The following is a 72,089-nucleotide window of genomic DNA, read 5'->3' as shown; positions in this document are numbered from 1 at the left end:
CCTGAGCAGGGCTCCTGACCCGGGACCCAGGTGCAGGCCTCACCATGGAAACAACTCCCCTTCTGAGTCTGTCCTCTGCTGCTGGAATTTGAGGCAATGCGGTTCCAGGATTGCTTTTTCTTGCTATTGTTTTTGTTGGCTAAGGCCAAAGTGACCGGGAATGTGAGGAGATGCAGCTCAGTAATGAACTGGTGCCCTGTGTGTCGGGCCTCGGGTTGTAGGTTGGCCAGGGAAGGCCTTCCTGGCACATAGTCGCTCTTGGCCAATGGCGAAACTTCTATGGACCTTCTCCCTGGCTTCCAGGTGGAGTCCTCATCATATTAGAATACGTTCGTCACTCTTCGTGCTCCTTCTGGATGAATGCATAAGTCATAAGCTTAGAGAAGGAGCCAGCCACGGACTGGACAGGCGATGGCCCTTTCCGGGCGGGCTTAGGCTCGAATGAATTCACAGTGCAGAGCACAGGCGGTGGCGGGGCCTGCTCTGACCTCACTGTTGGAGCCTGAGGTGCACTCACGTGGGCACTGCCGTTGTCATTCACCCACGGGGATTTATCCATTCAAGAAACCATCGCACCTGTGCCAGCCTGGTGCCGGCAAAGATGGAAGCAGAACGACTAAAACTTCTGCAAACCGGGAGGGCAAATCTTACTCGACGAACGGTGAGCCAGAATTGGGGTTCCTAGGTAGCCTTTTGGGGGCTACTAGCCAACCTAAGACCGTAAGAAGGAGAAGATTTACTGTGTAAACTCAAATGAGCGCAGGCGATTTCCTGCCTACTGTAAATTGGCTTTTATTTGAGGAGCCGTCCCCGACTGCGCTTGCTCTTTCCATTCCTTTTTCCTCCCTCACTGATTTCCATGTTTCTCAAAGATAAGCAGCCAGATCAATCAACTAAAATTGCTTACATGATATGTTTACAAGATATCTTGCTAGGAGCGGGTTCCAGCCCTTGAGGTCTTTATAACCTCGTTCAGAGATAAGACATTGCACAGGATGTAATAAATCATAACCAGCATTAAATAAAATAAAATGCCACGTAAACACCTACAAGATAACCAGAGGGGCAAATTAAGAGAAGGAAAGGAGCACACGGCTTGGCTGGTCCCAGAAACTCCCTCTGAGGGAGGCAACGGAAGTTAATTCAAACGAAGTTTCAAATGCGGCTCTGAGCCTTGATCTTCCTCTGCTTACAAACTCTTCTTCAGGAAATAAGACGGGATGGTTTGAAAACCCAGGTTCTTATGAGTGTCAGTAATAGGAGCAGGCATGACAGCAGTGTTGCCAGGTGGCATCGATCATTGTTTATTTCCAAACAGCGCCCTGCAGTGCTCGAGGTTAGGCCACGGTGAGTTTAGATTTGCTTCCTGCTGTGGTTTGCTATGGCTTCGTTAACAGCCACGGGGCAGGCTGTGCTCCTGTACCTGTCTCTACATGGTTGGCACGCAAGAATGAATGAGGTTCTGAGAGGCATGCATTTTGTGTCCAGGCTGTTGGTCCATTTTTATGCCGATGTTCAGTGTTGGGAATACAACTGAGCAAAATCATTTTCAGTATCTGCCTTTTTGGAACTTAACATCTAGTGAAGAGACCAATACTATTCATAGAATCATACAAACGCATAGAAAATGACGGCTGTGGTGCATACTACAGTGAGGGTGGGCAAGTCACTGAACAAATCTAGAAACTACTAGACAGGCAGAAAAATCATGGACAAATCTGACTGGAACAACACAGAACTGGCCTTTGTCTTCTTCCTTTTTTTTTTTTCGGGCAAGGGAATTTAACCTATAATGAAGACTCATAGTGAAACAAAAAAATATATCTTTGCTGTCGATGTAAATTATTTAGCCATCCCAGGCAGTGAGGTGGCCAGAGCCAAGAGAGACCCACACTTTCCTAAGCCTGCCCCTCCACTCCGAGGGTATGCTCACTTTATTTGGTGTCAGCTAACATTTATTGAGCACCACTGTATGCTGGTCAGCATGAAGATGGAACGTGAATAGGACAGAGTGCCCTTTCTTGAGCTTGTACTCCTTGGAGGCCCCTCGAGTAAACAGTGTCCCCGACATGCAAGGAGCCTCCCGTAACATTGACCTTGACAGAGATGAATGTGAAAAGTGTTGTAGGAGCCATGGAAGTGCAATTTATAAGAGTATGAGGGAAGTTCAAGTCCACGTGTCACAAGGAAATACCATGGTCGTCTTGATGGTGTCACCATATGAACACACCCATAGGCTCACACACGTGTTGTTTGTGTAAGAGCAAAATACAGTGAGGCCACAACCAACAGCCACCTTCAGAGTCTTGATGCTTCTTTTCACTAGCTCGGAACTAAAAGCTGGACTAATTCTCACAGGCTGACAGCCTGAACCGGGAGGTATCAGGGGCTGGCTGCCTTCAGTGGAAGGGCTGTGTGTGTGTGTGTGTGTGTGTGTGTGTGTGTGTGTGTATGTGTGTGTGTGTGTGTGTGGGAGGAGGGGCTGCTTCCCATAACCAAGGTCGGATGGAGTTCACATTGCATGTTGGTTTGGCGTTTTGGGGAAAGTCAACTGGGCGGTGGAGTAAGCTCAGGGATAGAGGCTATGTCTGGAAGCTTAGCCCCACCACTTTCTAGCTTTGTGACCCTGGTGAAGTGACTTCTCTGGCTTCAGCTTCCTCATCTGAAAAATGGGGATGATGAATGTGTCTGTCTCGCCGAGTTTTTGTACACGTTAAAGGAGTCAACGCACATCACGTATCAGCGATGCATCTTGCTGCTGTTCCTTTATGTTTGTTATCTGTGTGTTGTATTTACGAGGTCTGAGCAAGGCAGGGCTTGGTTGTCAGAGACCCATGTGGGGTGGAACATCTGTAGGGCCGTGCTCGCCCCCAGAATGGATGCGCAGGGCCGGGGCGACCCACATGACGAGATTTAAAGCCATAACACCTACGCACCCCTAGACTCCTCTTCTAAAAGCCTACAGCGCTGACCTTTAAAATCCAGGCACGGTTTAGATCTGTTAAAGTGCCAGTGTGCCATTTCCTGGGGAGACGTGACAGACACATCCACCCGTTGCTGCTTAGCAGAGGCTGTCCCTCGATGCTTCCTCAAGCACTGGGAACAGCCAGGACAATCCCTTTTGGCTTGGGAAGAGAGGAGACAAGGCCAGGCTGTGAGCAGTCAGGCTTGGGGGTGCCAAGCAGGAGCCCCAAGGAATCTGGAAGAGGAGGTAGGTGGGAAGGGATTGGATCGTGTGGGGGTGAGGGAGGGCATGTGGGGTTGGAAGCTGGCGTTTGGGGCCGAATGCCCAGCGCAGAGTAGGTGCTCAATAAATATTTGCTATTAAATGACAGGTCCTGGAAAGAGGGATCTTGGGCACCAGCAGACATGGGCTGTCACTAGTGAGCCCAAGGCTGGCTCAGTTCTGCTGAAGTCAGGGGCCGGCAAGGAAGGTGGGTGAGTGGCGCTGCTGGCCCATTCTGAGGCCCCAAAGAAGCCTCTTTTCTTGCTACAGCTTTAATGAGGGGCCTCTAGGAATCAAGCTTCCCCTGGGGGTGTCTTCAGTGACGGGCAGAGCAGCCAATGCACCCGCTTTCCATGCCTTCTGCACCAGGAAGGTTGGTCACATTAGGATTTTGCAAGTCGGGATTTGATACTTTGCGTTAGGAGATTTTAATCTACAGTATCAAGTGCTTGTGAGGCTTAAATAAAATAACAAATCCGAGCCTTGGCTTAGGGCCTGGTTTTAGGACCCTCAGTGCAGGGGTGCGGTGGCTGCTGTTACCGTCCTTAAAATGGTGCACGATGCTGCCATCTAGTGTGCATCAGCAGAACTTCGTTTGCTTTTTATTATTATTATTATTATTATTATTTTTTAAGTTTAGTGGGGTAACCTTGATTAATACAATTATATAATTTTCAGGTGTACATTATAATTTGACATCTATATATTCTATGGTATGATTACCACCTAGAGTCCAGTTTCCTTCAGCTACCATATATTTGATCCCCTTTACCCACTTCATCTTCCCCCTACTCCCCTATAGTTGACCCCCTTTACCCCGTCTACCTCTCCCACTCCTCCTCCACCCCCTACCCCCTGCTAACCACTAGTCCATTGTCCATGTCCCTGAGTCTCTGTTTCTCCTGTTTATCTGTTGCTTTTAGGTTTATATCCCACATATAAGTGATATCATGTGATTTTCAACTTTCATTCGCTTTTTAATTAGAATTGAAATTCATTCATTATTATTGCTATCATTTACTCAGTTGGTCTTAGAGGTTTTTTTTTTTTTCTTTTTTTTTAGAACACTTATCTTCTGTTCTTGGTCTGAGGTGAACTGAGACCGTAAAGCAGACTCGCCAGTCTGATGATAGGACAGGTTCCCGCACAAAGAGTAAAAAGCCCTCTTTTCTCGTCCTGGGGCAGCCCCCTGTGGAGCCAGTCACTGGCATCCTGATGCTTGGCTTTGCTCCTCTGTGAGATGGGCCAGCCGTCCTTTTCCTGCCCACGGCCCGGGGTCTTTGTGAGGGTCACGGTTCCGCCCACTCGTTCATGAGCATCACATCTTTCCTCAAGCCGGCTAAGCCAGGGCTCTCCTCCTCCACCTTCTGCTTCCAGGCTTTCTTCTTTCGTGATACTGCCGGCTCTCTCTCAGAACAGATCTCAGCGTGGTGCTGCCTCGCTCCGAAACCCCTCCCTTGTCGATGTAACAAAGTCCAGTTTGTCTGTCGTTGAGGCTCTGGCCCTAGTCACGCTGGCCAGCTTCGTCAGGCTACTTAAGGTTTTCTGAAATAACAGCAGGTAACCTTTACCACGTGTCAGGTGTTCTGCCAAGTGCTTTTTCTGTTAATCTTCACAACAACCCCAAAGCTACACCCGCTTCTTACCTTCTGTTTATCTGTGGTGAAACTGGGGCAGGGATGCAAAGAACACACCTGATAAACGACTAACTAGCCGCACTGGAGCTCAAACCCAGGTCCGCCTGATGGCGGAGACACACCCTGAGCCCCGAGGTCGCACAGCCACACTGCTTCCTGCCTCTGCTCCTCTGCTCCTTCCCTCCCCTGACGTCTGGCATGCTTGCCTTTCCACTGCCACCTGCTGAAATCTCACGCACTGCTCATGGTGTGTTGTAAACATTTGCGACAGTCCGAATGGTTGAATGAAGGTTTGCCGACTTGCAGTAAATGAACAGAGGAGGAGAAAGCGTTGTGCGAACTGTAAAACATCAGAGGGACATAGGCCAGCAAAGATGCTTTTAAACTTTCTTCAGAAAATGTAAACAGATTGAGAATAGGAAGTATTCATTTGTGCCTGAGCATTTTCTCCTTTTTGATTTTAGGCCAGTTTCCACACCAAGTAAGGATTACTTCTGCCCTTTTAATCAGAGGTTCCTACATGGGGGAAATGTTCTATTACTGAGAAAAAGATTTGAAACTATCCTACATAGATTTTGAATGAAAGCAGGACTGACCTTCTTTACAGAGCTTTAAAAAGCTTCAGTGAAATGACTCTACCTGGCGAGGAGCCTCTCCAGGTGATGGAAGGGATGCTAGCCTAGGAGTCAGGTCCTTGGTCGTAGCTGGGCTCTGCTCCTCACTGGCTGAATCTCATTAACCTTCTCAGTGGAACAAGGGAGCTCCCAAATTATTTCTGAGGTCCATTCCAATCCTAGGACTCTTAGCGTCATATCTTGGCTCTGCAGCCTCATTAAGTGACTTGGAGTCACTTAATTGATTTTGGAAATTGATTTCCTTGCCTATAAATTGGACCTGGTCTAACTTATCGGAACATAGTGGGGAATGCAGAGAAATATGAATGTAAAATGCTTGTGCAATTTAAAATTTAATGAATGTAGGGAGGAATGATAGCACATAGAAGGCTGCCATAGGTAAGTTAAAAAGGATAGGTCCCTGGTGGTGGCCAATTTTCTCTTTTGGGAGGATGAATTAGGTAGGTTAAACCCGAAATCTTTTTTCTCTGGGGTGAACAGTGAAGCGTTTCTTAAGACAAAAATTATAAGAAAGAGATTAGTAAAACGATAATTAACAAAGGACTCACATCCAGAATATATATAGAAATCTTATCGAATAATAAGAAAAGACAAAGAACCCCATAGAAAATTGAATCAAAAGATGTAAACAAAGGAAGGAAAACTCAATAGCCAAAACAAAAAAAACAAACAAAAAAACCACCATGAAGGGTGGCCCGCCTCGTTAGTAATGATAAGAATGCAAATTAGAATCATAGTACAATACCATTACAGGCACACAAGACTTGAACATTTTAAACAACGGATATGTTGGCAAGAATATGGAGGGACTGGAACTGCTATACACTGGGTGGGGGGAAACGCCATTGCAACACTTCGCAAAGTGTCGCTCTGTATCGTTGAATAGTGTGCGCTCTAGGATCTGAGAATTCACTTACGTGTGGATGTTGTGTTCATTTTCTAATGCTGGGTAAAAAAAAAAAAACACCACAACGTAGCAGCTTAATATGTCACCCATTTATTAGTTCACAGCTCTGTAGGTTAGAAGTCAGATGGGCTTGACTGGGTTCTCTGCTTGAGCTCTCACGAGGCCAAAGTCAAGGTGTCAGCCCGGCCGGCCTCTGGTCTGGAGTCTTGGGGAGGAATCTACTTCCAGGCTCATTCAGGTTGTTGGCAGGACTCATTCAGCTCCTGGTGGTTTTTGGGCCAAGGTCTCTGTTTCCTTATTTTCTGCCGGGGGGTGTGGGGGGGTTACTCTCAGGTCCTGGAGCCCTCTCTTTGGCTAGCAACGGCACCTCAAATACTTCTGCTTCAAACCTCTCTGACCTGTCCTTCAGTGGCTGGCTGGAGAAAAGCCTGTGCTTTTAAAGGGCTCTTGTGGTTCGATTAGGCCTGTAGGATAATCTGCCTTTTGATTAACGCAAAGTCAACTGATTATTAACCTTAGTTACATATGAAAAATCTCTTTGTCATCACAGGTGTGCTGTCTCCTCTCAGTCACAATCCCAAGGATGAGAGTGGAAATCTTGGGGGGCATTTAGCCAAATACGAATGTCCATGGCCCCCACACGAATATACCCTAATGTTTATCACTGTAGGACAGAGAAATAAATGATGACATAGTCATAGGATGGAATCCCATCCTATGGAATCTCTACAGTAGAAATAAGTGAACTACAACTACATTCATCAACAGGGATGAATCTCACACATGATGTTAAGCAGAAGAATTTATCACAAGGCAATGATTACTGTTTGGCTCCTTTTATACAAAACACGGGCAAAAATGAGGCTGTTGTGTGGCAAAATGCATTGCGTTGGGATGCACTCAAATGCGGTCACCCCGTGAAGAAGGGGAGGGAGGCCGCGGGTTCACGTACCGCTCAGGTGTCGGGAAGGAGGACACGTCAGCGACGGAGACGCAAGAAGCGTCTCCGTTACTCACACATCCTGCTCCGCAGCCTGCGTCGTGGTTGCGTCGGCGTTCGCTTCGTAATCATTCACAAGGCAGATGTGTGTTCGAGACGGTCTTCTACAGAATGAGATCGTTCTTGTGAAAAGCTTCTCAAAGCGTGAATTTTCAATGAAACCTCATGATCGTCGTTGTAAGAAAAGCCTTGGTCGCTTAGAAACTGGACGCTAACATACGTGGAAAGGAGAAGGAGGCCAGCGGCCAGGGCAAAGAAGCAGGGCAGGAGGCTGTCGCACTACAATGGCCTTAAAAGGAATGGTATCTGATTTCCTGTCGGAGCAGATGCCTCTCCCAGTGCTCTGTAATAGTACCAACCAGCATTCCCAGTGGGTTCCAGCAACTGCCCGTATGCATTGGCACCGATACGATTTTACTGTTTTAAGGAACAAGGCGGGGAGGTCGGGGGAGGGGAGGGGGGAGATTTAGGACTCATGAATACTGCAGCAAAGGGATTTAGATCAGATTTGCTTTACCTTTTAGTTTTGTGAAATCAATAGCTCTGGCATCAATTGCAATAGGTCTGTCAATGCAAACCCAAGACCCCTTGTCTTCAGTTCCTTTTACTGGCCACCTGCCGTGAGGCTAAGAAAGTGCAAGCCTCTTCTTACAGAGAAGTTCATGGGATTTCCCTGAAAAAACTGAGTGTCTGGCTTGCCGATGGCTATCTGTTTCTAAGCCCTCTTTCCTTTGCTTATTTTTCCATTCTTTGGTTAATTCAGTGGACGTCTGAGAGGCAGAGGCTGTAAATGGCAATCTGAAGAGGATTCTAAAAGGGCAGTTGCAAAATGGCAACCTCCTTATAATAAGTGTATGCTGCTTATCTGAGGGTAGAAACACTGATTTCGGTGTACAGAGTCTTCTGTTCCAATGTGTTTGTTAAGAAACAAAGCCCGTTCCCTTCGGCGTGCCAAGCACACGTCCCCAGGGCCTTCCCACGGCCGGGCTGGCCCTCGTCCCAGAAGCTCACGCAGCTTATCCCCTCTTCACTCAGTTCTCTGGTTGGATGCCCCCTCCTTAGAGGGGGTGTTCCTGAACACCCTTGCCTTCTCTCTCCTTCCTTGCTTTTTTTTTTTTCCTTAGTGCTTATCACTCTTTGACATTGTATTATGTGTTTATCTGTTTGCCTTTTGCCTTTTCCTCTCAATAGGGATAAACTCCAAAAGGGCAGTGACTTTCTCTGCCAACTTCTCTCTCCCCGGCACCTAGAATGATGTCTGGCACCCAGGAGCATCTGTCAGCATTTGCGAATGGGAAGACCTGTGACAGGAGAGAAGGGTGACTCGTCCGGCTGGAGTAGGGGAACCGCAGCCCTCACTTCCCTTTCTGTAATGTCAGAATCACACGGCGATTCGCCTTGTAGTTTTAGTAGTTATTTTTTGCTGGATAAAAAAAAAATACTTGGCATTTCATTGCACAGTAATAAATTGACATTTTGGTTAACATATAAGTCTTCTGTGATATTGAGTCATGAAGCCTGGACCAGTCTTCTAGGTGTCTGGGGTGTCCCTCTGAGTATAACCTTTTGTTTGTTAGAACATAGCTTGGATCTAGCTGCTGGACGATCATTCAGACATAATAAGGCAATACAATAGTTCCCAGTGGTCGCATTTGGTTGGTTCTGTGCTCGGCTGACATGATTTTATTAATACAAGGCAGTCACTCTTTACCATTCTTTTATTTTCCGATACAATTAATGGCAAGCCTCCGGATGAAAGGAGCTTTATAATAGCAAACGATCATTTCAGTCATGCTCCGACTCCCTCCAGCTGCCTGTTCAAATAGAAACTAACCGCCCCAGGTGCCGGCGGGGTGTGGGGCGGGGGGGAGTGCGGGGGGCGCACAGAGATTGCCAGATGTAGAATTTGAGTACCTGGAGGCATTAAAGCGGGAAGGCAGGTTCCAAGGAGGCCTGAGCACGTTTGCACGCTGAAGGCTGACCTTCTGGAACAGTGTTTGGGCAATGGCAGAGGCTGGCTGTCTCGTTGGCAAGATGCAGGTACTACTGGTACTGAAAGTCCTCAGGAGAAAGACATAAGCCAAGATAAAGAAAAGTGACCAGGAAGGAAGTGATGAGGAGCAGAAGAGGCAGAGAGGGGGGATAAAAAAGAGGGAATTGTTTTTGTTGCAAATGGACTATCACGATGATAGAAATTTGCTGGCCGACTTCAGTGTGAGGCCTTCTATCCAGAGCACTGACCACAGAGGGCAAGGATCGGTTCTCCCTTTTCTGTTGATTTCTGGGGATAATAATACAGAAGTCGATGGAAATGCCTTGAAGTTGCCACAATTGCTCTGGAGAGGTTCGGCTCTGAGGGGCTTCTAGTTTCCAAGGAAAGCTGGCACTGGCGGGCAGATGTGTCCTGACGCCAGCTGCCGTGTTGGAAACTCTCCGTGCGGACTCTGGAGAAGGACTGAGACCAGCTCGAAAGCAGTGTTAAAGAAAAATCCCTTCTCTCATCAGAAATTCCAGAATTCCCTCTTGGTTTAGCTGTCTCCGTTGGCACCCAAACCAGATGTGATGTCGATTGATGGGCTATACGGTTTAAAACCTGGGCTTGGGAGTCTGAGAAATCCAAGATCCCCTACTTGGTAGTAATACGAACTTTGACTAATCACCTAGCTTCCGGGAACCTCGATTTCCTTGCCGGTGAAATGGGGAGCTTCTCTCACATGGGTTGTCAGGCAAGGGACTTGGTACCAGGCCTTGCATGTTTCTAAATGTACAATAAATAATTGCATCTAATGATTACTATGGTTACGATGATAACCATAATACGATGATAACATAACGGGAGGACCTTTTAGCCCACACAGACTTGATTCCAGATCTCCTGGCTAAATTCCCCCAAATGGAATTCAGGAACCCCTCAGCAGTGCGTACTTGTGATCAATACAAGCTGGATGGTGATGCCCCTTCAACCCATCTCTCATATAATCTTCGGTTATAATTTAAAAATGAAAAGCTTACCATGTGTCGTCCTCTCCGCGCCTCCCTCCAGAGACCCGAAGAAAAGCCTCTAGATCTCCCCAGGGGGACCCCCCGCCTTATAATTTCATGGTTCTCACTCGCGTTAAAGAGAGACCCCCAGACCCCTGAGCTGGATTCTGGTCAGGGGGAGCCATCCGTGGTGGTGCTGGCAGAGGCCAGGCTCTCCCCAGAGTCCTGCACTTCCTCTCTTCCTCGTCGTGTCATCTCTGGGCACCGCTACTCATCTTGACGTCTCAGCCCAGCCGCAGCCTCCTCTGCGAGTCCTCCGCTCCGGTCCCGCCAGGAACCTGATGCTGGACCCTGTGCATAGCTCTCAGCTGTGCTCATTTCACGGTATCATGGGTGGTGGGTGACCTATCCCCACTAGACAGTGCATTTCTGAGGGTTCAGACTGTGTCTTGTTCCTCTTGGTGGCCTCTCTGCAGGGCCCAGGGCCCGATAGCAGAAAGTACTCAGCGAGTCAGTTGAATGAACTGATGAACAGTAATCAGTATCTCATAGGAGAAGCGGGACGCAAGCGCTAACCTTTTTCTTCCCATCATGCCCCGTGGGAAACCTCATTCCAGCCGGACCTGAGCACGACCCGTGCTTTCCCAGCTCCAGCTTGCTCAGGCCCTTGCAGTGCGCTGGGCCTGGCACATCCTCCCTCGTTTCTCCTGCCTGTCCAGTCCCTATCCACCTCCGAAGCCCTGGCTGGAAGTGCTGCAGTCTGCGTATCATTCCGTCCCACGTGTAATGTGTCTGCTTCCCCTGATCTTTTACGGGCTGCTGAGGGTAGGGACCATCTCGTTCGTCTCTGTGGTTTGGCGCCTAGTCTAGTGCCTGGAACATGGGGTTTATTCCATGAACGTTCAATGAGTATATAAATGAAAAGCATACACTTAGTAACCTCATTATTCATTCAGGACTCACGCACTACTGGTCTTTTCGTTGTCTTTTCACGTCTTAGACTGCTTGAAATTACTTTTAGTGCCTATCCCAGGGCTGAAGATTTAATAGGCCCTGAATGAATATTTTTGGTTACTGAAGGCTTTCTTTCCTTCCTATTGTGTGTTAGAACATATATTTTGCTGTTCTTAAATGCATTAAAGTTATTCCAGAAGTGAAAGACAAATGCTTCCTGTACACATTTAAATCGAGGCTTTCTCAGAGAAACAGTATTGCAGAGATCATAGAGAAATGGGTAAATACAGGAGTAAGTAGTGCAGCTGGGTGTCAGAGAAGCAGTTTGGCACTAGAGGTCCCTGTCTCCATGTGATCCAATGGCCCCGCCCACGATCTCCGCCAGCCTCAGTGGCTTCTGACTTGGAACAAAAACTGAGGAGCTAAGGAAATTCGAACCAGTACATTCTTTGTGGCATCGCAAATTAGATCTTAGACATCAGGACTGCATCGCCGAGCCTCTGGCCAGGGCCACAAGAAAAGAACTATTTTCTTCCCCCAAATCCTAAGCCCCAGTTCAATTTTATTCTATTTATATCTGGCTCTTGAGTTAGCCATGTGGCTCTGCTCAGAGGCTTTAATCTCACCCCCATCTGGGAGGCAGTCTGGGTCTGTTTGCCAGTCATACACTGAAACACCACCGCGGAATGTTTAAGCAAGGAGTGGTGCTCCCTGATCCTCAGAGCAGCATGTCAGGTGGTTCCCTTTATCCCAGGAAAAAACAGCCCAAGGATTGGGGGGAGCACTGTGCCTCGCAGCAGTGCAGACTCCTTCCGAGGGATTTTGGGAAGAGTGAGTCTCATGGGGCATTAGAAGAGGCCAGTCAGATGGGCTAGGAGGCGGGATTTCCTTATGAGGCCAGCGGGTCCTGCTGTTGAGGGCAAGGTGAACTGACCAGATCTGAAGAGGCAGATGATGGTTGACGTGTGTTAGGTGAACAGGTGACTCCTGTAAGTGCACGCTGACGTGGGTTTAGCGTTGTGATGTGGGCTGGGCCTCTGGAGTGGCCTCCGTATGCACACTAACTGTATCAGGCATGAAGGGTATGGGAATGAACTCAAGGATTGCCCCGGCCTTGGAGCTGAGGCTGTGCCTTTGCACCCCAAGCGTCACCCCCACAGCCATGAGGCAGCTGCATTATTCCCATGCACTTGTCAAGTGCCAGAGAGGAGAACCTGGGTGATTATGTTATTTTTCCCACCGAGTATCAATAACTCGTAAGAAAACCAATCAGTGGAGGAGCACGTGCAAAGGCTAAACGTTGCTTCTGAAATGAGAAACGAAAAATTTAACTTGTTGGGAAATAAAGACGAGGAAGACGACTTTTGAGAAAATAAGAAAATCAGGTTTTGGTGTTGGCCGTGGTGATGGGCCGGGAGGTGGAGGGATTGCTCATGGCCTCTCGGTTACTAAAGCAAACATCACTGTTCAGCACTAATCTTGTATGAACTCCCAAGGGGCAGCATTGCAGGGCTCAGGAAAGAGCCTGCTCCTTCCCCTCTGCACCACCGGGGCCTCCAGCCCTGCGCCCCTCCCCCACCCCACCCCCGCAAGCACTCATCCCTGCCACTCCGTGTCCCTGGCAATGCATGTAGGTAGGCAGCATCAGTCATCCTACAGATCACAGAACCGGGGAGGAGGCCTGTGTCGGCCTTGGAAGGGGGCTCTGGGCCATTTGACCATGGAATATTGGGGTCTAGAATTGGGGGCACATGCTCTGGGACTTGGGGAGCATCCTCTCAGCCTAGTGAACCCCACCCAAGGCAGAGACCCTGGTTGCCCAGGTAGAAGATGGTACTGGGGGATCTCCAGATTTCCATTCTTGGTCCCTTTGTCTCCGGTTCCATGTCTAGTGCTCCCTGAGCCGGGCCTTCCCAACTCAGGGCCAAGGAATAGCCCGAGACTGACCTAAGCTTCGTTTTTTCTCACCCCTGGTGGCTAAGTCCTTGAGGATTTTTGCCAAATCCAGCAGCTTTGGCCTTGGCACAGGATGTGTGTAGTGAGGGGAATGTAACTCAGCCAGTGCTCGGTCAAGGCGAGGTGGGGCATGTCTGACACCTCAGTTTCAGAGACAGCATGCCAGATTGTAGACAGGTTCGTTTGCCAGCCTGGAGTTCTGCTTAGGGTTTCGGCAGGGCCTCTTCGCTGGCTGTGACTGGCCAGGAACTGGGAGGGAGGTAATGGTTCTACGTGTCGTGGGGAGCTCCGGGCCCACTCAGCAAGTTCCTTGCGAGGTCCAAATCAGTGAGCAGGGAGGGGCACCAGCGAGTTGCCAAAGGCTTGAAATTTGGGGGAAAGAAAGCACAAAACCTGACAAGGGCATCGGTTTCTGGGAGAGGTGACGTGTAGCCTTGGACCAGGACTGGGCTGAGTTTTCCCAGCCACTTGTATCTGGTTCGGTGACCAACGTATACAGCCTCTTCTGCGGTGCGCGTTCCGAAGTGGAATCCAATTAACCTTTGCGGTATTTCAGCTGGGAGGCCGGAAAGCTCGTTATGTCCCACCTAATTCGGCCGTTGTCACGATGCTAATAGATGATAGCGTTTTCTCAGGGACCTAATCGTCATTGTGTTTTTACAGCCTGACAATTAACCTCTCCGCTTCACTGCAGCCCAGAAGTCTGGAATCTCCAGGTGGGGCTCCTCGTCACACCTCTCCTTGCTTCTGAGCCGGACCCCTCAACCTCTGTGAGCTGATTCTGCAGGTGCCCGGACCCATCCCCCCCATCCCCTCCTCAGTGCGTTGACAGCAAAACAACGGTTAGGCATCAATAACAAGAATGTCGGTTTCAAAACATTACAATCACTTTTCTCTATGAAATGCTTTTCTTTGGAAGAGATAGAGACTCTACTTTGCCAGTAATTTAAAAATATGTATTTCTGGGAGATTGGGGTATTCCAGTTATAAATTGCTATGTATCAAATCATTCCCAAACGTTAGTGGCTTAAAACAACAGTATTCATTTTATGGTTACCGTATCGATTCGCCAGAGCTTCCGTAACAAAGTACCACAGACCGAGAGGCTGAAACAACAGACATTTATTTTCTTGCTGTCCCGGAGGCCAGAAGTCTGAGATCAAAGCGTGGGAAGGGTTGGTTTCTGCCCTGTGTTTGCTCTTTGCTCCTTGGCTTGTAGACAGCTGTCCTGTCCCTGAATCTTCACAGAGTCTTCCCTGAGTGTATGTCTGTGTCCTCATCACTTGGTATAAGGACACCAGTCATACTGGTTTAGGGCCCACCTAGCGACCTCATTTTAACTTAATTACCCCCTTTAAAGGCCCTTTTTTCAAATACAGTCACATTCTGAGGGACTGCGGCTTTGGACTTCAACTTATGAATTTGGGTGGGACACAGTTTAGCCATAATAGTCATGAACGTACAGTTTGGATGGAGGTCAGCAGATGACTCCTTTCTGCTCCACAGCTTCTGGGATGATTAGACAAGTGGGAGCTGGAGCAAACGGGGGCCACCTAGACTTCTCCGTTGTTTCTCTCCCTATGTGCCCCCTCCAGCGCTGGCTGTTTCTAGAAGAGCCTGACTTCTTACGTGCTGGGTCAGGTGGCCAAAAAGCTAGGCAGATGCGGCAGAGTCTTCACACCCCAGGCTGAGCAGTCACCGCTGTCCGTCCTCCTCCTTCTTGCCTCTGCCAGCCCCATCTGGGTGCTTCTCACCTTCGCTCACTTGTGTCTCCCCCCTGACTGGCTCTGGTGCCCTGATCTCTCAGTGCACCCCACCTCTTTCGGTTGGTTCAACCAACATTTCTAGAATGGCCCTTGCAGGCCAGGCACAGTGCTGGGGGCCAGGGGTGCACAGATGGTTTCTGTCCTTGACCAGCTCAGGGTCCAGGATCCACAGAGTTTCAACATGTTAAGGAAATTCCGTGGAGGACAGGAAGCGGCCTGGGGAGGGGTCTGTGGACAGTTCGCTGCCCAGACCCCTAGTGCCGTGTGGAGTTCGCCAGGCAAAGACCTATGGAGAAGGCTTGCTGTTGGCTCGGGGCACAGGCTTGACCGAGGCAGCGAGGTGTGTAGACGCTCAGGGCATTGCGCAGTGGGGTTCTGGAGGGAGAGGTGTGGGTGTGAGTTGGCAATGTTGAGTCATGGGGGCCAGAAGGCAGCTCGGCGGATGGCTAGTGCTGTCCTGGGTCTCCAGACTCCAGGCAGGTACCCAGAAGGCAGACAAGGCTGTTAGTTTTGTTTTACACATATCGCTCTGGGGGTTGAGAGGAGGGACTTGGTGACAGGGGCCGCCAGACGCCGAGAAATCTGTTGGGAGATTCTTGGGAGACTCCAGGTCATCGTGAGTGGGACCTAGGGCTGTGGTCATAGCCACGAGAGAAGGGAAAGATCTGAGGAATGTTTTCGAGCTAAACTGGCAGGGCTTGGCCACTGGCAGTGTGTGTGTGTGTGTGTGTGTGTGTGTGTGTGTGTGTGTGTGTGTGTTGGGGTGGGTCTAGGACCCTACTGTCTTGTCCACTTTCAGCCAGACATTCCTTCTGTTTGTCCTGTCCACTACTGCTGCTGTCTTCTCGAGTCTGTTCTTTCTGGAAGAGTCCCTCCGGCCCCGGCGGCCATGCTGTCCCCTTCGGCTGAAACCTCCCCTCTGCAGGACACCTGTCCTGATTCTCAGAGACAAGAGGCCGATCCACTCACCAGGAAGTGGCTCTTCACCCAAGCTTCCCACTAGTTTAATTAGCCCCTTGTTGCCTCCTTTCTGCTTTAATTTAAATTTACAATCATTTAATTTACAATTCCGTGTGTGTTAAGAAAAAATACTTATTCCGATAGAGAAATTCATTCCAAGTGGTTTATTTATTAATGGGGGAGGTTTATTTCTTTTATTTTTTCTAAATCGCCTTTATAGTTTAGAATAATTTTAGGTTTACAAAAATAGTAAAAACGGAGTCCCCATATACCCCTCACCCATTTGTTTCCTGTAGCATTCTCTTACATTAGCATGGCACATTTGTCAAAATGAAGAAATCGACTCTGGTGCCTTCGTATTAACTAAACTGCAGGCTTTATTCGAACTTCACGTGCGCTGGCTTTCCTGCTTTGTTTTCCGTGCCAGGGTCTCATCGGTGTCGGGTGCTGTGGTGCTCCCAGTCGTCACGCCTCCTCGGTCTCCTCCCGTCTGTGACCGCTTCTCAGTCTTTCATCGTGCCTCCTGATCTTGACATTTTCGAGGGGTACTGGTCAGGTATTTTGTGGAAAGGCCATCAACTTGGGTTTGTCTGAAGTCTTCCTCATTCAGCTGAGGTTGTGGGTCTAGGGAGAAAGACTGCAGAGGCGAAGTTCGCGTCTCATCCCGTCGTCTCCGGGGCACGTGGCATCCACGTGGGCGATGGGGCCCCCATCCCTCAGTCATGTGGTGTTTGCAAGGTGTCTCCACTAGAGAGTTACTTTTTCACTCTCGCCCTAGTCTAATTTTTGGGAAGTGATGCAATTCATGGGTTTTAAAATGCAGGATGTTGTTACTTCCTTCTGTCTCCAGGGTCTCCATGCAGAGCTTGGTGATGGGTGTCACTTAAGCAGTCATACTCCTGGTCTTAGGTTCTAAGTGAATTGAGGGCGATTATAGCATCTTTTGAGCTCCAGGTGGTCCTAACCAAACACTGAGTCACGTGTAGCTATGTCCTCCACGGGGGACAACGTGACATGATGTATATAGGTCACGAGCCTCATAGTCAGAACTGGCTTCCCTATTATTCACTGTGTGATCTAGAACAAATGACGTAACCTTTCTGGTCAGTTTCCTTCCCTTTAAAATAAGATCTCTATAACCCCTGAGGGCAGCTGAATTGAAGTTCGCCTCTGAACTGGGGGAATTACTCTTTGAAGTACTATCTGAATTGGGTGAATATTCTTTCTTTTCCATCTCTGCAGTGGGAGAAGCCATTCTGAGGCAGAACTGATTTTCTTAATATTTCTTCCCTGTTGCTGTCCAAGCACCTACATCTACTTATCTTTAAAATAGACACCCCTCATGATAACCTGCGTTAACATTTTGTCTTTGAATATTTTGCCTTCACGTTTCCCATACATCCACATAAAGGATCTCTGTGGTTTTGGTTCGTCATCTGATCTGGATGTAAAGGAGGGTCCCAAGACCCAGATGTCTATCTGAATGTGGGAGGATGACAGGTACCCTCCAAGAGGACACAGAAGGAAGCTTCCGGGCCCAAAGTTGAGAGTGAAGGTTCTAGAGAAACACACCCTGGATCTTGTCTTGCACACAGGGCATGGGCTACTCAGGGCTGAGTTTGCTTCTTCTCAAACAAGTCTTGGTCAGGATATCCATGGATATAGATATCTATGGTTTGTTTTCCATGATGTCCAGCTGACATAGCAACAAAATCTTGGAACACTTGTGGCCAGATACATTTCGATCTTTAAATTACCTTAGGACCCCACAAGTCTCCTGCTATGAAATAAAGAGTCCCACTGCTGTGACAATGACCACTTGGCAAGTTTTTGGGAGGATTAAATGAGTCTTATTTCATTTCTATGAAGGGCCTGGTACCCGGTAAGTGATAAACCAAAGTTCATTTCTTTCCCCTTATGGTCTTTTGATAATTTATGGTCTTAAAGTAATTTCTTAAAAAATAAGATTTTTAAAAACAGTAATGCCACTTCCCGGCAATCTCAGAGATTTATTTTAGGCTTAGGCGTAGTTTATAACTCTGTATAATAGATGAACCAATGAACCTCAGTTTAGCAGGGGCCAAAATAGAATAACTACCACAGAGGGATTTGAAAACCGACTTGTGAAAAATTCTTTCCATGATTATAGCAACCATACTTTTTTTTTAGTTGGGTGGAAAACAAGTCACAAGAAAGTAGGTAAAATGATTCCCAGAGAAATGATAAAATCCATAGAGAAGGACACGAGGCTATTCTTTGGACTGCCAACGGAAAAGAATTAACGCTATGGTCTGCCCTGAATCCAAAGCACAGCTTTTGGAAAATAAAGATTTATGATCTGGGTATAAATAGTGACGAATTACTTGGCGATACGTGTTTTCCTGGCCCAACCTGTCAAAAGTAACGAGCCGTAGTCTGTCCCAGAGTTCATCTGGCTGTAAGCATGCCCTATAAAATATGGAATCGAGTGGAACACAATTTGTCTGAGTCTTCCCACCACTGTCCTCCAATTACTGTGCTTCTGTCCCTGTCATCACTGAAAATAAATGGGCTGATCATTACAGCCGCAGATAAGTCTCATAGCCTGCATTTCCCTGGCCGTCGCCAGCCTGTGTCTAATGGGGTCGCATTAGGAGTTGTCACCCAAATTTTATTGTCTCCTACTAATGCCCCCTGGCCCCTCTGCCACCCCGTGACCTCCATTTCAGTGTGGGATTCTCCCCACATGTCTCAGGGGCTCCCTAGGGCATGCCTCACTTGTCCCTGAATAAGGCTGCTCCTTGGAGTACTGTCCCTGCTCTGGGCAGGCAGCATCCCCCTGGGTACATCTGATGTCCCATTATTTTTCCTGAGCCTTATGGTCTTCCACCGGTACCATTGCATCTTTCTCTGGGCACTGCCCCTAATGTATTGCCTGGCGCCAAAGCTGTGTGGTGGTTTGTGGCAAGATGGGTGAGAACCAGCACCTCTCTTGATTCCGCTAATGTTGTGTGTGCCTGTGCATTTCGTGTGCCATCTGTCATGTGTGCGCCATAGAGTTTTGCAGATATTTTAGTGAAGCATCCTGTCTAATTTGACTTGAACTTTCTTTCTCCCTCAGACACATCTAAGAACCAGTGTACCCTTCCTCCCACCCCCGCCTCCTGCCTGCCCCCTCCTCCCCCTAGAATGAGTTCTCTCTCAGGAAATACCTCAGTGCCCAGTGCAAATAGCGAATCTATCCCACCAGTTCATCAGACAAATTCAATAGCTATAAATCCCCAGCCGAGACTCAGGCTGGGACCTGCACTGCATTTTGTTTTAATGACATGTTTGCAGACCTTTTGCAAAGGTTTTCATGGTACCCGTGAGTCCCTTCTTGGAAGGGGTCGAAATGAGCCATGTGGATGCTGGGGCATTGTGGCCTTTCTCCTGGCAGCCGCCAGGGCGTGCTTACTGATTGTGTGATACCTTGACCCTAGCTGTGTTGCATTATCTGACTCCACCTGTTTTCGTCTATCTCCGGCTGGCCTTGTCACGTGTGCTGTCTGTGTCCTAGGAGAGCCGTCACAACTGTAAAGTTCCTGCAGGCAGTTCTGAGGCAATCTGAAGACAGAGTGCCTGCGTGACATTTTCTGATTTATATTGCTTCTTAATCAACTTTATTTACATGAATAACTTCAGAGAATAGTCTTTAAAAAAAATTATGGATAGGGGAATTGAGAAAAAAATCCAGGAAGTTAAAAAAAAAAAAACTCTGAGCCACGCCAGGGTGTCTTGCTTAAAATCTTCAATGACTCACCTTGGAAATGAACTTGAAGCAGAGATTGAAAATGGAGAAGATATTAGCCCAAAATAGACCGATACCTGTTTCCTTCTAAAGGCTGGGTGCTGTTTCTGGGTTCTAGCACATGCTGTCTGTCTTCTTCCAAGATCACTTCATGTCATATTGTTGGTTTTCACGAGCCGTGAAGGACACAAGTCCAGGTCACAGATGACTGGTCCCAGTGAGTCGTGCCTCCATCCACTGTGTGTGGATGATTGATGGGTGCGTAGGGCAGACTGCCCTTCACCTTTCCAGAGGTTCCCATGGAACCAACTAAGCCAAGCCGAGATACAAAGAAATCACATAAACCATTTATAATAGCAGAGACAGAGATTTGGGGAACCCTAGAATACCAATATCTCAATAAATATTTTATTTTTTTCTGTGTTTACTTATAGTGTAAGAAGCACACAAAAAAATAAAACAAAAAGCCAACCCCAAAAAGTAGTTGATTGAATGAATGCACTAAATTGACTAAACACACGTGTAAATAAAGCTACTAGGGTAAAAAGCCGTTGTTGCTAGTGGATCCCCCTAGTTTAGTCAAAAGGATCGAAAAAAATGAAATGAGAAAAATCTGTATTATTTTTACACATCCTGACCAATTTTTTGTCTCAGAGGATGAAGGATCTTGAATTCTTTTATTTTTAAAGGAAAATCATCAGTTTATTGCTTGTTAAGAACATTTTTTTTTTTTTGACCGTGAAAGTAATATACACTTATGGTAGAAAATCAGTAAAAATAAGAAAACAAAAAATCGCCACCAGGTGATTTTTTTTATAGTGTCTTCTCTGTGCATGCGTACTTGAAACACTAAACTTGGTGATATTCTACTGGCAGTGTTTATTCCTGCCCTTCTCACTCATTACCATTTCCATGTCTTCTCCTCAATGCCATTAAGTATTATTTGAAGGCCTCGTTTTAACTGGCTGCGTAATAGTTCATCACACGTAAGAGATTCTCCTACTGCCGAACATTTGATTCCAATGTGTGTTATATAAACATCACTGTAGCGAACAAAATGGTGCATTGATCTTTGCTTGAGTTTCAGATAAATTCCTCAGGGAAGATGCTTAGATGTCTCGCTCTTAGCTTGAAAACGGACACTTTGTTGTTGTTGTTGTTTTTGATTTTAACATTACTTTTCTTATATTTTGGTGGTTATCATAGGTTTTACAACATAAATGAGGTTTTACTTCTCAAAGCCTCATTAATAATTGATACTTTCAGCTCTTTTTGGATAAAACCAGGTCCTTAAACACTCTCCTAAATTTAACCTTTTTCCAATTTATATATTTTAATTCTATATATTTTAATTCTCACTTTATTTTATATCCTGCAAAATTTTTTTTTTTGTTTTCAAATAGTCAAAATTTATTCATGTTTCACTCACATATTTACCCATTTCATTGCACTTCATTCTTCTTGCAACTGTGAATGTTATCTGGGATAATTTTTCTTCTGCCTAAAGCACTCCTTCGATTTTTTGTAGTGCAAGTCTGCTAGTGATAAATTCTCTGCTTTTGTTTCTTTGAAAATATCTTTATCTCACCTTAATTTTATTCCACTGGACATAATTGGGAGTTATTTCATTCCCTTGTTTTCTTTCATTTTTTTTTTCTATCAGTCTAGCTATTGCTTCTTTAAAGATAATTTGCCCTTTTTTTCAGGTTGATTTTAAGATTTAAATTTTTATCTTTTCCTTTTTTTTTTTAACTAATATGTACCTAGGCGAGGATTTCTTCTCACTTTAGAATTTGTTTAGCATTTGTAGGACGTGGATTTATGACTTGATATCTTTTATTAGTTTTAGGCATTTTCAACCAAATATTTCTTTTCTTTATTTTCTTCCAAATCTCATCGTGTTACTCTAAATACATCATATTAGATCTTCACACAGTAACCTATGTTTTTTCTACCTTCCTTTCTGTATTTTATAGCTTGTCTCTGTGGTTCATTCTGGAGAGTTTATTTTTAGCTCTATTTTATTCATTAACCTTCCTTCATCTATCTAATGTGCTGTTAAACCCATCCTTTGAATTACGAATTTTGATTATTGTATTTTTTCATTCTAGAATTTTAATCTGTTCCCTTTTTCATTTCAAATAGTTTCATACCCTCTGTTGAAATTCTCAATTGTGTTGTTTATCTCCTTGAAAACTTTTACCATAAAGTCTGGTAGTAGTCTCTTAACTACAATGTCTACAGTCCTATAGGTCTGTTTCTCTTGCCTGTTACTGCTACTCGGTTTCATTCATGTCTCCTTCTGTATTCATGAGGCTTAGGATGATTTTTATCTTCCTTTGCCAGCAATCTGGACAGCACTAACCATCTGAGAATTCTTCGATACATTTTCAGGGACCGCGGTCGCCCAGAGGCCTAGGAGGGCCTCCACACCTCCCCATCACCCTATTCCTAGGATGTAGTTCTTTTCAGTCCGACCCAAAGAGAGGGCGTGCACCAGGACTTCCTCCTTGTTGGGCTCTGGACTCTAAATCTTTTGCTCAGTCAAAGGCAGTGCTCAGTCTTTCAGCGATGGCCTTAGAAATTGGCAAACAGTTCTAGGGGACCTCAGCCCTAAATACCAGCCGATGTCCCCGAATCTCTGTCTCTCCAGCCCAAGAATTCTTCACTATCTCGTTAGCTCTCTCCTCTCCTGCCACGGCCAGGAGCAGAGCTGGGAATCCCCTGGTGCAGATGGGTCTCTCTGCCTCCTTTGTGTCCTGGAACAGGACCGGGAAGAGACACTGCAGACAGGCACCATCATCAACCCAGCTCTAAGACAGAAAATCCATTTTACTGTCTGCCTAAAATAACATATCTACTTATATCTTGAATTTTAAGTTTTATCGTTGTTTTTCTCTGCCTTAAAGTTAAGTCTGGTGAAATCCCATCCTTGATGGTAATATCTTCATGCTTGTGTCTTCGTCAGATCAGAGTTGTCAGATCTACTTTAAGTGCCAGGGGGAATCTTCTAGTAGGGCTGGGTCCTTTTCCAGCCTCATATTTATTTGATAGGGGAGAATATCAGATAACAACCCAGGATAACTAAAAGGGGAAAGTATTAGGCCAAAACCACAGCTTCCGTTACCATTATTTACCTTGATTCCTGGATTTTTCGGCATCTTCTTCTATTCGACATCCTGGGTGACCGTTTGCCTCCCCGTAATTCCAACCCTGGCGGAGTTGGGGGGTCAGCCTGGTGTAGCAGCCTGGATGCGGGAGGCGGTGGCTCGGGCCAGGTGGTGGACGTGGGGATGGAGAGCACGTTGAAAGGTGTGAGTGAGCACAACCACGCAAGGCAGTGGCATCCGGGTTCCTTGCTGCTATGAGGACAATAATTTACTGCTTCTTGCTCTGCCTTCTTTGGTGTTGTGGGGTTAGGATGTAGTTTTGCTTGACTAGAGTCGTTTTGTGAAAGCTGAGTTTTGACATCGCATATTCATTTTTCACTTTGGGCCAACTCTTTTCACCCACAGAGCAGCAATTTTCCTTTAACATTTTGGATATTGAAATAGGAAGGAAATATATTGTGAAAATCTATTCCCCTCTTTCATAGTCAGGCTATGCAGACCGAATAAATGTGGCACCGAAGGCAGCTGATCATAATCACGTCAAGGAAATCATCCATTCCATTAAGAAGACCTGCACCATAAATAGACCAACACGACTTCTGTTGCCTTAAAGGGTCGTTTTCCATCTGAGACCCACAACTGTGGATGGAAACTCAGCCCACGGTGGCTGCTACGAGCATCTGACGAGTGATTGTTATTAAGTCTTCTGAATTTTAAATAGCGATACGTAAAGGGTGTAGAATAATGATACTCTGAGCATAGTTCCTGTGGCATGGATTGGGACATATTCTGATGATCTTTTTTTCCTGAATGTCTCATTAATTTTCTTTCCTTTTTTTTTTTTTAAGGCAGCTTGTTCTAGTTTCAATGACAGGCTCCCATGGAAAGAGCATGTGCAAATGATCTTTCGTTAGAAATGAAAGGGCACGTCACAGATGCTTTCGCACTGTGCGTTGTGAAGAAAGCATTCGCTCCTCACATGGAGAAATAATTGGCTCTGAATTAACCATGCGATGAAGACTCAAACGTGATTTCCAGGGCAGGGGTCCTTCGGCACCTTCCGTTCCTGGCACAGGAGAGGCAGGGCTGCCAGGCTTTCTTCTCTCTCAAAGTGCCATGTAGTGAGTGACATGGGACATGTTTTGAATCCTAAGCGGGTGTCATATTTGGGGGCCACAATGGCAGTTACTAAATCAACCGTGACCTTATTCCCTTTGACTCATTCGGGATCCAGTTTTGGAGCTAACGACCATCAATATCTCAAGTACAGTGTCTTAGGAGAACTGGTGACATTAAACGCCTCTCTTTATTACATTTATTCGACAAACATGTGTCACTTGCCCCCCAATGTGCCCTGTGTGGTGCTCGAGCTGGGGGCTAGGCGTGAAGGTGCAAAACCTAAAAGGATGTTTTATTAAACACCTGTGTATTTAAAACCTTAAGGTGTGTTTTTTGAGTGGATCTATTAAATTGTGCTTTGTAGAGAGAATCCTGGGATTCTAGATGGCACAGAGGTCCCTGTCGTGGCAGCTCAGGCTGCTGTAATGAAGTAGCACAGACTGAGGCTTAAAGAATAGATGTTTATCTCTCATGGTTCTGGAAGCTGGAAGTCCAAGGTCAACATGCTGGAAGATTTGGTCTTAGGAGGGGCCCGCTTCTTGGCTTGTAGACAGACGGTCACCGTCATGCTGTGTGCCCGCAGATCTCTCTGTGGTGAAGAGGGGGAGGGGAATCTCTTTTGTCTCCCCCTCCCCCTATGAGGGCACTCTTCCATCTCAGGGGTCCCCACCCTCATGAGGTCCTCTAAATCTATTTTCTCTTAAAGGCCCACTTCCAAATACTGTCACTTTGGGGGTTAGGGCCTCAACGTATGAACTGGAGGGGCCACACACATTCAGTCCCTAAGAACCCCCCTCAGAGAGGGACCCTGCCCAGGAATCACCTGGAAACAGTGGGGGTGGGGGGGGGGTGAGGGGATCTCTGCCTGAGCTCCCAGAAACCTGCAGAATGGAGGGAGCTCTGCTCTGTGGGCGAAGCCCGTCCCTCCCTCTGGGCCGGCCTGTGGGCAACTCCAACGACTTCACTGGGGCCAGGCCTGCTGAGGGCGGGAGTTCTCGCTCCCCTTGCCTAATCGGGGTGCAGTGGGACACCGCTTTGAGGTGACACGCGTCAGCTGCTCACTCATTCCCCCACACCTCTCCTCATTCCCACCTACCACTTCTGGGCTCATAAGGCCTTTCACCTCCTTTTCTCCTGCGGCTGTGTTTCCGAAAGGAGAGAGCTACTCTGTTATCTGGATAAGGAAGAAGCCCTTGCAGAAGTGAAGCTCGCCGCCCCCGCCCCCAGCAGCACGAGCCCGGGGCTCCTCCCAGTCAGTTCGCCTCCTCGCTGCCCCTCCCGGCCCGTCTCCTGGATACGCCCCTGGCGTCCTTCATGCATCTTCCTATGTTCTGAGCAAGGCCCTGGCCATGTGACCGACACCCCTTAGTGAGAACAGTGGGATCGGCGCTTTCTCTCAGCAGCGGTCCTGCCTGCCCCCGTGTCCCTGTTGTGCATGCGACAATGCGAGAGGGCGTCCCAGATGTTCGCAACGTGAGGACGTGGTTCGGTGGAAATGCCCCGACTCTGTGCCTGACCGCATTCCCGTCAGGTCCCCTCTACGGCCCTCACTGGCGAAAGTGGACTCGGTGGCTGGAGGGCTTCACAGGTGCCTGGGGGTCCAGGGCCCAGACCTCGTCGCATGTTCTGGTCTCTTCCAGCGTGTCCCGGGCTGTGTGGCTTTGGCCTCCGATACCTGCGGGATTTACAAGCAAGGGCCTTGTCCAAAGGTGACACGGCAGAGCCTGGTCAGGGGAACTCAGCGCCTTGGTCATGAGGTCTCTCTCACCTCATGACACACAGAAAGTAGCTCAGCATAGTGGGAAGTGCAATGGGCTGGTGGCCGAGAGGCCCGACTGCTTATCCCAGCTGGACCACTAAATGCTGTGGGGTCTTGGGCGGCTACTCTGGGCCTCAGTTTCCTTTAGAACTGTGGTGGTCTATCGGGGCATAGTATCCCTGTTCCCTGCTCCCACTGGCTGCAGAAGCTTCCAGAAGGTTACTACCCATGGCTGGAGTCACTAACATGCAGAATCCTGTTTATTCTGGTTCTCCTCGTATAAAACGAGAGATAAAAGATATCACTCATTTTCCAACAGTCCTTGCAACAGAATCCTCTCTTCAGATAGCAGAGGTCGAAACTGTACTCACAAGCACTGTCATCCTCATTACCTGTGGAGCCTGTATTTGCAAATTTGCCCACTTGCTAAAATTTCTCTGTAACCCGAAAGTCGATACTCACTGTCATTGACCCGTGTGCGTCGATGTGGCTGTTCCAGTGGCTCCATGCGCATGTCCCAGCCGAGGCTGAACAGGGCTCTGCCTCTTTGTTTCAGCCTCCTTGGGAGATGACCAGGAGGTGGAGATGGAAGGTCAGGGGCACGCGGGGCACGGAGCTTCGGCTCAGGGGCCCTCTGACCAAGCTGGCATCCCCCCCACCCTGGACCCTGACAGTGGGGCCGCCTCGGCAAGTCACGTCACACTCTGAACCTTGCTTGTCTTCTGTAGAACAGAAAATCGGAATCTATAGGCTGAGCTGTTTTTTAGAATTTAAGATTATAATCTTTGTGAGTGTGCGTCTGTGTGTGCGTGTGTGTGTGTGTGTGTGCACGTGTGCACACATGCTTCCCCTAGAAATGGTAATCCAGAATTCATGAATATAGAGTTCAGTTGACTTTAGAGAACATAACCACGGAGAATAACCAGGATCAACTGGAAACCAGAGTCTGAGTTGGCCTGGAGCCCTGGTAGCTGACCTCTCAACCTGGATGTGGGTGCGGGAAACCTAGCTGGGCAAGGCCTGGACACGTGACCCAAAGGAGCCTGTCTGTGATTGTTAGGCCAGGGGGCTGGACCCCCCCCCCCCCCAGTTTTAGAGACAAACTGCCCAGCTCAAGTAGGGCAGGACATGTTCCTTCCTGAAGATTCCCCACAGCTCTTCTGGGGGGAGGGGCTCAGCAGAATCAAAGGACCCAGTTCTACCTGTGTGGTCGGGATACCAGACCCCGAAATCCTCTGCACTTGGCTTTCTTCTCTGTTTCCTTCCCTGGAATGAAGGGTGGCCACTGAGCATTAAACGTCACAATGTATGTGTATGTGTGTTTGTATGTGCGTGTTCATGCATGTGTGTATATGCATTTGTGTTTTGCGTGCTATGTGCATGTTTGTATATATCGTATCTCTCCATATCTGTTTGTGCATGTGTGCACGTGCATTCATACATGTGTGTTTATATGTATTATGTTTCTCTACGTATGCATATGTGTGTTTGTGTGTACACACATGGGTGTTTATGTATGTGCACATTTGAATGTGTTTGTGTATGTGCATGTGTGTTTTTGTGTTATTTGTATATATTGTCTCCATATATATGTTTGTGTATGTGTGTTTACATATGTACAAGTACATTCTTACATGTGCGTTTGCATGTGTTATGTTTCTCGATATCTGTTTGCATTTGTGTTTGTGTGTACAGGCATGAGCATTTATGTATGTGCACATTTGAATGTGTTTGTGTTTGTGCATGTATGTGTAGGCACTTGTGTGTATGTTGGAGGTGGGATATTATGATTCAAGGGGCAAAGGCAACCAGGACAAGGGGTGAATTTAAAGGCAGAAAAGAGACGTGAACGTTCACGGCGAGGTAGCTTCCATGGCTAGAACCGACTTAAAAGACGTCAAAATCCTTTCCTATGTCAGCGTTTGAACCACTGCCCAGATGGCGTCTTCTGCGTGATCACAAGGAGACAGATTCCCTCCACTTCCTTTTATCGTCAGCTTCTCTCTTCCTCCTGCACCTCTCCCTCTCCTGCACTGCTTCCTCTGCCACCACCCCTCCTCTGCCCAGGTCCCGAATGGGTTTCTTTGCCGATAACTGTGGCTTTAAAGCCAGCTCCTGCCACATGTCCCTGCCCTTGTGCCCAACCTCACTGTCCTATTTTATTTATAGAGAAATGAGACCTTCACTCATCCCCAGCCACCCGGTGGGGGTCGTGGGCCAGTGGCACCAGGTCCTCCTTCCATCCCGTGGCTCTTGGAGCCATCCCTCAAAGCTAACCCCACAGGAGACAGTAGGGGTAGCCAAAGGGCAAGGCAGGAAAATGAGCACATCCAGCATCCTCAAAGGAAAGCATCCTTGAATGGGAGGACACCTGTGTTAACCTCACAGTGTAGAAGAGCATGTAGGGTACCGTGCTGATGCGTGTTCATTCGTTTTTAATATGACAGGTTGGCTAGAGGGGTCTGAGGCTCAGGTACCATTCTGAGGGGTGGATTAGGCACCTTCAGTGCTCATTCATTTGCTCACTCTTTTGACTGATAGCTTATCACTGAGTGACTACCTACTATGTGCTAGGCATTGTTCTAGGTGGTCAGGACCCTGGACTCTCCCCCGACTCGGTCACCCCAAATTACCAACTGGCCTTGGAGAAAGGGACTGCGTGTTTGGGACCAACAAAACACCCTACTATTTGGGGTCCTCACTGACTGCTAGGAAAGCCCGTAACTCATGTCTCCCTCTCCCTCTCGGACCCTTCCAGGTCCGAGGATCTCTGGGCTGCCAGGGCTTTGGGGGTGGTGATCAGTCCCTCTCGTCTGAGGAGGGTTGAGCTGACTGTCCCCAGCTTCTTCATGCTCCAGCCAGAGCCACTCAGCTTCTGTTTTATTTGTCAGCAATTTGCCAGACCTTAATGGGCAATAAGTTTTAAGTGTTTTTTTTTTTTTAATTTTTTTGTTTCATTTTAAAGATGGAAAACCCACCAGCCTACCTTCTCAGCTTCGTATTTGGGAGCAACTTATGTGTGACTTTCTAGCACTGCCTTAGTCTCGCCAAAGGCAACTCGCTCACTTTGTTTTCCCCTTGTTTTATCTGGGGGATAAGGAGAGTGGTAATTGGTAATAGTGTACGCAGAGATCCCTTTATGTATTCAAAATAATTTTCTACACGATATGTCTTTAGATATATGTTTCCTCTCTCAATAATGGGCAAAACAACGATTGTAGTTTCTGGAAGAAAGAAGCAAACGTTTAGAGCAAGTTTAAAGGGACGGTTTCTGTGTGATGATAGAGTAGGCCACAAGAATATATTTCTTTAGCACAGTCACATTATTAAAAAAAAAAAGTCTGTATAGATTTGGGTCTTCAACATATTAATAATTAAACAGGATAATCAAATAAATATTGCAGCAATATCCCCATCCCTTCTTCTTTTCCTCATGGACACTTTGACAGTTTGCTATGCGAATGGCTGACAAATCTGTTTACCCCTGAAAAATAAACTGCTTTTCTAACCCGAAGGAGCACCCAAGCCGTGTCTGCTCTTATAAGAAACCCTAAGATATATACTTTGATTAAAAGAAAATGTCAACAAAGGGAAATATTGGGCTTTTCTCCCGACTGCTGCCAGTAGCCCTAAGGCAAAGATCGAGACCATGGGAAATTAAAAACGACTACAGAGAAGGCCCCAAACCTCACAGCACTTTGTACCTCAAGGTGCTGAAGGTATATTTTGTACAGAAGCAAAACTTTTTTGATAGATCTGCCTATTTATTTCCTCCTTCATTTAAAAAAGTATTTTGTTTGTGCTAACTTAAAAATGATCATGATACGGTTCAGACGGAAAAAAAGGTTCATGTTATGTATCTACGATTAAGATGCGAAGGGTCGTTAACAGCCACATGCTATCATCCAGCTTAAGAATATTGTGAGAACTTTATGGTCATAGTTCCTTCTTTTAGCCTTTGAGGATAAACACTATCTCGATTTTTGTGTTCATCGCTCTCTTGTTTTTTTGTTGTCGTCTTACTATCTAAGTATAAATCCTTAGACTAGATGGCCTCGTTTTGTATTTTTGACCATTACATGAACAGTATCTGACTGTTTTTATTCTTCTGTGCCTAACTTTGTTTTGCATTCCATGTTTCTTAGAAAAATCTATTGGTGTACATAATCGTAATTAGTTCATTGTAATAACTAATAACTAATTGTATAGATCATTGTAACTGATCTATAATATTCTGTAGAATGAATGGGTCACAATTTATTTATCCCTTTCCCCGTGAAGGACATTGATTTCAGTTTCTTTGTTTTTGGTTTTTGCATGACGAATAATATTGCTAGGGGAATTCCCGGGCATGCTCCCTGGTGCTCCAGGGTGAGTGTCTCTAGGGTGTATTTCCTAGGCTAGAATTGCAGAATCTTTCGGTGTGTTCATCTTCAGCTTTACCAGATAATGTCAAATTGCTTTCCAAAGTGATCGTAACAATTTACCCTCTCAGTAGCAGTATATAAAAGCTCCCTTTGTTTTGCAAACTTGCCAACACTTGGTCTTTTAAACTTAAAACGTTTACCTTTTTAGGGGGTATAAACTGGTATTCATGGTGTAGGTTTAATTTGCATTTTCTAGATTACTTTTAAGGTCGAGTATCTTTGCACATTCAACCATTGGCCATCGTCTTCTTTCCCGGAGAAATCTTCATACCTTTTGTCCATTTTTGTTTTAGTTGTCTCTGTTAATATTTTATGAGTTTTTTAATAGATGCTGGGCACTAATCTTTTTGTCGGTTATATGGGTTGTATATCTTCTGGCTTGTGGCTTCGTTTTTAATATCTTTAGATTGTTGTTGGATAAAGAGATGATCTTAATTATAATGTCAAAATTGTCAGTATGTACTTTATGGTTTGTTCTTTCTGTATATTGTGCCAGAATGCCTTCTCCACCCAGAGCTCTGACGATGATCGTATATAAAAATTTTAAAGTGTTGCTTTTTAAAGTTCATTCTCTATTCTGCCCGGAATTAATTTTGGTTATGTATTGCGAAGTACAGATCAAATGTTATTCCCCACCATTTCTGAATAATCTGTTGCCTTCCCATCATCTGCGATGTCATGCCTGGGCTTTCCATTGTATTGCATTGGTTTAATGGCTAACCCCCACCCCGCCCCCATTCATACCCAGGTACAGAGGGTGAAGTTAATCATCAAATGCCTCAGGTCGGGGCCTGTTGTTGTTATTGGTTCACGCCATCTCCTCTGTTGCCTACTCCCTCTTTCTCTTCCTGATCCCCCTTCTCTCTTCCTTCTCTTTTACTTCCCTTTTCCATTCCCATTTGCCTCCTTTCCCCATCGGCAATCTTTCTTAGCAACACAATGTGTATCTTTTTGCTTTTGTTTGTATACGTTCTTATAAAAATGTATGTACATATAGTACCCGCATGTATGTGTGTGTGTGCATGTGTGTATATGTAGTCAGGTTTATTTAGCCATAGTTGACATGTCATAAAATTCACCCATTTTAAGTGTACAGTGGGATGAGTCATGACAAGCATGTATAATCATGGAACTACCACCATAAGGTACAGAATATTTCCATCACCCCAAAAAGTGCCTCTATGGGTCTTTGTACCCACTTCCTTTCTTCTTCCCCTAGCAACAACTGATTTGCTTTCTGCCTCTATATTTTTTCCTTTCCTTTCCTTTTTTTTTTTTTTGCCCCTGATGTTTTGTTTAGATTTGTTTGGCAGCAGATGAGGGTGGACGGGTTTTTTCTTTTCTAGAATTAAACATAAACAGAATTATTTTATCGTCTTACGTGTCTGACATTTTTCTACTTGGTGTAATGTTCTTGATACCCACCCACATTATATTATGCCTCGGCAGTTCATTGCTTTTCATTGCTGAGAAGGGTTCCATTGTATGGATATAATATTATTTGTTTATTCATTCACTGATTGATGGATGCCTGGACTGTTTCCTGTTTAGGGGCTATTGTGAATAAAAAAGTTGTCAACATCATGTACAAGACTTTGTGTGGACATGTATCTTCATTGTTTTGGGTGGCTATCTAGAAGGAGGATTTCTGGGTTGTATGGTAAGTATATATTTAACTTGATTAAAAATTGTCAATGTGTTTTCAAAGTGGTTGTATACTGTGAATTCTCACCAACCAGCAAAGAATGAGAATTCTCACCAACCAGCAAAGAATGAGAATTCCAGTTTCTCTGTATCCTCACCAATAAAAATATTGTCGATCTTTTAAATTTTTGCCATTGTAGTGGCCATATTGTAGTATCTTCTTGTATTTTAATTTGCATTTTCTTAATGACTAGTTATGTCGAATATTTTTTTCATGGGCTGTTTGCCATCCTTAAAGCTGAGAATTTTTGGTTCAAATCTTTTGCCTATGATGTTTTTTACCACCTGATTTTCTTTTTCTTATTGAATTGTAAAAGTTCATTACATTTAACTAAAAGTCCTTTATCAGATGAATGTTTTGCATATATTTTCTCCCAAGACGTGACTTGCCTTTTTATTTTCTATCAGTTTTTCAAAGAGGAACAATTTTAAATTTTGATTCATCAAATCAAATTATCAAATTTTTCTTTGATGCTTTAGATTTCTGTGCCCCATCTGAGAAATATTTTTTTAAAATTCAAGTTCACAGATAGGTTTTCCTACATTTTCTTCAGGAAGTTTTATACTTTGAGCTCTTACATTTAGGTCTTTGATCCATTTTGAGTTATTTTTTATATGGTATGAGGCCGAGTTTTAGATACAGCCTGCTGGGACTTTGAGGTTGCATTATATATGTAGGTTAATTCAGAAAGAAGGGACATCTTGACAGTATTGATTCTTCCCATCCCTGAAATGGCATATCTCTCCATTTATTTCGGCTTTTAAATTTTTTTCTCAGCAAAGTTGTTCAGTTTTCAGTGTATTTTCCTTCCCTTTTGTTTGTTAATTGTGTCTAGAAATGCAGTTGATTTTTGTTCTGTACCTTGTATTTTTCAACCTTTTAAAATCCCTTAGTAGTAGTAGAAGTGTTTTGGTGGATTCCTTAGAATTATATCATGTCACTGTGAAAAAACAGTTTTTCCTGTTTTCCATCCAATTTAGTCCTTTTTTTTCTTTTTTTTCTTTTTTTTTGTCTTGTTACACTGGGTAGATACAATGTTGAATAGAAGTAGGGATGGACATTCTTGCTTTTTTTCCTAAATGAACATATTCCTGTATGGAATTTTGTCAAATGCTTCTTCTGCATTAATTCGAAGTGATCATATGGCTTTTCTTTTTAAACTTGTTAATACAGTTAATTATAATGATTATTTTCTTTAATGTTAAATCAATCTTAAATTCCTGGGATACGCCTCACTTGTTCATGGTGTATCCTTTGATAGATTTGGTTTGTTAACATTTTGTTAAGGATGCTTTCGACTATGTTATGTTGGCTTCCTATTGCCTCTGTAACGATTTACCATGAATTTAGTTTGGTATCATGGTAATTCTGACCTCATAAGATCGGTTGAGAAGTATTCCATCTGCTATTTTCTTAAAGTGTGTGGGTTGATCCAGTATAATTTCTTCTCTAAGGGCTTAGTAGAATTTATCAGTGAAGCTGTCTACTCCTCAGCAAATCCCTTCCTGAATCTCCAGTCTAGATCGGGGCCTCCAGTTAAACTTTCTAAAACACCTTGCGCCTTTTCCTCAGAGCACCCAGTACAATTTCCATTGATTTATGTATTTGTGTGATTATTTGGTTCATATCTGTCTACCAAGGTATAAGCTACGAGAACACCTGTCTCTTTCACTGATGAATCCCCAGAATCTGCCACTGAACTTGGCATATATTAGTTACTCAGTACATATTTTTTGAATGAATGATTGCATTCCTGTTCCACGAGACTCCCTTATAGTTTTATAATAAATTCTCCCTCCCCCCCTTTTTTAAAATAAGAATACTTTTATTTATTTATTTATTTATTTTAGTAGTTGTCCTTTTTTTTTTTTTTTCAGCTTTATTGAGGTATAATTGACAAAATAGGAAGATTTTTTGGATTAAGCTAGCTCAAGTTGGTTTCTCTTTCTGGTAACTGAAAGTGTCTTAGAAGTGGTCAGGGGAAGGCTATTACTTTGTGGAAGGAGGAGGCTGATATTTTGTTTCACGGTTAAGTATAGATAGAAAGCTCCAGGCGTCCGAGGATCATGGGAAAACACAGCAATATGAAGAAGCCAAATGTTATGGGCTGAATGTTTGTGTGCCTTCAAAATTCATGAGTTGCAGCCCTACCCCTCAATGTGATGGTGTTTGAAGGTGGGATCTTTGGGAGATGACGGGGGTTAGATGAGGTCATGAGAGGGTTAGTCAGGGGTTAATGTGGGGCCCTGTGATGGGTTAGCATTAAGGAAAGGCCATGTGAAGACACTGTGAGAAGGTGACTATCTACAAGACAGCAGGAGAGCCCTCACCAGGAATTGAATTTGCCAGCACCTTGATCTTGGACTTCCAGCCTCCAGAGCTATGAGAAGTAAATGCCTGTTGTTTGAGCTACCCCATGTGTGGTATTTGTTTTAGCTGCCAGGGCTGCATAAGACAAGTCACATGCTTTCTGTTCCATTCATTCTGCTCAGGCCTGTCTAGACCAGTGTCCACCCTGGAGCTGCTCTGTGGGCATGCAAATGAGCAAGGCCAAAGAAAAGATGCATCAGAGGTGTCAGGGGATGAAAGGGTCGAACTGAAGCCGTCTGCAGCCTTGTGTCCTCTACACCCTCCGTGTCTTCACCTGGCTTCTGTAGGTGCGTGCATCGCTTCGCTCCTTCCCCCTAACTTTTCTCCTTCCTGTCCCAAAGACACAGGTGCGCACGTACACACACACACACACACACACGCACACACGCACACCCCTCTCCAACTTTGCAAGTACATTTGCAAACACAGTAGATGCCACGGATAAAGAAAGTCTCTACTTTTTAACACCTACATTTATTAAAATATAAAGAAATAAGGATCAGCTCAGAGCGAAATTTTACTTCCAATGTGATTTTTTCTTGGTAGGAATTCACAGATAACCTCAATTCCCCGGCTCGCCTCTACCACCTCTAACTTAGAGGGCTTAATAGGATGGTTTCAGGCGATGTAGAAATCCCCGTGGTGCTTGCAGCCAGACTTGTCTAATTCAATGCTGTTGCTCGGAGATCCGTCATCAACTACCAAATCCTGAAAATTTGCAAGTCATCAAAAAAAAAAAAAAAAAAAAAAAACGAACCCTGGAGAAGAAAGTCAAGGAAAATAAATGCGTCCTCAGAAGGCCTTTGCCCGCTCAATTTGACAAGTGTAGATTATATTGTTAGAAATGCTTTCCAGTCTGCTCGGAAGGGTCCTTGAGAGGAGTCTCTGAAGGAAATGTGCTGTTATACACTGCTCTGCTGTTTATGAAATGACATGGATGCGAAATGAAAGGCTTATCGAGACATCTGGTCCACTATGCCAGGATGGGATTCCTTCTTTCTAGTACTTCATTCAGGCTGCAGTGTTTGGGCATTTTACTGCCTGCGATTGCTTACACACAGCAAAGTTGCACAAGGCCAGGGCAGAGTCCAGCATATCTTTAGATTTACAGTACTTGGTAATTGTACCCAGTAAATGCTTATCAAATGCTTTTTGAATGGTATTAAACTGATAGTTTATCTAAAGCCAGATCTTTGGCATATTGAATGTATTCTAGTTTGTTCATTAATTAATATTTATTATCTGCAATATATAAAGCACTGGTTATCTTATTATTTGATAAATTTTCAAATATACATGAAAACAGATTCATCCATCTTCATAAATATATACGATAAAACAATTGAATGCTTAATAACTGACCTCATGCTGCTTAGCTAAGAAAAATAGAATCAATTCTCTTTTAAAAAATGTAAAACATACTCTGTCTTGTCTCGTTTTTTCCTAAAAACAAGTCTTAACAGACACTATAGGCAAACAAACAAAATGACTAACGAGAAAATTGAAAACTTCTAAACCTATAAAATGCTCTTTGTGATAATATATGACAAATCTTACAGAAAAATTAAAAAAGATATATCAGGTTCTATAAAATAGAGATTGAAATAATCAAGAAATTTAAATTTTGTCTCCACATGCACAAAATTTTATCAATGGGAAAAAAATTTTTTTCAAAAATAAATACATAAACATGCCATGTACAGACTATTTTTAAAGAAATGTTTGCTTATGGGCAATGCCCGCATTTGGGTATGATGAATCTTGAAGACTGACCTTCAAGGGATTGTTATAAGGTGACTTCTGTGTCCCCGAATTGTTATTTTACTTATTTATTCTCCTCTGGAAACTGTGAGGGGAAAAGTGGAGATTTTTCTTAGGCAACATTGAATAAGGAATATGGTAAAATTGAGAATTACAAAAGCAGCGACTTGCCCGCTTAAACAATGCCAGAGTTCTTTCACATTCCTTTAAAATCTTCCCTGGTGTGTTATTAAAGAGAATTCCTTTCCTCAGAGAAAGAGCAGCACTGTGTAGGAAACAGCACTGAGTAGGAAACAGCACTGTGGCCTCCAGAACCAGCCAAAGCCTCACCTGTCTCCTGGAACCGCTTACCTGTGTTAATTAGAATGCACTTGGTTCACTCATGCTGTGACACCCTTTGAAATCTTCAGTGATGTAGGATTCTATCTCTTGATTTTAGTTAACAGTGCTTGGGGAATCCAAATCCTTAAATCCTAATTCCATATTACAATATATCTTTAATCTGAGTTCACACCGATCATTCTGCCATCACCTAGTTTTTCTTTGCAACGAGAAATCTCAAGGGAGAAAATGCCTCAGCAGATCGCCATGCAGAGCTGGCTTCCTGGGCTACGCTGCTACGCTTCCCAGGCTTCTTCTTCGTTTTTTTTTTTTATTTTTTATTTTTTTTATTTGGCGAGGCAACCCTTGGTTGACTTCACAGATTGCAAGGAACTTGTCAGCTTACAATCACTTATTTATTTTTATTCTTTTCATTTTTTATGCCTATAGGACCTGGTCTTCCTAGGTGGTCTCCCATCCAAGTATTAACCAGGCCCAACCCTGCTTAGCTTCCAAGATCAGACGGGATCGGGCTTGTTCAGGGTGGCATGGCCGTAGACCCCCACACTTCTTAACACTCCGTTTTTACCATCTTGAGGTTCTTAATACCTACTGAACAAGGGACCCACATTTTCATTCGGCATCGAGCCCCTCAAATTATGGAGCTGGTCCTGTTGCCACCCGCCCTGCCAAGCAGAAAGCTGGAATTGGATGAAACACTGAAAAAGACTGCCTCGATGGGGCTGAGAACACAGTTTGGGTTTTTAGCTGTGTTTGTTCATATCTGCTGAACAGAGTATCTCAGGGGAATCCTCATTCTTCCTGGGAAATAGAAGTGGGATCCCTGAAGCTGCTGGCTCTTATTCTTTACAATGTACCTGAAATCTAATACCTGCTCCAGGCAGCATGAAAGAAAAGGTTAAAAGAGGGAGAAGCACACGAAGGCAGCAAAGTGCCAGTTGCCTCACTCTCCCCGAAGATTTGGCTCCCCTAGAACACAGAGTATAGCCAAGTATGTTAACGCCACTTAGTGTTAAATTCTGATATATCGAAGTAAATATGGTCCATATGTTTCTGAATCATTTATATCTAACTCATCAAAATATTATTCTTAAAGGCCCTTGGAGAAAAATCCAAGAAGCCTATAGAAGTTTTCCTGACCACTTTATGTGAAAATTAAAAATAGTAAATTGAGCATTAAGTCAAATATCTGAAACCAAGAAGTCGTAGAATGTTGTTGAGGATGCAAAATGTGGCCAAGTGTTTTCGGTTACTCGGGGTGTCCGACTTCATGCTCTCCTGCTCTCATCTCCGGCTCAGACTGTCACTTTCAGCACAAATGTGGCAGCTCCCTTCAGCTCTGGCTGACTTGCACCGTGTGTAAGTCAAGATATACCAGTCACCTCCTCAAGACTGCCTGCTATCGTAACGCGTAGTCCTCAATGGTAGATCTAAATGGAGAGGATAATATATGGTCTCTGACGATCAGATGGCAGGCAGAGTGCCTTTCATTTCTGCCTCTGGGTTTTTGGCTATTTTAAGTGCATCTTTATCCTGTAGGACCATGATTTTCGGAGCCAGGTTTAAGTGCCCATTCATGCCACCGAGGCTGCCATTTGCTCTTTGCTTCCCATTTCGATCCCCAAGGTACACTCATCTGAGCCACAAGGGACTTTTATTTAGCAAAAGGCAGACTTACAACTCTATGCTCTTTAATGGAATTATGACATTGCCCAATCATTGTAACATTGCAATGATAGTATTTTTTTTTTTTTGAAACCATGGTGTGGGTGCAACCCACCAAAGGATAAGTTTACAGATATGTCTTATACATGTTTATACCCCCTTATACTTCTTAGCGCATTTCCTTACCACAGAAAAATCTCTCAGTACATATTTCTGTTATGAACACAGTACTTTCAAAACCATGAGTGGAAGCACAGATGTTTTTTGTTGTTGTTGTTTTTGTTTTTTTTTTTTTGTGATAATTTCTAAGTGAGTGCCAGAAAAAATTTTAAAAATCTTTTCCAGTCCTCAACACTATCAAAAAATTTTCTGCTACACAGAAATAGATAGGTCAAATAATCAGGTGTTGCTGCCTGTTTTGATCACTGATGTGTTCCAAGAGTTTAGAATACTGCCTGGCATATATGGGTTCTCAAGAAAAATGTGTTGAATGCCTATCATTAGGAATGGATGGTGGACATTTCTAGAAGCCTTGGCTCCTCACTAAGGATGAAGATTAAGATTCTTCACCTACCTTAATCCCTTTTTGCCCTTAACCTAATTAAGAATAGAAATTCTCAAAAAAACCACAAAAACTCCTTTTAACACAAACCACTGTAAGTAGGTCAAGTGTAGTCTCTAGACCTAGCATATAACAGCTTTGGAAAACATTACAATCGATAATAAAACATAGCTGCTTGAATTTATTATTATTTTTAGGAAAGTACAGTAAATAAGGGATTGACAGCTTTGGAAATGTATTTCCTTTTTCCACAGAGCTCAAATTATTTTTTTCTGATACATTTCTTTCTAAATCCAAATCGGTTTATTTATACAAATACAGTCACTGTGGTGTCTGAAGCAACACACATCCATTATCATATCACTTATGTGACTATGGGAATAAGGTTTCTTTAATAATCTTTTGACTGCAACTCTACTATTAGCTTTTTCATTTGTTTTCCCAAAAAGGAGTTTTCAAAATTTGGAACAGAACCATGAGACCGTCAAGAGCGGTACTGGATTTTCCTCCTACATTCTTATTAATTTTTGTTAAGATAAATTTTATGACCTCTAAATGTGACCTTTGTCCCTACAATATCATTTGGGGTTGTATTTCAGGAGGCAGTGCAACGGTGACCCAGAATTTAGGACAGGGACGTGTCGCTGCTGGCATGCATGGACTCAACTTCCTTTTCTGTGCATGGGGCAAACACTGCCATTCAGCCCGGCTTTGCCTGTGGCTGCTGTGACCTCAGAACCCTCAGCATAATGCTGCCGTTGCCCACCAACTGCAGCTATTGGCTGTTGGCATCGGCTATCCGCCACCTTTACCCTAGATCCTGTTCAAAATGCCGCTCTGGAGAACACGTCATTTAAAGTCGTTTTTGTGTGATTAGAGTCAGTTTTAGTGGTGTTAGAGGAGATTAGGGCAATTCTGTGGGTGGTCTGGATCTAGACTGAGAGACCTGGGGGCTCTCTGCGGTGCAAGCACCCTAAAAACGGCAGCTGTTCGTTTTCTCTTTGAAAGAGTCTCTGCAGTGTAATGACGAGCCACGCCCTTGTCAATCAATGCTGACTGATGATTTCATTAGTTCCTTTGTGTTTCACAGACCACTTAGCAGTTCGGTTGGGCTATGTGACCAGTTCTGGCCAGTGGACTATGTCACCCCTGGGCTAAGATAGTCAAAAGTGATCTCTTTCTTCTTCTGGGGCAGTGACTTTGTCACCCTTATTGAGTTGACAGCCTCGTAAGTTGGACGAACCCTCAATCCCTGAGTCGGCAGGTGGGAAACAGTCCCCAGAAACCTGCATTGGGCCTTTATTGCATTGAGTTGCTGAGCTCAGGGCTTCATCTGACATTAATGTGCTATATGAGTGCCATATCACCAGCATGTGGCTGGGAAGGGCTAACTCTAATTTCAAGGTCTGACTGACCTTTACCAGTGGAACCCAGCATAAGCCTTGAGCGCGCACCTATACTGTCTGCCTTTTAAGCAAGAAACAAAGGAAAAATACCCCAAAGAAGTGAAAACAGGAATGAGAACAGGTATCTGTATGCGCGTATTCATAGCAGCATTCAACCCACATGTCCATCGATAAACAAAGTGTGATAAATACATACAATTGAATATTAGTCAATAATATTGAAAATTAATGAAATTCCGATACATGCTATGACGTAGGTGAATCTTGACGATATTATGGTAAGTGAGGTAAGCCAGTCTCTAAAGGACAAATACTGACTCGACTCATGTGAGGTGCCTAGAATAGTGAAAGTCACAGAGACAGAAAGTGGAATGGTGGTTTTCAGGGGCGGAGGGAGGGAGAGTGGGAACCGTTTAGTGGTACAGAGCTGCATTTGGGAAGACGAAAACGTTCTGGAGGTGGACGGTGGTGCTGATTGTTCTTAATGCCACCAAACTGTACAATTAAAAATGGTTAAAGCGGTCCATTTTATGCTATGCGTTATTTTACTGCAGGTAAGAAAAACAAGAAGAAAAAAAACCCAACGAGGAACAGAAAGCATTATTTAACTTCAGTTAAAAGCAGCTCTGATCCTTTCGTCTCTCTCGGGCAGATAATTCTCTTGTTTTCTCAGGTCTCTTTTCCCAGGTCCTCCATGCGAGCTTTCCGTGTAAGCGCCCTGTCCAAGGTTGTCGCCCCGTCTCTGCGACTGGACTGAAGACGCTGGGAGTGCAGGGACTGGGTCTGTCTCGTTCACTGCTGTGTCTCTGGTGCTGACCGGTACCTGGAACGCGGTAAGGACGCACTCAGGATGCCTGGGCGGAGTGCAGAGACTGTCGCCTTCCTCCGTTTGTGTTCTCAGAAACTGCCAGGTGGGGGCAGCACTGCTCCAGTGAACTCCTCCTGGACACGGTGGGGATGCGGCCCAGGGTCCTTTCCGTGCCAGCCTGGGACATGCGATTATGGACCGATTTGGGTGGAATTGTCTGTTTGCCATGTTGACAACCACCAAGAATGAAAGAGCTACCCTCAACGTCATTAGCCTTCTTTAATTACTTGTTATATATTTATTATATATTAATTCTCGATTATTCTTAAATCCATTCATTCATTCAATAAATATTTGTTAAGCGCTTGCCATTATCAAGTACTCTTCTAGACAGCAGGTGAAGAAAAAGACCACAAGTCCTGGCCCTCATGGAGTTCACATTTTAGTGAGGGAATACTGCCCCCCACCTAGACAAATAAATGAGTGAATATGGAGTATATTGAGCTGGGGACAAGAATGGATGAGAGAAGAGGACAGAAAGAGATAATTTCATTAAGTTCTTTTTTTTTTTCCTCTGAAGTTTCATCTTGTTCTTTTGTTTGGGGCATATTCCTATTTCTTCATTTCCTCTGACTCTCTGTGTTGGTTTCTAGATAAAACAGCCAGCTGTCTCAGTTTTGAAGGAGTGACCTTGTTTTAAAGATGAACCTTTTTGTTCAGTCCGGCTCTAGCTCTGGTTGTTTCTCTGACCTTTGCGATGGTCCAAGCAGCCTGTTTTACTGTCAGTGGCTCCCAGTAGTTGAGAGTGTGTCAAGGCCCGTCAGTGTCTCAAAAGGGAGTTTATCAGATTCAGGCTGATTGGAAGCCAGACTCTTAAGCAGCAGCTTTCAAAGTATGTAAAGATATACAGTCCAGTGGGATTGTGAGCATAAGCCAAGTGATCTAGAGGTGTTTTCTGAGTGGCGGCCACAAAAATCAAGGTGCCAGAGGACAATTCCATTTGAGCAAACAGCAAAACTTTGTAAAATCTTTCCCAATGTTCCATTCAACATCTCACCTGTTTTCAATCTTGCTTTATTCTCCAACATATCTACAACTTCTCCCCAAAATGGTTTGTCCTGAGGATTTGTGCACGCTTGCCCCTACCTTGAGCAGCTGTTTCTTCCAAACCAAGTCTAGTTTTTCTGGCTACTTTAATTCTCTACCAGCTCTATATACCAGTGGTGTGAATGTATGAATGGGAGTGTGTGTGTGTGTGTGTGTGTGTGTGTGTGTGTGTGTGAGTGTGAGAGGCTGTAAACACTAATATGTATTATTTTACAATGGCAAACCTGAGGGTGGGATTGGTTAACAGGTATTCTTTGAAAACCATTTGGCCAGAAGTGCAGCCGTGTGTCACAGGAACTAGGAAGCCGTAAGTCATCTGCCATCTCCATCCTGCTCTTTCTGGGTCCACTCATTTCTTCTTCCTTTTGCAACCTTCTATATTCCCCACTCAGTTAACCTGCTTTCTCAGCCAGCCCTGTAGTCTCTGCTCTCCTTAACTGCAGCAGACAGACTGTCCCCACGGAATTCATGTGTTAAAACCTAACCCCCAGTGTGATGGTGTTAGGAGGCAGGGCCTTTGGGAGGTGATGAAGTCATGAGGGTGGAGGTCTCATGAATGGGTTTAGCGCCCTAATAAAAGAGACCCCAGAGCTCCCTCACCCCTCCTACCATGTGAGGATGCAGTGAACCAGGAAGCTGGCCCTCACCAGACACCTTGGTCTTGGACTTTCCAGCCTTTGGAACTGTGAGAAATGAATTTCTGTTGTTTATGAGCCACCTAGTCTATGGTATTCTGTTATAGTGGCTCAAAGGACTAAGATAATATCTTTGCCTGGTATTTGGCTTTTGCATGCCATGTGCATCTAACTTTACATGAACCTTTGGCTCTAAGTCCATCCGACTGCTTCAGAATCTGTTTCTCAATACTGAATTCTTGCATGAGAAGAACTAACAGCCCCATCTAGATCGGGTTCTGCCTCCGCCAGATCTAGCATAGTCACCCCTTTTGAGCTGTGTGTGAGGCAGACTTTAAGAAGGGATCGTCGATGGGTGTCTGTGGTCCACAACACAAGTCTATGTGGTTCGTGGTGACACTTAATCAATATTAGGAAGTTCCAGCTTTAGATTAAGACAATATCTTGAGCTCATTATTCCTCTAAAGCAACTCATCTAATCCTGTGAGCAGATTAGTGCAGAAGTGCAGAGAAGCTTATCCTGATATACCTCGTTCATTCTGGCCCTTCATGATCGTAGGGCAAGTTCACAGCTGAGTTTTAACTTTTATTTTGGGTATTCCTATTTTTCACCCAGTTTGGTCAAAATATTAATATTTAACTTATAATGTCAGGGGTGGTTATAAACTGATTATAAACTCTAAGAAAATTTTAGGACTAGTGCAGACTCCTAAAATAAAAATGAGCTGCTTACTTTGTGGTGGTTCATTAACTCTGGGGCATTGAGATATTAATTAATTTTAACAGCTTCAAAGCCATTAATTAATATTTATTGAGAGCCAGAGAGGTACAGTTAATTTGGCATAATATAAAAAAAGTAAATTTTTTTGCTTCTGACTAATATGTGTTGTATGTTCATCACAAGACAACAATCATTTGCATCATTGAATTGAGAAACGAAAATGAAACCATTTTTATGTAGACAAAAAGTTAAAGAAAAATCTGTCTTTGTAGTTATTATTCTCTTAAATCTAATTGAGGACTTCAGAAGTGCTACTAAGATAACTAAAACTCATCTGTCATTGAAATATAGAAGGACAAGTTGACTGTGACCTTGGACCTAATTGTAGTCTTGTTTTTTTTTAAGAGGAAATTGAAGCCTAATGATGGGGCTAAGTGACCGAGTTCAAAGTCACATGGCCAATGGGGTCTCTTCTCTGAATATCTCATTTCCTTGGTGACTGTTGTGAGGTTGTTAGATTCTCTCTAGGTAGAGCAGAACGATGCTTGGTAAGAGGGCCCATCAGTTTTGCAAACAGGAGAGATGGTTTCCACATTATTTTTGGTGCTTCCCTAATTAGATATCTTAAGATTCCCAACACACAAGATGATGACCAACTTTATTTTATTTTTTTAAAAACCTTATAGTGTGTCTACATGTGTTTTAAAAGGTATGTATTTATGTTATGTTCTTTTAGGTTTTTATTTTGTAGCTTCAAGTTGTATTTTTTTCCCACCAAAAAAACAAAACAAATTCACTTATCTGGGAGTGATAATCATTTAAGCAAGAGCTAGTGGGAAATAGGACCAATATGTAAATACTAAATACTAATCAAATCACAGACGAATAGGCCCAGGAATAAAGGATTCCCAAAACACAAAAGTAGAGAAAGAGCCTTCTAAATAAAGAACAAAACAGATTTTCATATAGATTAGAAGCATCGTGCTATAATCATTTACCTTTAAAACTGAGGATATCACAGATATAGTAACATGTAACACTAATCTTAAGAGTTCATCAGGATGAATTTTTGTATATATATTTATGTGTGTTATACGTATGTGTGTGTGTATGTGTGTATGTGTGTGTGTGCGTGTGTGTGTGTAACGACTACCCAGATCAATATCTATAGCATCCCACAAGATATCCCTTTCTAGTCTATGCTCCATCCTTACAAAGTTAACTACTGTCTGACCTCTAGCATCTTGGAGCATTATATTTTGTATCTAAAAGGAATTCAAGTTTTAAATTAGGAAAATCTCATAATCGACTTGCTATTTATTAATTTAACAAATATTTAATGACTACTCTATAATGATCTTTACACAAGTACTAGAGACTCAGTGGTAAATACAACAGAAACTATTTCTTACTATTATCAATAAGTCTATGATCATGTTTATTGTGTTTTGAATCTTTTTTCCCTTAAGTTTTATTCTAATTATGTATTCTTATGAAAGGTATTATATATATCAATTTCTATTATCCCATAGCTTTAATATTGGGTTTGAACTTTTAAAAAACTTTTCTTTGAAGTATAACAGGTTTGACTTTGGACATAGAAAGAATTATAAGAACAACAGGATGTAACTATTTCTTAGTCTATTGAGAATTCTGGCTGTCAGGACCAAACAGCCACAGTTATAGCCCCATCATCAGCACATGCTCGTGAAGGCAAAGTCGCTGGACGGAGATAAGATGGGGTTAAGTTCTCGATACGAGTTATGTCCTGAGTCAGAAGAAGAGGGACCAAGGCTGGTTGTAGGAAGATGAGGATGAAACACCCCAGGACACTTCATGGGCAACAGCTATCTGTAAGTGGAGATAAATCTCCACGTCTCACTTCATTTTTGAAAAATATTAGTTTTGCTGTAAGGGCAAAGTGGGTAGGTGAATTTTCACCGTTGTATCAGAGGTGTCCCTGCGGTCCCCATATCAAAACGATGACTGGATGCTTGCTGAGTGTATTTCCCCAGAAAAGAAGACTCTTCGAAGGTCACCATTAATTTCAGGTCCTGTTTTGGGCCAGTGATCAGCCCTACCTTTGACAGTCCGTTTGTGGCTTCATTAGAACTGAATTTAAATCGAAACACACACGTCTCAGTTTTTATAATCTTAATAAAAAGAGATATCTATGTTCATTCTTTCTAATAAACAATGGGCACAACTGAAAACAAACCAATCGCTCTCCATGAGAAATGGCTCTGGAAAATGGGACTTGATCTATGTAGATTTACGGGATACCCGGAATCAATCAACAGACTGGCCATTTACCATTTGCAGAAGCGGCTTGGAAAAGAAACAGTGGAGGAGTTCCCAGACTAATGTCCCAAGTAGCTGCTGAGAATTTGCTGTCTCTCATTTTTTCTCAGAAGGAATGGGAAGCTTCCCAGATGAACGTTTGTTTCAGACAATTAAATAAGAGAGTCATGATTGACATGTTTTCATGTTACTCTTTCTTGGTTTGAAGTAGAAAATATACCGGATTGGGGCTAATTTACAAATTAAAGGGTTTATTTTCTCGTTGGTTTGTGGACATAATTGTCTCCATTAACTTTGATGGGCGTTTGGGGGCCTGGTCTGAAGGGAGAATGGATGGCTTATAGAGGAATGCTGGCTCTGTGCTATTAAATCCATAGGGAGGAAATTCGGGGTACATTTCCACACCCAACTTCTACACCATGAAGAAAATAGAAGCTGTTTGAAAGCATTCACATTGTTCTCTATCGATGCCTTAAAAAGAAATGAAATGAAAGCCCAGTGTGCACAAGGACAATTTTATGTGGCCATCGAAAAGATTAAGAATCATCTTAAAAAACACCACGAACATTTCATTTTGAGTAATGGGGATATGTACAGCAATAAACGGGTACCGACAACGGAGTTCAATTTCTGCATCTTGTAACCAAGACAAATTCACATCCAAAAGGTCAGGTTGGCCAATAAAAACTTCCATAAAATTCAGAGTGGCAACCGAATCTCCTGAGATATGAATATGATATAGTATCAGGGAATGGTCTCACAGTGAAGATCTTTCTCTCTCCCTTTCTAAAATTGTATATCAAGAGTGCTATAGGCATCTGGACAAGATAATGAAGTTATGTTTAATTATGAAGTCAGCTTTATTAATGATCTAACCATCACGTGGTGTTGTGTACTATGTGAAATGTTAAAGGGGCTCTGGTGAACAGAACTCTACTCAGGATATAATTCATCTCTACAACTGTGAATTGTCTTCCTCATTGCCTAACACATATTTGGCACTCAGTAGCATTTGTCGACTGAAAACATGTGGAATTGGGTGATTACGCTATTCAATTCACTGTCCTAATTAAGAGAGTCAAAAATGGTTCTTGCTCTCAAGAAACCACAACCTAAAAGTGTCCTTTTTCCAGCTCCAATGGTTTATATCCAAATATAAAGCATATTATCCTAAGTGCAATATTTTTTTAAAAAGTACAAACCAGATGTAAAGGGAGAACATAGAAGGGAGCAGTGAATTCTGTCTGAAGGGATCTGAGAAGCCTTTGCAGAGGAAATACCAGTTCACTAAGACATCTTTGGATAGGGAGAAAAAGGAAAGAACGAGCAGATAATTAGAGATGTGAAGATGCACATCCTTTTCAGGGAATAGCGGCAAATAGTCTAGTGTAGCCAAAGTAAACTGGGTCTGCATGGGAAGAGAGTAGTAGGTAGACACAGGTAGATGCAGGTGAAGGATGGTAGAGATGCAAGCTCCAATCAAATTGTAAAGGACCTTGAATATCATATGAAGGTATCTGAATGTTTTTCTTTTCTTTCTTTAATGGTGGAACAATTGATTTCTTAAGAAAACAAGGTAACGGCGTGATTCAATCTGAGTTTTAGAAGGATGACTCTTACATAAGTGCAGATAATATATTGAGAGAGAGAAAAAAGATTGTAGACAATGATGTTCATTCTAGCAGCCATTGTAATAACTTAGGTGATGATGATGATCTGAGCAAGAGTAGGATCCTTGGCAATAGGGATGGGGAAGTAGTCTGCCTAACCGTTCATCTATCCATCCTCCCATCTACCAGTCTACCTATCCATCCATCCATCCATCTATCCATCCATACATCCATCCATCCATCCATCCATCCATCCATCCATCCATCCACTCATCCATCCATTTGCTCAAGAAATGTTTGTGAAGTGCTATAGCCAACATCAATACTTCCTGAACAGCCACTTTGTCTCCTTCATTTTTTTCAACAAACCTTGACTTCTTTTTGATATTGAGTGGCCATTTACTTTTGGAGAGGCTGGGCTTTTCATCAGTCCTGGGCAGTTAATCTTATTTAGTCTAAATTATTCCTTCCTTCCTTCCTTCCTTCCTTCCTTCCTTCCTTCCTTCCTTCCTTCCTTCCTTCCTTCCTTCCTTCCTTCCTTCCACATTTATTGAGGACCATCTAGTGTACAGGCACTGTTTTCAGAACTGGGATCTAGCACTGAGATGAATAATTATGGTTCCTCCAATTAAGATACTCAGATTCTATTGCTGGAAACATTTCCCTTGACTGGGGGACATCGAAATTAACTGCATTCAGACTTGTAGTGCTCATCCATATCTTTAACCTTTCTCCTAGGCACCCATTCCGCCTGGCAGTTAGGCAGAACCAAAGTGACTAATCATTGTTAACGTGGGGTCACTGAGGCTGCATGCAGTACAGGTGTCCTACTCACCATAACCTGAACAGATTTTGCTTGAAATAGAAATCAACTTTCGTTTTTACAATAACTAAGGTTGTTACTGGAGCATGACATAGCCTAGCCTGACTAATGCAGTGGTTGTGGCTAGTACTCAGGTACGAGCTAATCAGAGCCCAGGGAAAGGATAACCTGCTGTCAGTGGGAGTCAAAGGAGGACTTTGGAGATGATTCTTAAGCTGGGTCAGGAAAAATGAACGGGAGTCAGTTGGGCAGATGACTAAGTGAGAGGCTTTGATGGCGCGGGAACATCCTGGGCAAAGGCTTGGGGGCTTGAAAAGGCCAGCCATGTCTGGAGATTTCTTTGGCTGCCTGTAGAGTGTGTGGCTGGGAGGATGGCTTTCGTCAGGCCCGGAGTTAGTTCATTGCGTTGACTGCGGATGGTGTAAGAAAGAGAGAGTCCTAAGTAAAAGGAGCAAATCAAGTGGCAGAGCTTTTACTTAATCACAATAATTGGGGGCAGAATTAATTACTTCGGACTTTCCGCCTCTGCTGTCACTAAATACCATTAAATGAAGTGATTCAATCTATTAGGGTCTTTCAGACGATTCCCCCTGGGACCATGGAGATCTCTTTAGAAAGTTTAAACTTTGGAACGAATGGTGTAAATAGGGATTATCCAGGCAGAATTAACAAGAGCGGGCGGATGCCGTTTGAGCTGTATATATTTATAGTCTAAAAAAAGACACCTAAAAATACTCTTTGAGCAGTGACATGTTTTGTGGCAGATTTAGTTCTATAGAGAGGGACAATTACACCAATCACCAGGCATAATTATTTTTAAAATGTCTTCTCTGTGGCTCACAGACTTTCTAATGAAGAAGAACATGCTGTCACAGAGCTTAGACGTCTCGAGGAAATGAACAGGTGAGAGAGTGCTCTTTCATCGGTCTGCAAAACTAAAGAGGATTTCACCCTTCCCTCTTTATTTCCTGACATTTTTAAAAAGAACATGGTAACTAATAAGTGATTTCCTAACACTCACGACAATAAACTTTTCTACTTGAAGGCAGAAATGTGCTAGTTATTTTCATATTTCTCCCAAAGGGGAGTGCAAGGCAGCAAAATAATTTATTCAGTCTCATAACAAATATTCACCAAGCGCCTACTCTGAGCCAGGCAGTGTTCTAAGTGCCAGGGGTATAGTGGTCAACAAACTGGACAGAAATAGTGCCTGAAGAAACTTGCATTCACGTGGGGGAAAGAGACGATAAGCAAATAAATGAATAAATATAAGTAATGTCAGAAGGTTTGAGGGGGCTACGTAAAAATATAAATAAATCAGGGAAGGCGCCTTGTAGGGCACGTTGGAGTTGTTTCCTATTATACAGTGGTCTGGGAGGGCTTCCCCTCAATAAAGTGACATTTGTGCAGAGGCCTGAAGGGAATAAGGTAAAGGTCATCAGGTGGATATCTGGGGAGAGAGAGATCTGGGCAGAAGGAGCAGCCATGAGGTAGGGCGATTTGGCATGTTGTAGGAGAGCTAGAAGGCCAGCGAGGTGCGATGGAGTGGGTAAGGGGAGATTAATGAGACATGAGGTGAGAACAGTCTTGGGGACAGATCCAAAGGGCGTGCAGGTCACTCTAGGAACTTTGGCTTTTATGCTGGGTGTTGAGGGGGCCACTGACGGTTCGAGAGGAGCGTGTGGTCTGGCTCTCATGGGCTAAACTGTGTCCCTGGTAAATTTGCATATTGAAATCTGAATCCCCAATACTTCAGAATGTGACTGTATATAGAGAGAGGTCCTTTATGGAGCAAATTTAAGTAAAATCGGGTCATATGGGTGAATCCCAATCCCATATGACCGATGCCCTTGTAAGAAGAGGAGATTAGGACACAGACACACAGAGGGAAGAAGATGTGAAGATGGAAAGAGGCCTCTGGAGAAACCCACCCTGCCCACACCTTGACCTTGGACTTCCAGCCTCCAGAACTGTGAGAAAACAAATGTCTGTTGTTTTAGAACTGCCCCCCCTACCCCGCCCCGCCAGTCTGTGGTACTTTGTTATGGCAGCCTGAGCAGTCTAAAAGCACCAACTTTTATTTTAAAACAGCTCATCTTGTCCTCTGGGTGAGTACAGACTATGGAGGGCAAGGGGCAAAAGCTGGAAAAACAGGCAGCTGCTATTTTAACAATCCAGGTGAGATGTCATGGTGCTTAGTTCGGAGAGGCAAAAGTGTGAAACGGTCAGATTTGGGAGATACTTTTGAAGGTAGAACAGAGGGAATTTGTTCTTGGCTTAGATGGTGGGTGCGAGACAAAGCAAGGAAGGCTATCCCCAAGGTCTTGGCCCGACCAACTAGAGAAATGGATGCTGTCAGTCACTGAGGAGCGAGATTGGGAAGGTGGTGTGGGAATCTGACATGCTTATCTGAGAGCCAGCAAATGCATCATCCAAGCCAGGTAATGTGGACTATTACAGCTTTAAGAGGCTTTGTCTACTGAGCAAGCATCCAGTAGGTGACTCACAATGAATAAACGAGTGGAGAGATGGAAGATGAGGGTTTTCGCTTTGTTCTTTTTGACTTTGGGAAGAGCACGTTATCTTCCTGTTTGCATCTGAAAAAATGTAAATGCTACCACAGAGATAACGTGCTTGAAGCTATCGTTTTACACATTATGATGTGATGGCAGCTCAGGGGTTCACAGTGTAAAAATATAGGTGGCATTATTGTTTTGAGGGAATTTTCCAAATGCATTTAAATAGGACGTATAATTTGAATAACAAGACATTTGGTGTTCTGTCACCTGTCTAGAACAGTTCTTGGTCCTTCCCTCCCTGTAGGTGTTTATTCCGTCTTATTTAGTCCATTTTCCCTGTCTACATCAGGGCTTCCAGGGGAAGCACCTTTCAAGTGTTACTCTATGTCACATGGCTAACTGACAGTGGCCACTCAAGGGATTCTGTCCATAACAGTGAAAACCTGCTTCAAGATGACACATAGTGTCCTCTGAAGGCACTAGAGCAAGTTAGAAAAATCTCAAAATTCCACCCGGCTGACACACTGTGACACAAACGTGGATTAAATTTTTTTTCAGCTGTGATTTTTTTTCCTTGATATAATTTTAGTAACATTTTAAACTTATAGACAACTTTCAAGAATAGTGCAAGGGACTCCTGAATATCCTCTCTCCAGTCACCAATTGTTTATATTTTAGCCTGTTCTCTCCCTGTACACACACATACAATACACACACACACACACACACACATACACACACACAACTTTCTTTCCCCTGAAATATATAAAAGTTGGAGACATCATTCCCTTTTATCTCTAACTACTTCAATATGCAGTTTTAAAAAACATAAATATCCTATTACATAACCATACTATCATTATAAAAATCAAGAAGTTTAACATTGATACAATGCTATTGTCTAGTCCACAGTCCAACCATATTCATTTTTTTCAGTGGTGGACAATGTCTTTTACAGCCGTTTTTTTCCTGGCTTATGATCTGACGATGCCTTTATTTGTCCTAGCTTGTTTTCCTTCTATAATAGTTTCTCAGCCTGTCTTTATCTTCTTGACCTTGACATTTTGAAGAGTAGAGGCCTTTTATTTCGTAGACTGTCTCTCTATTTGGCTTGTCTTCTGTTTCCTCCTAATTAGGTTCAGGTTCTGCATTTTGGCAGGAATAGCACAGTGATGCTGTTGTGTCCTCCACATTGTGCTGGGAGACACACGTCTGTTTGTACCTGTATTAGGGATGGTGACTTTGCTCACTTGGGGAGGATACTGTTTACCAGGTCCCTCCCTTGTAAGTTACTATCTTTCCTTCGCAGTCAATAAGTGATTCGTGCAGAGATACCACGAGACTTAAATAACCGTCCTGTTTCTCATCAAGCTTCCACCTACTAATTTTAGTGTCTGTTGATGAGTTTCTGTTTCCAGGTCGATTGACTTGTATTGGTTATCCATTGATGAATTTATGTATTCAGGTCAATTAAGGTGTATGATATCTATTGAACTAAACATTTGTAGAATAATTTTTTTTCTAGTTCTGTCTATAGAGTTCAGTGGATCATAAGTGAGGCACCCATGTACTCATGGCCTTCATTCATCATGAAAGCCATGATTAATTAAAATGCTCGGGCAGATGTCATAAAATTAATGGACCTCCTGGGAAGCTTAAGTGGTCTGTTTCAGCTCTTATTTAATATTTGAAGACTATCTTACAGCGTTGACAGTTCTGCGTATATAGAATGTACATGATCTACATATATATTTCTGGGTGGTATAAAATAAGTGTTATAAAATAAACCCCTGACATGTTTTCATTTACCTTTTCCATCCAAAAATGGAATGAGCAACATTCCAGTTACTTGACGATTTCATTTATGTTTTAATAAACTGAAATGTTGCATAGCTAAATGTAAAAATACCACTTTCTAAGCAATTTTAAGACTCTATTTCTTATGACAACATGGAAGTATATAGATGCCATCACCCACATATGTATATGATGCCTCCTCCTCTTTTTCCTGGTGTGTAAGTTTTATATTATAGAGAGCATACATTACACTTTTTCCCTCAGTTTCGTGACAACTATGCAAAACCAGGAAAACCAAATTAAGTCACAAATTATTTATGTGTTTCAATGAGAATTCATGCAAAACAGTGAATATCATTGACCCAAGAATATCGGACCAATTCATAAACAATGTCTTATAAATAATACAATTACTTTGTAATTATTCAACAAAATGAAAAAAAAAGTGTCCTCAGAAGTTCTCAGTTCTCTTATATGTCTCAATGGCTTCCAGGTTACCAGGTTTTCTCAGGTGACTGTCACATTTAAATGTCAGTTCTGCCCTGTCAGGGGGCCTGGCTAACTGGAAAACTTCTGGCTTAGCCCTGCAGAATCTGTTTGCCAAGAGCTGGCCTGTTCCCAGCCTCTTCCCAGCCCTCCTAGGTACCCACACAGACTCAGGGGCTTGCCTGAGGGGTCTAAATAAAAGAAAGAACAGAATGAGGACTTGCCAACATGGGTCGTGCATGCAGCGTGACAGGCCACTCCCGCTGGGCCATTTGCTAGGGGCTTTCTGCAGGACCGTGTGCTGGGTGTGGTGGGCCTGGTTCCTGTTTGCACGCTGTTGTGGAGTTTATAGGCAAGTCTCAAGCATCACTTCCAGTGAGGAATGTCAGAGTCTTAGAATTTTTAATGTGTTTTTTGTGTGTGTGTGTTGCAAGATCGAACTCACAATCTGTTCACAGACAGCAAGAAATGAATTATTAAACTCTGAGCTTTGTCATATGTGAGCTTTGTCTTAAAACGAGAACTCCTAGGGTACAGTTTGATTATTGTGGAAGGGGTGAGCCTGCAGAAATCTACCAGAGTGTGACAGCATTTCATTATGATGATGGTCCAGGGTTAAGCCTTTTTGTACTGACGGGAGATCCAGTGAATCTTCAAAGGGAGTGACACACACAGACCTTGTGCTTCTGTGGGGATTACCATCTCAAGGAACCCCTAGCATCCTCAGCCTGGACTGAATATCATTGCATCACAAAAGGCTTCTTTTCCAATGCGATCTGTACTTATCATGCTCTAGTTACAAGAGCAGCAAATCTGGCCCCAGATGAGTAAATTAACTCTTTGGTAATATTTGGTACCTGGCTGGGAGGCTGAGTAGTCCATAAGACAAATATGTTCTTTTTACATATGCATAATATGTACTTGGTAACATTTTCAATGTTCTTGAAGCTTTCCGATATTCACTCCTTTTTAGAAGAACTAAATTAGAGCTCAATCGCATAGTAATTTCTTTATACTGAATTGAACAAGGCATCTATAGATCCAAAGTGAAATCTTTACTCTCTCTGAGAGCTTGCTCATGGAGCCAAGGGAGCCCACTTGCCTTGTTCAGGCTGTCTCTATAGATACAGCTCTCCTCCAATGCTTTTTTATTGAACGAGTGGGCTAATAGGCCACTGTTTTATTAAGTGGAAGGGTTTATAGGCAGCTGGATAGTCAATAACATTGGCCATTCATAAATCAAATAATTAAGTCAAAGGAAGCCCACACAAGGTAGGCTGACAATCACATAGAAAGTAACTTCCCAAGGGCACTTCGGCTGGCTGGATTTATTTTGCGAGACTCCAGGTTGTTCTGGGTTTTCACTTGGTTGGAGTGATAGCTTTGTGTTTTGGGAATGTGCAGAAATACGCACATCACAGCCTGTAACTGGGTATTTGTGTTGACTCTCCCTCTAGAGTGATATCATGCTGTCACATTCAGTGAGCCGTTCACTCCCCAGGGGTACTCCACAAGGGACTTCTGAATCTGCCTGCACTCAGCCAGGGAAACTGAAGCCACCATCCGTACCTCGCATTCCTGCAGAGCGTTAGCTGTTTCAGAGGGTTCTCACTGGCTGTTTTATTCTGGGGAAGAACAGGAATGTTCTCAGAGCCTTTTCTCATCAACCCAAGGCAAGGTCAAGGGCAGGAAGTCAGGGAAACCCCTATTAAACTTGGTACCATCTTTTCCTTTGGAAATCGTAATGATAATAATGCTGCCGCTTACGAAGTGCCTGTGACGTACCAAGTATTGTGCTGTAAAGTATACACACACTGACTCAGATGCTCAAAGGAGCCTTACAAGTCAGGTAGTCTCCTTTACAGATGAACTGGGCTCTGTATCTGAAGTGCTAAGGCTGGGATTCAAACCTGGATCAAACTGCCTTTAATAAATATTCAGATGGAAGAACAAGCCAAGACCAGACGCCTCTGAGGGTAGAGTAAAGCACCTTCTCTGTGATACGCGTTTCTAGGGCTCGCTCCTCAGCTGAGAGCGTGAGCAGTGGATGCCAAGATATGGGCACATGAGTTTCACAGAGCTCTGTGGTCTCAAGAAGACAATAACTATTATTTGTGCAGTGTTTAGTAGGTGCTGGTCATTATTGTAAGCTCTTCTGTGTGTAATTATGCGATGAATCCTCACCTATGAGATAGATACTATAACCATCCCAATATACCTTCTTAGGTAGCCAGCAGGCTCCTCAATGTGTCAAATCTTGATGTGACAATCGAAGCCCTATAAAATTCCATTTGTGTAGCACTTTTGGGTCCACGTGTGCATTACCTAGTAGAATCAGAGACAACAGTAGGTATTTTGGATTTAACAATTATCTGTTTTAATTACAAGGACTTTTAAAAAATTTAGTTATTATTTATTTTTTTTTAAGCAAAAGCTTTTCAGTGGGAGGGCACAGAATCTCAGAAAATCCTTAACTCTTCAAAGGAAAATCTGAAGGAAGCCATTGCACCCCTGCCGCCTACTCAACACCAGAATTAATTCCTGAACAGAGGGATTCATTGCCGCCAAAGGGCCCTGCAGAACACAGGCCTTTATTTGTAACAAAGGGCATATCAGGCACTTTCACATTCTTGATCAAAAAATGCAATTTTTATCCCTTACAAGAACTACTGCGTCTCTTAGTTCCATGGTCTAAGGCGCCCACAGGATGTCTGAGGGAGGTTCCGAAGCCAGTAGCAGTTCACTTGTCAACGGATATAACAATCTAGTTATTAATTTACATAAAGTAACATGTAATTTAGAGTAGGACAGAAATGAAAAAACATCTATCATCAAAAAAATTAAATATTTTTAAAACTCATAAAATTATTTCAGATGTTCTTACTACTTAAGCAATTCATGTCCCTTTAGGAAAAATTAGAAAATTCACATAAACAAGAAGTATGTTTTTTTTTTTAATTGTCCATAGCCCCATGACTCAGAAAAAAATCTTTGGTGGTTGTTTTTCATCGTTTTATTTCCAAGGACATCTGTGTTTTCCTGACACAGGCTAGCGACTGTGTGATTCACTTTGGCTAATTACGATTGCTAGTCAGGAGCTGCTCTGATTTCTAGTCACTTCCAGTGATCTCCCTGCTGAAGGAGGCTCAGAGGAAGGTGGGATGATCGCCACATTTTTACCGAATGGTAGAAAAGAAAACGAGAATACGTAAACAGAGTGGGACTTAAAGATGGTCCAATTCAGTGAGACATAAATGGCTGCCTGTAAAGTGACACAACAAATCGAGAACAAATCTAGGACCCAACTACTGTCTTCACTGTAGTTTGTTCTCTATCTTGCCGGTGGACACCAGGAGTTCTGGCAATGACACACATATTCTCTGACTTGGCTTAATCCCTCTTTGTCTTCATCTCAACTCGAAGCAGTAACGTCCTTTGCCTCCTGTCCTCGGATGAGTGAGTTTTCTACTGAGGAGAAGTTCCACTTAGATCTCTGGTTTTTAAGCAAAGAGTTTACAGTGGAAATGTAACGGGTTTTTATATGTTCAGCGTTTGGCATCCGTTTTAGCTTAATTCTCGTAGTAACAAATGAGGGACATAGGGGTTGTTCGAGGGGACAAGACTCAAGGGGCAGACAAAAGAGAGATGGTCACCCACTGCCGGTCAGGTGGCCATGGATGAGGCAAAGAGCAGGGGGTGAGAAGCAGTCCTGGGGGTGCTATAGACAGGGACTGATGGACAGGTAGCAGCAAAAGGGATCAAGAAGCCAAATGACAGGGTTCTGGGTTCAGGAGAATCTAGGCCATCTGCTTTTATAATTTAAAAATAGTGGTATTGATATTTATTGAAACATAATTTCTTCTATTATTTGGCCATTTAGACGCATCTAAGAGTGACTATGTTATCACCTCCCTTGTCAATTAATGTTTATAATTGACAAATCTAAACTTCACATGATGTGTGCAGTCTTCAAGCTCATTTCCTGTGGTGTAAGTATATTCAAATGATAAATATTCTTATTTTATAATATTCCAGGGAAATAGGCTAAAATTTTAGAACTCAGTGTGGCTCTGTCAAGAGTGGAAAATATGTTTTTGGTTAAGTTGAAAAGAAGACGGAGTCCTTGGTCAAATGACTGTTAAAATATAAATAAGAATTGGAATGAAGAAAAAAATCCAGAGAGGGTTGTATAATGTACCGTGCTGGCAATGATGCTAGTCATAATTTCGATGGCCAGGAAAAGTTGCAGTATTTCACATGCCATCCAAAGGCTAATGCCACAATTTATGGACCATATAAAATGTTTTATTTAAACTCCTGGGAAATTTAAAAACTATATATACCAAGATAACACTTGAGAAAATAAAGAACCCTGTGTTTTAATTCTGCGAGATAGTATAAACATTATTAATGGGTGCGAGTTCACAGCTCCCCGAGCTCTGCTGCCTCTCCAACCCTAAAAAAAAGGACAAAAGCCACATGCACAGATTCTTGTAAAAAAAAAAAAATGTTTTTTGGAGGCAGAAGGAGTAGAGGCAACGTGCATGGAGGAGCGAGGGACCCAAGGGCAAAGGTGGGACCAGGAGGGGCTGTTGGGGAATTTGGTTGGGGCAATAGACTGAGCGAATCCTGGGAGATTGGAGACTAGAGAAGGGTAAAGGAAAGGAGATGCTAATAAGCGTTGCGGGGACTGATTTTCTGATCTCCCTTAAATGTTTGAGAGGAAAACAAGGATTGAAATTCCCATCTGGGCCCTTCCTCTTTCACTGTGACCCCAGTCAGCAAATATGCAGTGAAGGTCAGGGCTAAAGAAGGACTATTAAAGCAAAGTGACAGGAGACTCGCTCCACCCTGAGGTAGATCCACGACGGAGAACAAAAGCCCATTGGTTCTGTGCTTAATGTGAATTGTCTTATTTAAGCCTTGTAACAACTGTCTCTTGCTGATGCTATTTGATCTCACTTCCAGGCAAGGGAAACAAAGACCTGGGCTGCACAAGGGGACCAGGTGCCGACAGATCCTATTCCATGTCCAGTATTCAAGGGGCCGGCCCCATGCTCTCACCCGTTCCCTTTCTTCCTAGACAAGCTTTCAGTTAAGGATCGATTCGTCTTTGTTCTTTCAATCTGGAAGCCGATCACAAGCCTTCCCCTTCTCTCCCAGGAGATGTTCAGCAGAAAAGATGGGCCATGAAGCGCCAGCCCTGTGTGGCTTTGAGGACCCATTTGTTGCACCTCAGGGGTCTTAAACTCTCTGCCTCCGATCTCCCCAAGTGAAAAACTGACATGAAAATATTCCTCTTCTCGGTCTCACCGAGAGCTTGTGAAGGACAGCAAGTCGAGGAGAAAAGCACTTAGTGGAATTGGTAAGAGTTAGGGTCGGTCCCACGATCATCTTGAGGTCCTCTAGTCCCTCTCTTAAATGAACCCGTTGGAAAAGCAGGGCTTGGTAGGGATGCTGGTTCCATGGCCGGGGTAGAACTCGGAATCTGAGTTGCACTTCCACTGTGCGAGAATTGGAAGCGAGAAGAGGTGAGGCCAGAAATGCTCTCTCAGGTGTCTACTTAGCAGGCAAAGGTCTTTGACTCACACGTGATTGTGGACTGGAGGGTCAGACCCCAGAGACTAAACTATCCAAACAGACACATGACTTGATGGAGCCTGCCCAGAGACGCCTGTCCCGTTACACACACAGCTTCCTCTTCCTGAGATAAGTGGCCGTGGCAGTAATATGGACTTAAATTCTAGGCCTCTAATCAATTAAATTCAGAATAGATTCTCTTGCCATATTAATTTCAGAATAAACACACATTCAGCAGAGGGGTACTTCTTCCTTTCTGAGTTTCCTTATAATTCAGGGTCTGCTTGGAGAGTAGTGATTTCTTTGATGCCAGAAGTTACTCAAACCCATGTGATGAATAAGAGAACTCAAAATATTTGGCAGTGGGAAGGTCACCTGATCTTGTGTCTTTGTGGTCAGGTAGCCTTGTGGCAGCAGCTTGCCTAACTTTCCTGCCTCTGAGACCAAGAAACTCAGAAAGTAAAACTTCTCCATTAAGAGAGTAATAATTTGAAAGAAACTTCTTTGCTTTTTGTTAGAGGTGATCCATGGCTGATTGGACCCAAAAGAGGAGACATATTGATTCGGTGTCCTCTGGCTGACTGTGGTGACATAATGAGGGTGACTGACCAAGCATGGGAGACAAGATCTTGGTATCTTAGCAAAAGAAAACAAAGTAAAACAGATCACAGAATCCAGGTTGAGACGGAGCAGTCAGTGAGTGGTCCTGGGCATTTTGTCCTGGCGAGACCAACAGTTCGTTCATTTCAGACATAGGGCCCTTTCTTGGAGGTTCTGGAAAACTCCCTGAAGGCATTGTCCTCTTCTAGTTCAGAATCTGTAAATCTTCTGCAGGCTGACTTAGTGCCTAACCCTAAGAAGGAGAGAACACTGACAATAAATTCAGTGTCACCTTAAATTACCCCCTTTATTTAAACATTTAAATGTGTTTCATTTGTTATTGTGGTTGGGTTGTTATTTTTAAGCCAGAATGCTTATCCATCCTTACACCATCTATTCTGGGCTCCCAGGAAGCAAGGAGCAGAGGCAGAAATCATCACTAGCTGTGGCTTTCTAAATTAGTTCAAGGGCTCCAAGAATCCATATGCACCCTAAACATTGTGCGCGGACTAGATAATAATGACTTCGACACTTATGTAAAGTTTGCTGATTTTACTACAAGGAGTAAGACACAAACTTGTTTATAAACATTATTAAATTCAGAGTAGCTTTTTGCCTTATTCAGTGTGTACTGAGGTTATAATGATTAGCATGATATATTTTTTGAAAAGTATAAAGGGATTTTAATGTTGAAAACAGATGGTAGTGAGTGGAATGGAACAATGAGATTCAGACCAGCACCTAGCTCTCCAGACCCACCGCCAGTTTATTTGGTTCTTGAGAGTTGAACCTGTTCTGCTCACAGGGACCAACAAGGATGGACCATGGACGCTAATGAGTTGGGTATGAATTCCAGCCCTGCTGTTCCATTCCTAGCTATGCAACCATGGCCAAGCTCCGAGGCCTCTGCTTGCCTCGGTTTCTCATCTGTAATATGGGGACAAGAATAAGTGTTTATCACAAATTTTGGAATTCAGTTAGTATCGAACAATCAATAACTTGTTTTTGTTTTTTTTTTTTAAAGCAGTGATAGCTGCCACTTTTCTGTAAGAGGCTAAGACTGTGCACTTCGGTTTGATCTCACAGCACCCCTCTTCACGGGCAATGGATCTGCGTTGCTCGAGCTCTGCAATGGGGAATATTCCATAAGTGGAAAAACCTGCCTCCCCACAAAGAACGAGATGCTGAAATGACCCCCAGGAAACAAGGCTGGTAAAAGGATTAATTTTTGTTCTGATTGGACAAACTTAGCCCATGTTTAATAGCTCCTTTATTTTTCAAATAAAAAGGAAGATGGGAGAAGCCAAAGGCTTCCAGACAGACTTGCTTGAGAGTGTGAGATAACCAACCAAGTGTGGCCGCTGAGCATTCAGGCTCCCGTCGGGCTGCCCACCTGTGTCCTTCAACCTTGACAGCAGGTTCTGGAAGACAACCTGGCAACCCTCACAGTCCATTAAGACAGCAGATGCAAACACACTCAGAAGCCAACTGCTGAAATCAGGTTAATTTCAGCCTCATCTTGTGGCTATCCTCTCACGGTCAATGTCAACTCAACCCAGAATTCTACAAGGTTAGGTCACAGTAAAGCTCCCACTAACGGCCATTTCTCAGAAGGGTGTGTGCTAAATAAAGGCCAAGCTGAGTGGCTGTATGGCTTCTATTTGGAGTGGAGATCGCCAGCCTATTATTAGGAGATGGAAGTAGCGTAGAACATAGGAAAGAGGAGACAAATGCTCCAAAGTGGAGTTGGATGAAAAAGAAAATGTCTTAGACTTGAACTTTTTATGGAACAACAAGATGTACTTGTATTTTGCCACCTTGACAGTAGTAGGTGTCCATGTGTAGAAACAGGAAGACAGAGTTGAGTGTTCAATAATCACCACCAACCACAGTTGGATTTTATATCACTCATCATATCTTCTTTCTCTATACTCTTTCTCTTTTTTTAATGCTGTATTTTTAAAAATAATTTTATTTTTCAATTACATTTGGCATACATTATATTAGTTTCAGGTGTATGACATGGTGCTGAGACATTTATATATCTTACAAAGTGATCACCCCAATAAATCTAGTACTCATGTGACACCATACATATTTATTACAATATTAATGACAATATTCCTTCTACTCTACGCTATATCTCCATGTCTATTTTGACACTACCAATTTGTATTCCTTAATACCTTCTTCCCCTCTTTCATCCATCCTCCCAACTCCCCTCCCATCTGGCAACCCTCAAAATGTCCTCTGTATCCATGAGTTTATTTCCATTTTGTTTATTTTGTTATTTAGATTCCACATGTAAGTGAAATCGCATGGCATTTATTGTTCTCTGTCTGACATACTCCACTCAACACAATATTTTCTAGGTTCATCCATGTTGCTGCAGATGGCAAGATTTCATTTATTGATTGATTAATCGATTAACTGATTGATTGCTAAGTAACATTCCATTGTATGTCTGTGCCACATCTTCTTTATCCTTTCATCCAGTGATAGATACTCAGGTGGCCTCCATATCTTGGCTATTGTAAATAATCCTGCAATGAACATATGGATTCACACATCCCTTCAAAGTAGTATTTTGGGTTCGTTCGATTAAATACCCAAAAATGAGGTTACTGGGTCCTTCTTTGTCTCTTGTTATAGCTTTTGTTTTAAAGTCTATTTTATCTGGTATAAGTATTGCTACCCCAGATTTTTTTTTCATTTCATCTTTTGTGAAATATTTTTTCCATCTCTTTACTTTCAGTCTGTGTGTCTTTTGTTTTGAAGTGAGTTTCTTGTAGGCAGCATATGTAAGAGTCTTGTTTTCTTATCCATTCATCCACCTCATCTTTTGATTGGAGCATTTAATCCTTTTTCCTCTGAAGTAATTGCTGATAAATATGTAGTTATTGCCATTTTATTATTCATATTTTTAACCTTTTTTTCTTTTTCTTAAAGAAGTTCCTGAAACATTTCTGTAATACTGGCTTGGTGGTGATAAATTCCTTTAGCTTTTCCGCTTTTGGGAAACTCTTTACCTGTCCTTCAATTCTAAATGATAGCCTTGCTGGGTAGAGTTATCTTGGTTATAGGTTCTTGCTTTTCATCACTTTGAATATTTCATGCCAATCCCTTCTGGCCTACAAAGTTTCTGTTCAGAAATCAGCTGAAAGTCTTACGAGAGCTCCTTGTAGATAACTAATTGCTTTTCTCTTGCTGCTTTTAAGATTCTGTCTTTGTCTTTAACCTTTGACATTTTAATTATGATGTGTTGGTGTGGGCCTCTTTGGGTTCATCTTGTTTGGGACTCTCTGTACTTCCTGGGCTTGTATGTCTATTTTTTTTTTTTTTTTTGCCATGTTAAGGATGTCTTCCATCATTATTTCTTCAAATATTTCTTCATTATTTCTTCAAATTATTTCAATTCCTTGCTCTCTCCTTCTGATTCCCCTGTGATGCAAATGTTGGTATGCTTGATGTTGCCTCTAAGGCCCCTTTAACCATCCTTTTTTTTTTTAACTCTTTTCTTGTTGCTGTTCTAATTGGGTGTTTTCTGCTACCTTCTAAATTGCTGTTTTGATCCTCTGCTTTATCTAATTTGATTTCCTCTCATGTATTCTATACTTCATTTCAGTTATTGTATTCTTTATTTCTGACTGGTTCTTTTTTGTGTTCTATCTCCATTTTTTATGTTTTTTATCTCTTTGTTAAAGTTCTCACTGAGTTTATCTACTCTTCCCCTAAGTTCACTGAGCATCTTTATAACCAGTGTTTTGAACTCTGCTTCTGGTAGATCACTTGTCTCCATTTTGCTTAGTTCTTTTTCTGAAGCTTTGTTCTGTTCTTTCATTTGAGACATGTTTCTTTGTCTCCCATTTTGTCTGCCTCCATCTTTTTGTTCCTATGTATTAGGTAGAGCTGCTATGTCTTATGGTTTTAGTAAAGTGGCCTTATGTAGTATGTGTCCTGTGGGGCCCAGTGACACAGTCTCCCTGGTTACCTGAGCCGAGTGCTCCAAATGTGTCTCTTGTATGGGTTGTGTGTGTCCTCCTGTTGCAGTTGAGCCTTGATTGCTGTTTGCACGTCAATGGGAGGGATTGACCCTCGGGCTGATTGGTTTTGAGGACTAGTCATTGAGGGGCTGGCCCTACCGAGCAAGATTGGCTTTAGCAGGGCTCTAGTACCTACCTTGTCTGCCCTTTGGGTATGCCAAACTAGGATGCAGCCTCAGGTGGTGCTCTGGCTCAGCCCTGGGGCCTCCTGGTAAGGGCCCTGCTGCAGGCCAAGTTCAGCTGCAGCCTGTGCCCTTCCTGGGACCAGCTGGCAAGAGTCACCAAGTAATCGGCAGATGGATGCCACCTGTGCTGGCCTTTAAGGTGCCTCAAGAGTCCAAGCTGTGGACTGAGGCTGGCTGCTGCTAGTGCCAGGCTTAGGGCTGCTCAGTAAGAGATAAGGGGCATGCCGAGGCTAGATGTTGCTTGTTTAGGTTTTGCAAACCTTTGAGAGATTTTAGAAAAGTGAGCCAAGACAGGCCTTTTGTAGGAAAAAGACACTGGAAGTGGCTTGCGTGGGCTCGCACGTTGGAAGGGGTGTGGTCTCAGGGACTCACAAGAGCTGGGTGACCAGTGGCAGCTATGTCAGTGGAGGCTCAGATATTGTGCCCTGTGTCTGCACACTGGACAGAGGAGGGCTCAGCAAAGGAGCAGTGCCCTCTGCTAGCACTTCTGTCTGTGAGAAAGCCGCTGCTCCTGCCCTCACGCTGAAGCCAGACAACCTCCCCGTATGTTCCCCGCGCCTTTCACGCTGCTGCCCCAGCGCTGGAGCCCAGAGCAAGCGAGTCCATCAGCGGTAAGTCCACATGCAGGCCCTTTAAGAGAAATGTCTGTGACTCATGCCACCCTCCATCTCACTCAGTCACAATCTCCAGCTGTTTTCGCAGCCAGAAATTGTGGAGCCGTCTCTTTCTAGTGCGGGAACCTGGGCTGGGGAGCCCGGTGTGGGGCAGGACCCCTGGCTTCTTTAAGGGACCTCTACAGCCGAGATAGTTGATTCTCAACTGCCACGCACAGGTGTGGGACCTACCCATTTCGCGTCTCCACCCCTCTTACCAGTGTCAAGGTGGCCTGTTCTGTGTGTCCCCAGTTGGAGGACTTCTGTTCAGCCAGACTTCAGGTGATTCCCAGTGATGGCTGTTCTGTAGTTTAGTTGTAATTTTAATGTGTTTGTGAGAGGAGGGAGCACAGCGTTTACCTGCTCTGCCATCTTGACCAGAAGCCCCTGAAATAAAAATCTCTGCTCTTGCTCTCTCTCTCTTTTGCCTAATCATTGACCCAAGTTTGTACTGAACATTGAGAAAATTTGCTGGTAGGTTTTCTTTTTGACTCAGAGTCAAAATTATTTGAATTTAAAATTTGGGAAGATGAAAGAATTGGAAGGCTGTCATCTTTCTGGTAACAGTACCTCGGGGGAAATGCCATTCTATTACCTTGAGAGGAAAAATGATGTGCTTTTTCTTTCCCGCCATTAAATTTCTGATGGTTGTGTTCCTCTGATGGGCAGGTCCTCTGCCCACCCTCTCTCATTTTTCTTGGTAGTGCTCCTATTTCTTCTCCCTTCTTTACCCCAACACCCAGTTCAATGTAGCTCGGCAAGTGGCCATGTGCACCTGCTATAGACTGGGCATGTAGCTGAGCACTGGGGATATGAGATAAACAGGTCTGATCTTTCCCCTTAAGGAGCGCATAGTAGAGTGGCGTAGCATGTGCCTGACCCTGGAGAGAAAGGGCTCAGCAAAGGGAATGGGAGAACCTGAAGCATTAGCTCTTCACTCTGCAGTTCTTACCTAGGATGTACCCGAGGCTCGTTTGGGTGCTGAGTGGGCATGAAGGGTGAATTGAAGCTTGGTTCATTGGACGTTTTCAGGGGTGATGGTTTAAATAGCCATGCTGCTCATGGTTAAGAGCCTGAGCATTGGAATTAGACAAGGCTGGCTTGGAATTCTGGCTTTGCCATTAACCACTGGGTGACCTCGAACACTGTACCTACCCTCTCCGAGATCGGTTTCCTAGGGCTATTGAATGACCTATTGTAAGACATGCCTAGCACATAGTAGGTGTTTAATAAATGATAACTGGTATTATTTTCTACGTATTTATGCTTGGCGCAGCTGCAGTCTTAGGAGACAATAGCTGGAGTAGGTGACACATGAGCCGAGAGTGGGTGCCCAGGAATCGAGGTGGATGTGAGGAGGTGAGGGACATCTTTGCTTTGGCAGCAGCTGCGTTTTCTCCTGTGGGAAGGAAGCGACCTGTTTAACCAGCCAGATAACCAAGCCGCACATTCCAAGAGCCTTTTAAATGGAGCTTTGCAAATGTGTTCCGTGCAGCCTGCAGTAATGAGATTCATACTTCTTCAGTGGTAATCTTCCACTAGACAGCATTTTAAATCTTTTTTCTATTTGGTGCACAGAACTGAGGTCCAGGATATACATATTTTCAAGTGTCATTTTTAATTTAATGCATGATGGAACGTATTACCACTGGCACAGCTAAATAGTTAAACTAGAATCCATCAATTTGTCCCGAACTGTTGACATGCAGGGTGAGGCTACGGTTAAATTAAATTCAAATCTAAGACCGAGAGGCCGCTTGGCTTCCTGGCAGCCCTGGGGCCTGCTTTGTCAGTGAGGCCTGGCTGCAGGGGGAAGAGGACATTTTAAAATACGAGGTGCATTTCTCACCGCCCCTCCGTATGCTTGGAGAATGTGCTGATTCTGTTGTATTTTTGCTTATTTTCCCTGAGTGGCCGAGCAGACCAGGTGTCCAAATTCTGGCAGAAAGGCGCTGTGAAAATGGAAAAGCAAATCGCTGCTAATAGGAAACACCTGGTTTGCAAATCATAACACTTCAGGACGAGAACGAATTTGGGAGACCCCCGAATGTCAGAGTCGGGGAGACCGGCCAAAGCTTCGGTCCAGCTCAGAGAGGCTGGAACACCTGCCCAAAGACATCTGAGATGAGAACCAGGCCTTCTGACCCAGAGAGAACATTCTTTCTGTATTTCACTGTGCTTTATATAAAGACGTGGCCGAGTGGGCCCTGCTGCTCATTTCTACGAAAACCTGGGCAAGTGAGTGAACTGCTCCGAGCTCAATTTGCTTGTCTGTAAAATGGGGACAGTGTCACCATTTTAGTTATCTCATAGGATAGAGAACTCAAGAAGACTGAGTTCTAGGTGTGAAATGATGAGAATAGTTGCAGGCACTTGATAAGAGCTCAAGAAAGATAAACTTTTTCTTGTTGTTGTTTACTCATAAAAATAACTTACTTTAATTATTGACTCGACATTTTCTCTGAATTTTTTTTCCCAGGAGTAGGGATGCTTGTGCTACTGAGTGTGTACTCTGGAGCCTGAGTCCTCTGGTGTTCCCTCGTAGAAGCATCTCAGATGACCCATGCTGTAAGATATGCCATAAGTTGGTGGGTTAAAACAAGAGACATTTATTTTTTCACAGTTCTAAAGGCAGAAGTCTAAAGGTGTCAGCTGGGCTGCGCTCCCTCAAAAACTCTAGAGGAGGATCCTTCCTTGCCTCTTCTAGCTTCTGGTGTTTCCAAGAATTTTTTGGCTTGTTCCCACATCATTCCAATCTCTACCTCCATCTTCACATGGCCTTCTCCTCTTCTCCATGTATCTATCTTCTGTGTGTCGCTTAAAAGGAGATTTGTCATTGGATTTAGGACCTGCCTGAATAATCTAAGAGCTCATTTCATCTCTGATCTTGTGAGATCCTTAATATCTGCGAAGATATAATTTTTCCAAATAAGGTCAAATTTAGATTCACAGTTTCAGAACATGGACATACGTTTTTAGGGACCACCATTCAACTCACCTCAGCTGGCTATTGTTGGGGTGAGAGCTGGGTATTGAAAATGGAACAAAACTAGAAGGAATTAAACTCATAGACTTGGCGTTAGTTGAACTTTGTATTAACCCACCACTGTCTCTAAAACTTGGAGGAGTGGAAATAGTAGAAAGAGAAATGTGACTGGAAAAATTTATCATTCAACTGATCAAAATGAAACATGGTTTGTGACTAGTAAATAATGTGGGATATCATTCATTCATTCATTCATTCATTTATTCATTCAACAAACATAAATTGAGAGCCTACTATGTCCTGGCTCATGTCAGAGATAGAAAGATGGAAAAGACACCGTTTCTATTTTTTATGAAGTCAATAGTCTGGGGAGGAACAGACATGAAAGTAAAAAAAAATTATAAAACCATAAAGTGAGTCCAAAGCTTGAGCTATTCTCAAAGTATTCTAACTGCAACCTAGTCAGGGGTGGAATGCAGGAAAGAGAGGGATTGAGTGGTCTGTCAGTTCAGCCTTCCTGGGGAGGGTGACTGAGGGAAAGAGTCAAGTCAGACACGAAAGGTGCCGTGGAGAAAAGGGTAGGAAGAGTGGAAGGACTTACCAGGTGCCGGGGACTGAGGGCGTGAGCAAAAGCACAGGGACAAGTCAACCAATGTAGGGACCTAGAGCCCATACAGGGTTCTTACAGCATGGAGCAAAGGCAGGGAGTGCTTGCTGAGTCCACAGAAGTCAGCCGGGCAGATTATGGAGAGCCTTACTGTGCTAAGTACTGAGTACAGCTTTTATCCTAAGATATTCTTGAGGGTTCTTCACTGTGTTAAGCATCGTAGAGTCAGATTTGCTTTGTAGAAGACACACTCTTGGCTTTGTAGAAACGGCTTGAGAATGGGGGTGGGGGCAGGAGACCAGTTAAGGAAGATTTTGCAGAAACTCAGTTGAGAGATGATAAAGATCGGAATTTAGTTACTGAATACTATGAGAGAAAAAGAGAGACAAAAATTGCCTTCCAGATCTCCAGCTTGGGTGACTGGAAGGATGATAGTGGCACCCAATGAGTAAAGGGCACAGGGAGAGGCAGGTTTTGAAGGGAAGATCATGGTTTCTGCTGTGGGGGTCTATAGGGAGAACATCCAGGTAGAGGAGCCAGGTGGAAACATGAGTTGGACATGAGTTCGGGATTTGGGGAGAGGGCTAAGCTGGTGCTATAGATTTGTAAGTTATCAGCATCTGTATTCATTTCCTAGGGCCTAAAGCAACAGAAATTTATTCTCTCAGAGTTCTGGGAGTTAGAAGCCCAATGTCAAGGTTTCAGCAGGATGGTTCCTACTGGAAGCTGTAGGGAGAATCTGTTCCCTGCTTCTGTGCTAGATTCTGGTGGTTGCCTACAATCCTTGGCATCCCCTGGCTTGTCAACACATCCCCACAATCTCTGCCTCCATCTCTACATGGCCTTCTCCCTGAATCTGTCTCTATGCTTCTTCTCCTTCTCTTATAAGGACACAAGTCATACTGGATTTAGGACCCACCCTACTCCATATGACCTCATCTTAACTAATTACATCTGCAGAGACCCTATTTCCAAATAAGCTCATATTCTGAGGTTCCGGGAAAGACATGACTTTTGAGGGGACACTATTCAACCCAGTACAGCATCTGTGTGGGAGTAAACGAGATTAGTCAGTGACAGGGGAAGCAAGTTAAGGGCAAAACACCTACTTCTGAAGGAAGTGCAGGCTGAGGAGCCTGTGAATGAGAGAAGGAGAGCCAGAGACAGATCCAAGAGAGGATGAACAACAGATGCCAAAATGGAGGATGGGAACGGATGTTGTCAAGTTAACTAGCAGACAGGGCTGTCATCTGGAATCGTCACTGAGGGGAAGAGAAGCTGGCCAACAGGTCAGCAGAGCTGACTGATCAGCAGAGCTGAGGACCCTTTTCAGGTATAGACCATGATATGGTCATGCTGTCCGATCTTCACGATTGTGAACTTTTCCCCTTTGCGTTCAGGAGCAGAGAAGCAGGATGTAGTACAGATGCAGGGATGAGGGTTTGGTGGTCAGCGGGCAGGAGGGATTGGGTATAAGAGAATCAAATAAAAGAGAGGGGAGGAGCTCAGGTGATCAGTCTTGGAGCCGAGGTTGGCTGGAGAGGAAGGGAGACCCGGAGGTGCTGATACACTGGGGAGAGAAAGGCATTGATTGGTTAGATTATGAAATGTAGCATCAAGTGCCTAAACATGGGTGCTAAATAGTTAGCTATAACGATAACTTTAATGTTCTCATTTCAACCAAGCTAACTTCACATTTCACGAATTCTCCATCAGTCCCACACTGGTGAAAGGGAAACACGTAAGGTGAGTGAAGGTGTCGTGTGTGGGTCAAGAGATGTGGCTAAAAGGAAATTTAGTGGAGTAAGGAAAATACGTGAATCCCAAAGGATTATCGATGGCCCATAAAACATTTTCTTGCATCAGAGTTGACTCATCCAGAGTCACTCAGATCATCAGTGGCGGAGCAGGGGCCTGGACCAGGGCAACGTTGACGTCAGTCATCTTGACTCACGTACACGATCCATTACCAAACACCGATGACTGTCCCTTCTCGGTCCCCTTGCCGCCTGGTCCTTCCTCTCCTTTCCACCACTTCCGGCTCAATTCACCACCTCACCACCTCGTGCCAGATGTAACCTGGAAATGTCTAGGTGTCGTCCACTCTTCTGGTTCCCTCTCTCCCCTGACATTGTTTCATGGGCTGTAGAATCCTGGCGTTTCCAGAGAAAAATAATGGGACTTTCAATGGGTTAGAATGTTTTCGTAGATCTTATACCTTTTCCCCATTCAAAACTCTTCGTGACCCCCCATTTTCTATGCGGCCTCTGCTATCTGACTTACGTTACGGTTCTCACATTATTTTTTTCTACAAATTGTCCTTTATAGCCAGACTGGCCAAATAGTTCCTTTCCACCTTGAAACTCTTATATGCCAGAATTTCCTACTTCTCTTCTCCACATATTTTCAAGCCCCAACTCATGTCCTATATGCTTTGTGAAGTCTTCTGTCACTATTCCAGCCCTCCACCAGCCTATTTTCTTCTACCGCATTTGCCTTTTATTAACTATATCGTTCATGAGGCATTTTTATATAATACTTTGCATTGGTTATTTTTCGTATATATATATTTTTCTCACAGCTAGATTGAAAAATTCTTGGGGAAGCCACCTTGGTATTCTGGAAAGTCTTGAAGGGAGAGTAACATAACCTGAGTTATAAACCTAGCTTCATATGTTGCTAACTTTGAGTTTTTGAGTAAATCCTGGGACCCCCATGGTTGTCATTGTATAGAGGTAGGACTTAAACTCATCTCTCCTGCCTATATTGCAAGCTTGCTGAGATCCAAGGCACTCACACATGGGAATGTGCTGTCCTGGTGAAGTGCCTTCACATGCTAGGTGCTCAGCAAGTAACGGGAGCTTTATTCAGAAATTCCCCTTTGATAATGGTAAAATAAGCAACATCTAACGGTGAGTGGCCACTTTGATTTCCCACGTGGCTCAGAACACAACATCTGGTCAAGTGAAGTTATACCCAGAATACATCCACAAAGATGGTCTGTTTTCAAAATTTTAAGAGAAAATAGACTCGATGTATTTTATTACTGTTTTTTTTCCCCTGCTGGTTGTTTGCCTGGTGTCAGGTGCTACAGAGCGACCGCTGCATACGTATTTGATGTAGAGAAAGGAGGTTTTCTTTATGCGTTTTCACGAAAATGAACCAGAAGTCTTGCTAGGGTCCCCGAGGGATTTTTCAAATCCAAGTTCTTTTGGGACTGTCCCACAGTGGGCAGGAAACTCTGCTAAATTCCTTGGTTTCTGCTTTGTTTGGATTTGCATATTTTGTTTCTTTTGAAGCCCAGACTCAATGGGTGGAGTTGAAAGGAAGATGAGATTCACCCATAGTGGGGACATCAGACACAGCGGGCCGGCCAGCCCTGCCAGTCCTACTCAGCCTGCTGTATGCAGTGTGCAGAGCAAGGTTGGTGGCTGGCCAGCTCCTGGTGCGACATTATCAGCTGTGCAGCTGTGGGCCCTGGCACATTGCTGCTTGAGCTCAGTGGTAATGTTCCAGCCCCTGAATAATTTGTGATTAGGATGAGATGCCCCGCAGATGGGTCAGATTTAAGCCACGCTGCTTATGGTCAGTAGTAGTCATTTTTATCGCTGCCGGTCACGTTTTGCGAGCCCTTCACACTTTTCCTTTTATAGTCACAGTTTCCCCAGGCTTGTGCCCTCTACTCACTGGGATTAGATGGAACCTGGGACTGATTGTGCCCTGATTAGAATCTGAGAAAATTTTGAAGCTGACTTTTACATCTTGTTCTTATATGATGCCTGAATTTGGGGTGTTCTAATCTTAGAGGGAATTTCAAAGCCGAGATAACTAATTAAACTATGAGTTGGGGTGGTAGAGAAAATGGATATCAGACAAGTCAGCAAGAAGGTGGTAAGAGTATGGGGCCACCTGAAGTGTGACACATAAGTCACCAGGGTATCCATTCATGGCTACCAGGCCAACAAGTCCTGAAATTTGACCAGCTGAGGATCATTCTTTTGACTTAAGGCTGTTCCTTGATTGAAAAGCACGTGGTCCTCGGAGGGGTAGCTGGTTCGTCTGTTTTCAGATATGTCTGCTTATATCTGCATGCGTTTATCAGATCACTTCCTGGGGGTAGGTTTTGCTGGAAGGATGAAGGAGGGAGATAGAGGGCACTGGACATTTGAGCGGTGTGAGGAATGACGAGAGGGGACATCGGTGAGAGAGGCTAAAGAGATTGACACTAACCTCGTGCATTTTCCTAGGCTTGTCACTGAAAAGGAACAGAGTGATGAGAAATCAGGACATCTGGGATGACAGTGACGATGAGAAAGAAGGGCATGGTTAGAATTCTGCTCCCCTAGAGAGAGACAGGGAGCATCTAGCCTGTAGCTTAAAATAGAGCATTGTGTTGATTAAGTTCCAGGGGCCCGTTCTTACATCAGGTCTAAGACACAGCCTGATACTTTTTCACATATGCTCGCTACCCCCACCCCAACAAAACACTTCATAGACCGTTGGTAGGAGCTGAGTTCTTTTTCTCAGCTCTCCTGATGCCGTATGGATGTAGAACAGGACTTTTCCACAAAGTCATGCTATGAGGGTTGATTAGTGGAAAATACAATATT

At 43.8% G+C, this 72,089-nt stretch overlaps 1 long non-coding RNA gene and 1 pseudogene across 2 annotated transcripts; one reads left to right on the top strand and one right to left on the bottom strand.

Moving 5' to 3' along the window:
• The first annotated feature begins 31,540 nt into the window (after positions 1-31,540).
• LOC120614707 (uncharacterized) lies at positions 31,541-41,038 on the top strand. 2 transcript variants are annotated; one of them, XR_005656051.1, is made up of 3 exons: positions 31,541-31,867; positions 34,405-34,569; positions 40,692-41,038. It is a non-coding gene; the product is annotated as an uncharacterized LOC120614707 (long non-coding RNA). The 2 variants fall into 2 exon arrangements; XR_005656052.1 differs by lacking the exon at positions 40,692-41,038 and adding an exon at positions 34,829-35,035.
• Positions 36,806-36,924, bottom strand: LOC120614773 (uncharacterized; annotated as a pseudogene).
• Positions 41,039-72,089: the final 31,051 nt, after the last annotated feature.

This window comes from Pteropus medius, unplaced genomic scaffold (genome assembly GCF_902729225.1).
Source record: "Pteropus medius unplaced genomic scaffold, Ma_sr-lr_union100, whole genome shotgun sequence".
Taxonomy (NCBI): domain Eukaryota; kingdom Metazoa; phylum Chordata; class Mammalia; order Chiroptera; family Pteropodidae; genus Pteropus; species Pteropus medius.
This window is presented reverse-complemented; position numbering and strand designations above follow the sequence as displayed.